The sequence below is a fragment of the Hakea prostrata genome, chromosome 9 (genome assembly GCF_041222555.1).
Source record: "Hakea prostrata isolate BN-2017 chromosome 9, UWA_Hpros_2, whole genome shotgun sequence".
Taxonomy (NCBI): Eukaryota; Viridiplantae; Streptophyta; class Magnoliopsida; order Proteales; family Proteaceae; genus Hakea; species Hakea prostrata.
This window is the reverse complement of record NC_142608.1, coordinates 13,894,935-13,967,023: the sequence shown is the minus strand read 5'-3', so window position 1 is coordinate 13,967,023 and position 72,089 is coordinate 13,894,935. Positions and strand designations below refer to the sequence as shown.

At 38.2% G+C, this 72,089-nt stretch overlaps 1 protein-coding gene, 1 non-coding gene and 1 pseudogene across 2 annotated transcripts; 1 reads left to right on the top strand and 2 right to left on the bottom strand.

Moving 5' to 3' along the window:
* The window catches only part of LOC149004751 (protein FAR1-RELATED SEQUENCE 5-like), a 2,058-nt pseudogene extending 821 nt beyond the window's left edge, over positions 1-1,237 (bottom strand).
* A 31,980-nt stretch (positions 1,238-33,217) lies between these two features.
* On the bottom strand, positions 33,218-36,356 carry LOC149004750 (uncharacterized). Its single transcript, XM_089135633.1, has one exon. The coding sequence runs from the start codon at positions 36,325-36,327 to the stop codon at positions 33,511-33,513; it is 2,817 nt and encodes a 938-aa protein (XP_088991759.1). The 5' UTR covers positions 36,328-36,356; the 3' UTR covers positions 33,218-33,510.
* A 22,490-nt stretch (positions 36,357-58,846) lies between these two features.
* On the top strand, positions 58,847-58,953 carry LOC149004749 (small nucleolar RNA R71). The gene has a single exon (XR_016170016.1). It is a non-coding gene; the product is annotated as a small nucleolar RNA R71 (small nucleolar RNA).
* The last annotated feature ends 13,136 nt before the right edge of the window (positions 58,954-72,089 follow it).

Genomic DNA, 72,089 nt, shown 5'->3' with positions numbered 1-72,089 from the left:
AGTACCTCTTTAGATAAGCATTAGTACTCTCACTACGTTGAGTTTTTGTCATGTCTACACAAAAATGTTCTCTTCCATATACTAAAGCCCATTTCTTTCAAATTGAAAACTATTCTATCAACCACTTATTTTCTTCAAGATTGAACTCCTTTAACAATTCATCCCAAGCAAAGAAAATTTGTTCTTCAGTTTCAGGACCATATGACATTCTTGAACTTTTTCTTAAAGCTTGGAGAATGAGCAATGGGGAGGTTTTTAGCTGCATTTAGGTATATATGCCACAAACAAAGGCGATGGCACATATTTGGCATTACAGTGGCAATAGCTTTCCCTATGGCAGCATGTTAATCTATAAGAATTGTCTTTTGCGCTTTTCCAGGACATAGCTTTTAAGAATGATTGAAACAACTAGACAAAAGATTCTGTTGTTTCATCCAAAAGCAATGCAGCTCCAAAAAATACAGTTTGCTTATGATGATTTACTCCAACAAAATGAGCAAGGGCCGACCATATTTGTTTTTTCATAGGTTGCATCAAAACAAACAACATCACCAAAGAGAAAGTAATCTCGAATTGACCTTGTATCCACCCAAAAGAAATTTGTCATTTTATCATCTTCATCAAGTTGAACACTATGGAAAAACATTGGATCTTCTAGATGTTTATTTTCCAAATACTTTAAAACAGCTTGAACATCTCCATTTATCAAATCCATCATGTGTTTGCTACGCAAATGATTTTTGTAATCACTTTTTGTAAAGCCAAGGTTATCATGTCCACCAACTTCCTCACATAAGCAATTATACCCTTCTGTAGGTGATATTCCTGAACCATCAAATGTTGAAATTTTTAAAGCTTGTGTAGGCTTTATAACGCTATGTGATCTAACCAGAGATGCTTCCTTTTCAGTTGCAAAAGAATGATTGTGTTCATATTGAATTCCAGTAACAAACCACATCCCATCTATGAGTTTTACCACCATTCTTGCTTTACAACCAGTTCTAGTCTCTGCTTGACTCTTTTTCAAATTACGAGTCCTTTTATCCACTTTCCAAAAACCTTCTCTTGAACATTCAAATATTGTTTTCATTAAAAAATCTTGGCCTTCTTCTGAAATAGGTGCACCATTGATATTGTTGATCCCCATTTTCTCTTTTTTAATGTGCTCAATATTTTCTTCGATTATTACTTCTTCTTCATTACTCATCTTTGAATTACTCTCACTACTAGAATTCATAGTTCCTTTGTACATGATACAACGTATTAATATTTAAGTAGATAAATTTGAAAGAACAAAATATATACTCAAAATATTTAAATTAAGTATCCTTTAACAAGAGATTGATATTTACATAATATAAATGAGTAGCACACTAATAAAAAACAAACTAAACAATTATTGGATTCACCAAAGGAAATGCATATCCATAGACTAGTGGCAAGCTCATTATTCATATGGATCATGACCCCCACCAACCACACCCATATCATTCAATATCTTCAAAGCAATCCAACCAATTTAGAAAAGACAGACTCTCCTTTGGCTGTATTGGAGAGTCAAGAACACTCAAGGTGATTTAGTCTAAGTTAAACCATGGCCCCTCTCTCCCTCGTCTCATTTTCTACTCTTGCAGAGCTTTTAAAATTAATATATACAGAAGTACTACCACTACTAGGCGAAGTAAAAAAAGAAGAAAAAAATAAGTAGCATAAAAAGACATCAACATATATACACACTATCAATATTGGATTTTGATCTAATCTTGCTTTTCCCAAAGGGATTAAGGAAAACCAAAATAATAATGACAATGATATTCCAATTCCATGGGAGTACAATCCATACCATCTCCCTCCCCACACCACCACTAAACAAAACTAAGAGGAAAACACAACACAGTTAACGGCCAAAGACCTCTGATCATAATCTTCATTAGATATAACTCCATTTTGGTTCCCATTAGATTATATTTGACCATGGAGCTGTTCACTTGTTAGCTAAACCAAAGCTTTTATTTATGCAAAGACATTCATTGTATTGAAACAGAGAGACCTTACCTTCCCAATTGAGCAATAGGGTGATTTTCAGCCAATAGAAAGAGGGTCAGCTGAGCATCAAGCCAAGGAAAAGGCACAATAGAAGAGTGAGTGGTCGTTTCCTTCTTGGCTAGTTATTCGTTGCTACTTCGGTTCTCAGCCATGAAAAGAGAAGATAGAGAAGAAGTAAATGGAGATGAAAACACGACTCTGTCACTGCTGGTTTGGTTTTCAGCCATGAAGAGAGAAGGAGATGGAGACGGAAAAATGGATTTTTCGGTGTTGCTTCTGTTCTCAGCCACGAAAAGAGAAGACAGAGAAGAAGTAGATGGAGATGAAAACACAACTCTGTCACTACTGGTTTGATTTTCAGCCATGAAGAGAAAAGGAGATGGAGACGAAAAGATGGGTTTTTTGTTGCTGCTTCGGTTCTCAGCCATGAAAAGAGAAGACAGAGAAGAAGTAGAGAGACAAAAATATGGGTTCCTTCACTGCTGGGTTTGGTTTTCAGCCATGAAGAGAGATGGAGAGAGAAGGAGAGAAGGAGAGACGAAGAAGAAGATGCTGAAACGAAAAGTCCAGGTTTTAGCCGAAAACCAAATTAGAAAATGGTAAAAAAAGTTTCAAAATAAGAAAAACAATTTTGAGTTTCTAAAATCATGAAGAAAATGGAACTTTGAAAACGCAAATTTTTTTTCTTTCTTCAGAGACATGTGTCGAGCAGGGAGGTGCTGATCCAAACTCAGCTAATACAAACACAAGAGACCTCAAGTTTGTCAATCAGACTTGAGTTCACAATGTATGACACCTTCAACGATGTGTGTACTTTTAAAACAATACTTGAAAATTGTCACATCCACCTAGCCGGTACCCTATCTGGCATACCCAAATTTGTGATCTACATCCCCAAATATCAGTATCAAGGAAATCAACCTCTCACATTCGCAATAATACAATCAAGAACAAAATTAAAACAATGTTACAATATTAATTGAGAGATCAAAACAATATAACGAAATAACATCAGAGTGCGGAAATGATACCAATATAATAAATCAAAATGTAGAGTGAGGCGGAATGTCACTCCACAGTTACAACGAAAATGTAGCTTGAAGGTCAAAAAGAAGATTACAACCTATTCCCAAAAGAAGAAAAGAAATAAACTAACTAATCTATAGTTTCTTCTACTTTATAAAGAATGTCTTCATAAAGATAAAGTTTGGAAACTAAGCACGGCCGCTTCCACTCCAAGACAGGGCTAATCCTGGTACGCAACATGATCACACAAGGGATCATCATCGTAATCTTCGTAACTGCGAGCACCTTGATTGAAGTATGCTTCATCGGTTTGCGCTTCCTCGTACTGGCTGTCATAGTCATCAATACCTGTAGAATAATCTAACAAAAGATGTTGCAAGAAAGGAGTGAGTTCAAGAGAACTTAGCAAGGCAAGTTATTCCACAACAACATAACATAATAGCATAACATAGCATGATGCAATATGATATGAGACAGACAATGCATGTATGAGTCTAACTCTATGTTGTTGGTCTTTATTGGCAAACATGCTTTAAGTCATAGCACCATACTTCTTTGGGAAAGTCTCAAATCACTCATCATCGATTGGTAATGGGTCATGCATCCCTCTCGGACAATCCATGGTTGAGGTTTAGGTCAACACTCTCTCACATCACCAATGGTCTAAGTATTGGTGCATATTAGGGTAAAGCCTAGCCAAATGCAAGTCATTTACTTAGTTATATCAACTCAGATCCAAATACATCCATTCCTCCCCTCTCGGGATCCTTTCCGGTATCCTTCTCACTAGAGTCAGTGTATCCCTCTCAGCTACGGACTCACTAACCCTATTTGGTCATCCACAAATAGCAAACGGGAAGCTCTCATGTCCTCTCACGGATATAACTCACCGGTCTCGAGCGCCCATGAGCCCAAGTGTACTATTTGCAACCCTACCAATGAATGATCCCCAATATGTGATTCATGTCCTCTCACGGATATAACTCACTGGTCTCGAGCGCCCATGAATCCCCATTGCTACCATGGGTTACTCAGTTTCAATACCCTTCCGAATCGGGTATGATATAACAGAGACATCCTAGCCAAACACCGCTAGACAAGCCCTAGGCATGACAACCAATAATCTGGGAAAGCGTCAAAAGGCACTATCGAAAATATCTCATACTATTCCCACTGATGTCCAAGGATAGAAATGTCTAAAGGACATTCCCCAATCCCAAATCATACATAATCAATCACAATCCCAATTCAGTCATAACATTGACAACTAATATCTCATCATATAGAAAGATACATATAAACATGATCAATTGCATATGTAAATGACAAGGATAAGTAATCATTCATGATTCAAGTAATAAAGAAATACATGAATAACGTACTACTGTAGTTGAAGTACTTACAGCAGTAGCATCATATTAAGAAACTATAATAATAGTAGCAAATCTATGAGTTTCCAAAATTAGAAACTAAGATTCACGCAATCTATGTTAATATGGAAATAAATGTCCTTACCTTAAATAGATTCGAAGATATTCCGAATGAACAAGAGAATGGATCTAAAGTTAGCAAAGAAACCCTAAACAAGCATCATACAGTCATTAGGAAACAATCCTAAAAGAATAGACATCAAATGGATCAAAATGGACGAAGAAATCCCTTGTTGTCTTCCTGGGTAGATTGGTTGGGTTGATTGGTCCAATCGACCCAGGCAGTCTACCCAGTGATCAGTGCGTAGCAGAAATCTGATTTTTTATCCGAAACTCATTCTACATGATCCGAAACACTATGAAACTTGGAGGAAGCCTCTAAAACCGTAACGTATATAAGACTAATTAGTATAAATTATACACCAAACACTGACCAAAATCAATACTAACTAATTTGGAAACATGACTTTCTAATTTGGTATATATCATAGTTTTCAATGAAAACAAACTATGAACTCAAGAGAAGAACTAGAGATGATAAGATCTCATTCTAGTAGATTAAAACAGTAGATCAGAGATAAGAATAATCATGAAGATGTATCCATCATGCTAGAGAAATAAATCAAGAGTATGATCATAGTTTCATGAAGAAATCATACGAATCATGGTTAAGATCAATATGAAGATCATAGCACCATAAGAATGAATGGAGATTGTAGAAAAGATAATTACAAGGATACAACATCTTCTTCATAATCTCAGTACAGAGAATAAATCATAGTAAGAGTAGATCAATACCAAGTAAAAGAGATTTACTAACCTTTGATTGAAGAACAAGAGAGGAACTTGAGAATTCGCAAGAGTTTTTCACCAACACCAAGGAGAGGCTTTGAGAGGAGTTCTCCACGTTCTCAAGGGGTTTTAGAAACAAAGGAGGCTAAGAAATATGAAGTTCTATTATATAGAGCATCATAAACCTAAACAGAAGATATTAAATAGATTTCTGTCCCGTGGGTCGATTGGCCCAGTCGACCCAAGCAGTCAACTCAACCTACAACTCACTTAGCATAGAAGAATGCCTTCAAACCATGTCCAACCATGCTTTAAGATCATCAATCATGCTTCTCTTCATCAAGGCGTAGTCTCTTTTCCAATTCCATTAAAGTCTTCAAGTATGGGACACCATCATCAATCTCCATGAGTTTTGGATCAAACACCATGTTTTCCACTGACATGGCTCATAGTTGACTTCCACTTCTACTTCAGGTCTTTGGACCTATAAACAATAGAGTTTCCGGGTTAAAGTTAGGGCCGGGTTTCACAAAAACTGTGTGAATCAAGAATGGTTTGAGAGAATTATGTTTCACAATGAAAGACGAAGAGTGCTCACCATTTTGGCAAGGGGTGTTGTTGGTTGGTCTTCAATGGTGGCATTAATCCCACTGAAGATGGACGTGTTGGTGGTGGAATTGTACATAATAATGATTAAAAAGAGATTTAGGATTAAGTGTTAATTCAGATTTGGTTTAGAATTATTGAAGGATGTTATATCATATTTATTAAAAAACTTGAGGGGTATTGGACCTCCTAAGTTTGAAATTTGAAAAAACTTAATTGTGGGAGACGATGTTAGTTGCTATGGGACCAAGACGTAATCTATCACATTAAGGAGACCCAACACTAATATATGTTTTACTAAGGGAACGCAACATTATCCAGTTGAGTGTGTTATACAAACTCTTATTTAAATTTTACAGGCAAGAGTAGTTATCTGAAAAAGTCCAAATTTCTACCCACAAGGATAAAAGATTGCCCTATCCTCACACATTTCTACCACATTTTAGGAAGGGACTAAGCATGGATAAGATTAGGATTTTTATTTGCAGTAGCAACAGCTGCCATCTGTGAGCCATTATGATCATGCCACGTATTTAAAAACAAATCAAACGATGTGAAACAAAATACAAAATATGGGGGCTTAAACAAATTTCTTATTTTACCAGACCCTGTCTAATCTTTTTAAATTCAGTAATTTACATAAAAACTCCCTGTGCATGGAGCTTGATTGAATATGTGAACCCACCGGAACTGGAGAAGTCACTACCAATTTCTACAACTGTTAAAAAGGTGAGCAGAAAATGGACCAGAAACCACCCATAACACAGACCAGACATTGGGAGGAGTCAAATAATTTGAAGGTAAAAATCCAAAATGGACGCACCCATATACACATCAAGGGAGGAATTAGTTGAAATGCAGAATACAATACCAAAAATGCTTCTGTGAAGTCTTTTATTGCCATCGAGGTGCTTACCACGTTTTGGGGTTTTCTATTTTAGGGAAGCCCCTCTCAGTTAGGTCTAATCGGTGCTGAAAATTGAAGTGATGTAGTTTCAGGATTTCAACAATTGGGTTTCATTCTTCACGAAAAAGAAAAGACATTTTAGGTTTTATTGTGTGTAGACCTATAAATGGATAGCCGAAATCTGCCTCCAAATTCGCATTCATATTCATTTAAGAGTGTTCATATCCGAAATTTTTCTTACCAAAAAATATCCGTATCCATCCGTTAAGCAACCGGATTCGGATAATTGTTTATCGGATCAGATAATATCCGAATAAAAAATTATCCGGATAGAGTAAAGTATTCAACATATTTTTCTCTGAAAATGGATGATAATCAGATTCGGAAACCAGTATTCAGATTCGGAAACCAGTAATCGGATAATCGAAAATAAAAAATTATCCAGTTAGAGTAAAGTATTAAACATTTTTCACAAAAAAGAATTGATAATTAGATTCGGCTACCGTTAATCGGTAACCGGAAATTGTAAATTGAAAATAAAAAATTAAAAAAAATGACAATCACCAATCAATAATCTGATAGTTTATTGGATCAGATTATTGTCGGATATTCGATAAAGTTCCGAATTCAAATTTGGATGCCTTCTCTAAATTTCTGCTAGATTTGGATTCGGATTCGGATACACCGCCGAATCCAATCTGTTTACAGGTCTAATTTTGTGTTCTGTTGCAGGTTTTTAAATTTGTTTTTGGGGATACGCATCCTCTCGCGCTCTCTCTCTCTGCAACTAATGGCCTTAAGTGTTTTAAACCCCCCCTCCATCTATCATTCTCTTTAGTTTTCTTCATTTTGTTTTCTCTTTTGCTTTTCTTTTCTTCATTCCAACTCTTGTGGTCAAAGAATTTGCTCCTAAAAATCAAATGGGACAATATTTACATGGTGGATTCAAAGGAAATTGTGGTTTTAACGTAGTTGTCCGCTTCAATGCGTGTTTCTACATTCCTTTCCTTATATATGTGTTTCATCAAGTTCTCCATCATTTAAAGATTGGTATGAAGGATTGGAAAAGTATAGGCGACATGAGACATTAGTTCCAACAAAGATGGTGAATATTGTGTCCCCATGGATCCCGGCAATGGCAAAACACTTCTCTCAACCACCACCGCATGTAAACACTTCTCTCAACCACCACCGCATGTAGCAACGTCTTCGTTGATCCCCTTAGTTGATGATGATGCTGACATGACAAATTCCCAAGGTCAAATGATTGTTCACTTTTTGAATTCAATTTCAAAAAAGGGGAGTGGTTGGGGTTGAGGCCGTTATAACTTCCCTCAATATTTGGGATTAACTGAGGTAGTTATAACTTCCCAACTTTTAGCAACGTTTTGGATGAGGGATAAGTTGGAAGCGGTTACTTAGGGTTATCTTCCAACCAACGTTTTTAATCATGTTCCAAGGGTGTCTAATTGTGTAACAAGCTCCTTAGTTTGGAGGGCCTAATTTATTATGTGTATAACTATTTGGCCACATTCCACTTCCTGGTTGTTGGATATTTTTCCTCAAGGAGTTGTATGTGGTAGTATTAATAATTTTTTTTTTATCCAACAAAAAAGAAAAGAAGAAGAAGATGAGGTGGAGGAGAGACATTGAAGTTTTGAAAACTTTTTGTGGGTTCACATCCTCTACAATTCCCACTTAAGTTGGGCATAAATCTTGATTGCCCATTTAATTAGGAAAAATAACAAATTGTCGACAAATTTTTTTTTTTTTTTTCAAAATTCCAAGTTACCCATTGTTAACTTTCCAAGCTTTGACAATGATCTTTTCAAATTTAGGTGGTCAACTGACCAAAATACCCCTAATTACTATGAGGTCCTCTAAAGTATTTCCCTCCCATTATCTCATTGTCTTCACGATCCTTCTTTGGAATCTAACATCGCCTATCTCCTGTTCTGTATCCTTGGTTCGAAAACCCTAAACCTGATTGCAATACATTGTTGACATAATGCCCTAAGATATTGGTATTAGAAAGACACTTTGGGAACTTTGATGAATTCGATGAACCTACAAACCGAGGCAAGTTAATGTAAACAGAGACATCAATTGAAAAACAGTCAATTTGAAGCACAAAGATGAAGTAAAAGAATCACCAAACCAAAGAAATATTATGAGATCCATAACTTTCCATAACCAAAACATTTTGGATCGTTTCACATGAGTAGTCATACATGGTTCACTATACACGCGCAGGTAGAAGTGCGAATAGGCAATTGGAGGTGAATAGGATCAGCTAAGGAAAAACAAGAAAACTGTGAAGATAGAAATATGCGTTCTTCTATGTATATATCATGGTCAGATTGAAACCAAAGAAGCTCCTCCTTCAATTAATATCTCATGTGATATTGCAGTTTTAATTTCTGTCTTCACTACTGAAAGATGAAATAGGTTTTCGTACAAGATCACAGCCACTCACTTCGAGAGAGAAAGGAAGAGTACGGTTCTGGCTGATTGGAACTGCAACTCTGGCTATCGAAACGCATTTGACCTACTTTCCAGATGGGGGGGGGGGGGGGGGAAGAGAGAGAGAGTACCTGGATAAGTCGATAACATAGACCTATCGCTGAAACGTTATCTTCGTTCTCCGCTTTCCTACCCAAAATAAATGACAAGGTCCAAGTTGAAATCAGGGGAATAGGAGATAGGTCATGGTTAAGGATATAAAGGGTTGTTTTCAATGCTTCACCCCATAAAAATTCAGGTAAATTAGTTCTACTAACCATACTTCTCACAATATCCATAACGATGCGATTACACCTTTTAGCCACTCCATTTTGCTCAAGCCAGACATAGTAAACTGATCAACTATGTCAGAATCCTCTAACTACTTGATAAATGGGTCCTTAAGCTGTCATGCATCCCCGTGTTTGCCATAATACTCTCATCCTGGGTCAGATAATGACTTTCCCCAACTGTCCCTCAACTTTGGTCTTAAAGATCTTGAATTTCTTGAGAAATTCAGACTTTTCTATAATTAAGTGTGGGTAAGCATATTGGGAGTAGTCATCTACAAATGTAATAAAAGTAAAAGTTTCTACACAATGTGGCTGAAAGGACCAATAATGTCGGTATGAATGATCTCTAACATGTTAGAACTACCTACTACAGATTTCCTTTTGGTCTTCATCAAGTTACCCTTATAGTAGTCCACACAAGTATTTAGGTCACCTTCAACGGTAGAGAGGATGTTTAACTTTATCAACCTTCCCACCCTTTCCTTAGATATATGGCCAAGCCTCTTATGCCGCAATGTGTAAGACTGTGATATCCTCACTTGGAGTTGGACATAATTTGTATGACCCATATGACATTGTGCAACATCCAACCTTATTTGAAATTTAAAAAAAAAATAATAAAATTAATAAATAAGTATTTTACTATCTCTCACTTCAAAAGAATAACCACATAAATCTAGAACTGAAAGAGAAATCAAATTTCTTCTAAATGTGGGTATATAGAATGTGTCTTTTAATATCAACTACCAATATCTAATACTAAAATAATGTCTCCTACAAACTCCATGTCTTCTTCTACATGCATCCCTGCGAGCTTTGACTCACTTTTCTTTGCTTCCTTTTGTTTGTGAACTCTTGTGTTGGGAAATGTCATGTCAACATTCCCACATCAGCCTTTGTTAGTTTTGATGATAACAAACATGAATTACTAATGTCTATAATAAGTTATGATTGTCCATATCAATACGAAAGCAAGTGGCCAAATCCAGCTCATTGGATCCAACTCATCGGATGTCTGAAGCCAAGTCAAGACATACCAAGCTTGAACAAGAAGTCTAAGTCAAATTGAGCAAGAAGATAGAAGTACAAAAAGACTCAAGAATATCAAGTCAAGCTTAAGTAAAAAACTTAAAAAATTCAAGATTTAGGACACTCTGATACACACCCACAAGTAATCACACTCAATTGCACATGTATCATGTCATTAGACTGACCTAGGACATGTTAGAAGAGTATATGAGGCTTAGGAATTGTCTAGGACCCAAAAACCCCTCATGTCCCAATTAGGACTTTTTGTGCACTTTGTGTTGTAGACGACCGACCGTTTGGGCTAGACGGTTGTTTGTCCGGGTCACGAGTGCTAGACAAAATTTTCATCTAGCCAAACAAAAATCCATCTGGTAACAGTGGTCCAAACGGAAATCCATATGGTTTTGAAAAATGCCTTAACCACTATTTTTTAACTGCTACTTCCCATACGGACGTCTGTCTGGACTAAAAACTGGGTGAAAATTTCTATCCATTGGGAGGTTAAGCCAAACAATTGAATACCACCTTTATAAGCCCAACCAACCTCATTTGAGTGCTTCTACCTTTTCTATTGTGCAATAACTCTCTTACAACTCTCAAGCTCCAAATTTGTGAAGAAACATTCATACTTGCCTTTCAACCTCACTTAACCTCAAAGAACATTCCAAGGTGTCTAAGCAAGCTTATTGAAGCAAAGCTTGAGGTGATTGAAGGCTATTGGTGCTTCATTGGTGGTGCGTTCATTCTTCAGTTGAGCATTCATTCTCATTACATCACACTCACACAAAGGGCAAAGTGTCACACCCCTTGTTAGGTAGTAATATCCTTCATCTCTTATATTATGTTGTTGCTTAATTCTAGTCTAGGTTGATTAGAATTGACTGAGGGTGCTCTTGCCCTATATAGAACAAATATTGAAAAAATGTGCTATTGCCCTATTTAAAACAAAGATTGAAAAATGTGTTCTTGCCCTATTTAGAACAAAGTTGTAAAAGGCGCTCTTGCTCTATCAAACATAGATTGTAAGGGTTTAATCTCTATCCACCGTATTGAAAGAGAATCACTAGTGAATCCGAATACTCTCTTGAGGCCAAACAAGGAATGGAGGTAGACTTGCAAAGTCGAACCACTATAAAATCATTGTCTTATGGTTGATTGCATTATCTTAGTCTCATTCAAATTTATAATTTATGTCACATCCCACCAGTCGGTACCCTAGCTGCAATACCCAAAGGTGTGATCCACAACGCTGAAGATCAGTATAAGGTGATCATACTCTCACATAGCACAATTCTATAATCAAGAGCAAGGAATAATCATTGTATAACTATTATTAAGGAAAAAAATCAAGGTTGAGTCTTAGAAAGAATGCAACGGATTACCTGAGTGTGGAATAAAATATACTAATAAATAAATCAAAATATAGAGTATAGCGAAAATAACACTATAGTAAAAGCAGAAAGGTAGATCAAAACTCTAATGTATTACAACTGATTAACATAAAAGAATTAAGAATTCTAAGAATCAATCTAAGTCTTCCATCGGTTCTTCTTCTTCTACGACCTTCGCCTTTTTCACCTTGAGCTTATACACTTGCATCTTAGGATATGCATCCAGTTCACCTTCCCAACGATGAACAAGATGATGTCTACTACTATCAATAGGTGACATCACAATAGTCCAAACCAGTGTCCAAGCCATACCACTGGTCATCGACTTCTCCCACTACTTCCGCAAGTGCATCATATAAGGAAGGGTCCTCTGCATAGAAGCTCGGGATCTCTTCAGTACCTACAATGTCATCTAACAAACATTATCCTTGAAGGGTGAGCTCAAAAGAACTCAGCAAGTAGTTCAACCACAAATAACAACTACAAACAGTTCAGAACAAGCATGATGCAATATGATAGGAGATAGTAATGTAAGTATGCTTCTAACTCTATATATGCTAGTCTCTAGTGACAGACATGCATTAAGATAGAACACCATTCTCTTCTAGGTAGTCTCAGTCACTCTCCCTCATGGCTCTTAAGCATGTTTTTTGGGTTTTCCGCGATAATTGGGTCAGGGCATCCATCGCAGACATTTCATGGCTGGGGTTTAGGTTACCACTCTCTAACTCCACCATTGGTATGAGTATTGGCGCGTGTCAGGGTTATACCTAACCCAATGCAAGTCATCTACTGAGTCATATCAATCTCGGAGTCAGAAACTTCCCTTCCATGCCCTAAACAGTCCATTCCGGTATCTTTACCTCTCTTCTGTGCCTTGGCAGTCCATTCTAGTCTCTCTCTTCCTAAAGTCATCATATCCTATGGAACCAACCAACTCAGACTACGGACTCTTAACCCTATTAGTCATCCACATATAGTTAACGGGAAGCTCTCATGTCCTCTCATGGGTTGTCTACCGATCTTGAGCGCCCATGAGCTCAGGTTTATTATGTGCAACCCTACCAATGAATGACCCCCACAATGTAATTATGTCCTCTCATGGATCGGATACCGGTCTTAAGCGCCCATAATCCCCATTCCTACCATGGGTCACTCTGGATCAATTCCCTCGCTGATAGGGTGAGATATGATGGGTTTTCCTAGCCAAACACATCTACACAAGTCCTAGGTATGTCATCCAATAATCATGGAAATCGTCAAGGGGCAACATAGGAAAGTGTCCCATACCACCTCCACTAATGTCCCAAGACGAAAATACCAAAAGGGCATTTCCCATTCCACAAGTACAACCTAGGCAATCACGTCAACATAATTCCACCAATATATCATATCAAGGTCCAATCACAATAGAATCAATCACATTCATACAAGTATGCAAGTTAACATAATGAAACATATTATGAATTTATAGAAGTATAAAAAATATAGAAAAGTCTTAAGACAATAGTTAACACATGCATACAAGTTCTATCAAAATGATGAATGTAATCATGTCAGTTGTGAGTGAACGTACTCACCTTAAACTCGATTCGTAAACTACGAAGAAAAAAGATCAAAGGGTAAGTCCAAAGTCACCAAAGATAACCTAAACAAATAAGTATTGATCATAAAGAACTAACCCTAAAGGATTGGGATCAAATAGGGTCAAACAGAGAAAGTTGTTGTCACAGGACATCCTTGGTCCCTTGGCTTGGTCACTTAGGGCGACCAAGGCAGTCGACCAAGCATACTGTGTACGAACAGAAAACCTAAGTTTTGATCAGAAACTCCTCGTTTGAGTTCCAAACACTCCAAAATTAATAGAAAAATTCTGAAATAGTATATGGAGACTATCTATTATGATCTAAGCATCTACATAGTCATCAGAATGAAGATCTAACAATTCACATAATAGGATCAATCTGCAGATTCTCAAGGATAGACTAGAGTGAATGGGAATTCACTCTAGGAATAAGAAAACAATATATCATAATTAGAAAATAGAAGAGAGAATAGATCTAGAGAGAATAGATCTAGAGAGAATGAGAGCGAATACTAACCTTAAAGAAGAGGATTTGACGGAGGAAACTCTCAAGGATGCTTGGGGATTTTCCTTGGCCTTGAAGAGAGAGCTATAGGGTTCTTCTCACATTCTCCAATAGCTTAGAGGCAAAGTGGTTTGAATTATATCAAAGTTTGTATATATAGAACTCCAAAAACCTAATTTTCCAAAAATACCAAATTTGTCTAGAGGATAGCTTGGTTGCTTGGGGCGACCAAGGCAATCGACCAACCAGTGCCCTCTTTGAAAAATAGGGTCTTTGATCTCTGAAAGTCCCAACTCTTCTTGGGTCCTTTTCCAACTTAAGAAAGAGTCTTACCTGGTTGTGTAGGACCTTCCAAGGGTGTCATCACTATAATAATAGTCCATCTCCTAAGTTCATGATCATTCAAGTTACATCTTCTTTCAAAGTCAAATAGGGTTTCCATACTAGGATCTTCATCATTAACCTCCATTGGTTCTAAGACAGATCCAATGGGTCCTAATGGAATGGTCCATAGTTGTCTTCTACCTTGACTTCAGGTCTTCGAACCTACAATATAGATTTCTGGGTTAGGGTTTGTGAGGGATTTCACAATTTATCTAGTAATTTGCAATTAAACCAAAAAATTAGGCAAATTCACTAGTTGCAATCTATTCACCCCCCCTCTAGATTGCTTTAACAATTGGTATCAGAGCGAGAGTTCAACTCGAAATTGAAATCAATATCTAAAAGAGTAAAAGATCATGGCATCATTATTTAACCAATTTTCCTCATGACCCGAAGGACTTAACACCTCTAGGCCTCCATACTTTGATGAAAAAGTGTTTGCATATTGGAAAACAAGGTTTGAAGACTTTATATGTGCCATTGATATTGATGTTTGAGATATAATTACTTGTGGACCGAAAGAAATTACCAAGTTTGACAAAGATGGTAATAAAATACCTAAACCCAAGACCAAATGGAATGCAACCAATAAGGCCAAAGCCAAAGCAAACCACAAGGCCAAAATGTTTTTGCAATGTGCCTTAAGTGAAAAAGTCTATAATACATGTGGTACTTGCAAAAATACCAAGGAAGTCTATGACAAGTTGGTTGTTACTTATGGAGTGACCAACCAAATCAAAAAGATGAATTTGAATGTCTACATGCTTTAATATGAAAACTTTAAAATGCTAGATGATGAAAATATCACTTCTTTATTTACTAAATCCACTAACATTGTTAACAAGTTACATAGCCTTGTTAAGGACTTTGAAAATGAGAATGTGACAAGGAAAATCCTAAGAGATCTTCCACCCTTATGGAGACCCAAGAAGTTAGCCATATAAAAAGTGAAAATTTTGGAGAATATCACATTTGATGACCTTACGGGATCTTTATTTGCACATGAGGCAGAACTTGAGGAAGACAAGAAATATGAAGAAAGTCACCCAAAAAGAGATTAAGAAGAAGTCAATTGCTCTTAAAAGCTCTATTAAGAAAGATGATGATAGTGAAAAAGAAGAAAGCAGTTCTCATAGTGATACACCGTTTATCACAAGAAAATTCAAGAAGTTTCTCAAAAGTAAAAAAGGTAAGTACCCACATAAGGGACAATGATTCAAGGAATCAAAAGGTAAAAATCTCTCAAAAGGTAGAACCTCATCTACTAACAATCAAGATTTCATTTATTTTGAGTGTAGGAAACCGGGTCACTTCAAATTTGAGTGTCCAAACAAAGGAAAGAAGAAAGCTTACAAAGCTGAAATCACCTACACTATAAGTGACAATGAGGAAGAAAATGATGAATTCGATGAATAGAATATCAACTTAGCCTTGATGGCTAAATCGAATGAAGATCAAGACTTTGAGGTAAACTCTACATACGATAGTTTTGATTCCATTGATGATGAAAATGAAATAAATGAGATTGATGAAGAAGATCTTATTAATGGTTTTCAAACTTTGTATACTGTAAGTAAAAAGCTTGAAAAGAAAAATAAGGTTTTGAAAGATGAAGTATCTTCACTTAATGATACCATAAATGATTTACAAAAATACATTAAGAAAATAGAGAAGAAAAATATTGACATCAACAATGTCATTGTGACATTACCAATGGACAAAAGAACCTATATAACTTTCTAAGAACTCCCCCGAAAGAGTCCTCAAGATAAAGAATGATTTGGATTCAATGGTGAAATTGAAAAAGGGTCATCTAGCAAGAATTCTTCACCTAAACCCACAAATACTCATGAAAATGCTCAAAGTGGGAATAAGACTCACCCTCAAGTCAATAAAAGGAAAATTGGAAGAGGGAATCACTATTACTAAAAGAAATGGCAAAATGGAAATCAAAGGAATGGCCCAAAGAATAACCAAGGAGCAAAAAGACCAAATTACTTTAAACAAGGTTATTCAAGTAGTAATGGGGGATACCAAAACCATTATGACCATAAGTGGAAAAACCCCCAAAACTACCATAATGCCCAAAACCAACACCATCACCAATTTTGGCCAAATCAAAACCAAATGATATTTAATTATAGTTGGTCATATTCCTACTATGCCCCTTTTGAGTATATGCCTTAACTAACATTTAGGTCACACATGCCTAACTAACAAAGACCTAAAAGAAGTCAAAACTTCTATCAAGATAAAAACCAATTGAGTGGGAAAAGGAGCCAAAACTCCAAATGGCAAAGGAACCAAAAACCCCAAGTCCAAAAACCCTTTGACATTTGTGACCCAAGATTTCAAAATCCCAAGGGATATCAACCCACATGGTTCAACATGAAACCAATAAGATCTAACCAAATTGGACCCATATAGACGTGGGGATCAACGCATATCTTTCATTTCTTATGTAGGTTTTCTTGATGAACACCCAAAGAAGTGAATGGTACATTGATAATGATTTTTTCAAGCACATGACATCTAATCAAAAGCTTTCTATAAACCTTAGATCATATGATAGAGGATGCATCACTTAGGGAGATAATAACAAAGGAAAGATAGTGGGCATTGGTCAAGTCAACATTCGAGGTACTTCTATCACAAATATATATTTAGTTGATAAATTATTCTATAATTTGCTTAGCGTAAATCAATTGTATAGCATAGGTATTACATTTGATGTTTCATGTTGTTATGTGAAAGATATGAATGAAAATTTTATTTTAAAACGGATTAAGAGAGATAACATCTATACTCTTGTCTTATGTCACATGAAGAAACTCTTGTTTGGCATATAAAACTATGTCACATTAATATGAAATTAATTGAGACTATTGCATCAAAGAACCTAGTTAAAAATCTTCTAAAAATAAAATTTGATAAAAACTATTTTTTTGATACATGTCAAAAGGGAAAGCAAACCAAAGTACCCCATAAGTCCAAGAACATGCTAACCTTGGTTGAAAACATTACATATTTGTCCTTGTAGCTATTTAAGGTATACATGGACTTTATTTTTGAAACATAAGAATGATGCTTTTGAGGAATTCATTATTCTTGTTAGAAAAATTCAAAACAATAAAGAATATCTCATAACCACCATTCAAAGTGACCATAGTAGGGAATTTGACAATTCCAACCACTTTGGAGAGTTTAATGATAAAGATGGGACAACGCATAACTTCTCTATCCCTAGGACTCTCAATCAAATGGAGTGGTAGAAAGAAAGAATAAATCACTCCAAGAAATGGCTAGTCCATGCTAAATGAATTCTCATTACTAAAGTATTTTTGGGCAAAAGCCACAAGCATTGTTTGTTATGTTCTGAATCATATATTAATTAGAAAACATTTAGACAAGACACCATATGAACATTATCACAATAAAGTACCTAGGGTTGATCACTTCCAAATATATAGATGTAAATGCACAATATTAAATATTAAGGACCCTAAGGAAAAAATTGATGGAAAAAATTGATAAATGAATCTTCTTGAGATACTCTCAAAATAGTAGGGTAGATAAGGTGTTAAATAAAATAACCTTAGTTGTGGAAGAGTCCATGATGTCAAATGTGATGTATCTCCACCTAAGGATAAATATAATTTCTAACTGATGAAGATGATGATGGGGGATTTGAACAAGTAATTAGAATAAGGTGGATAACTTGACTCTAGAAGAACTTAGAAATTATCCCAAGGATAGTCGGACCACCTCTCAAGAACTACCTAAGGAGGTAGTCACATCGAAAGATCATCCACTTGAATAAGTCATAGGTGACTTAGGTCAAGGATTTCAAACAAAATCAATAACTTAAAATTTCTACAATTATGTTGCATTTTGTCAACCATAGAACCCAAAAATGCAAAAGTGGCCTTAACCGATAGTTATTGGATTATGGCCATGCAAGAAGAGTTAAACCAATTCAAAAGAAATGATGTTTGAGAACTTATTCAAAGACCCTGAGACCATACCATCATAAGCACCAAATGGGTATTTAGAAACAAGCTTGATGAAAGTGGGTAAATTGTTAGAAATAATGCTAGATTGGTTGCCCAAGGGTATATTCAACAAGAGGGAAATGACTTTGATGAGACCTATGCACCCCTAGCTTTGTTGGAATCCATAAGAATATTATTAGCATTTACATGTCATAAGAACTTTAAGTTATTTCAAATGGATGTAAAAAGTGCATTCTTAAATGGATTCATTATGGAGGAAGTGTATGTTGCACAACCCCCGGGATTTGAAGACTCTACCTACCCCAACCATGTCTTCAAACTTAAGAAAGCCCTATATGGACTTAAACAAGCTTCAGGAGCTTGGTATGAGAGGTTAAGCAAGTTCCTAGTCCAAAAGGTATTCTTAATAGGTAAGATAGACATCACATTGTCTATAAAGAATATATGGATGATATCCTTTTTTGAGCTACAAATGAATCTTTATGTTATGACTTTGGTACTTGTATGAGAAACGAATTTAAAATGAACATGATGGGTGAATTATACTTCTTTCTTGGTTTGCAAATTAAAAAATGTAAAAATAACATCTTTATTAGTCAAACCAAATATATCAAAGAATTCATAAAGAAATTTGATGTGTCCTCTCAAAAGGCTAGTAGAACATCCATGAGCATATCTTTGAAATTATCAAAATACGATGAGGATGGAAAGCCTCTTTATGCCACTAAGTGTAGAAGTGTGATTGGAAGCCTTTTATACTTAACAGCTGGTAGACTGGATATAATATTTAATGTTTGTGCTTATGCCAGATATCAAGCCGATCATAAACAATCACATGCTTGTGCCGTAAAAATAATATCAAATATTTGAAAGGCACATCAAACTTAGGTTTATGGTACCCTAAGGGTAAATAATTCAACCTACTCAGTTTTTTGGATGACGACTTTGCTAGTTGTCATGTTGACTAGAAGAGCACAAGTGGAACATTCCACTTTCTTGGACCATGCCTAGTATCATGGTTTAGCAAGAAACAAAATTGTGTTGCTCTTTCGACAACCGATGCTGAACATATCGTAGCCGGAAAATGTTGTGCTCAAGTGTTATGGATGAAAAAACCTTATTGAATTATAAAGTTCATCTTGAAAAATGTCCCATAAGGTGCGATAATATTAGTGCCAAAAACCTCAGTAAAAACCATGTGCTTCATTCAAAGCCAAGCATATTGATATAAGGCATCACTTTCTTAGAGATTGCATTCAAAAAGGTGAAGTTGTCCTTGAATTCATCGATACAAAACACCAATTGGCGGAAATACTCACTAAACCCCTAAGTGAGGATCAGTTTGTTGAACTCAGGAGGGAGCCAAGGCTTATTGATTTATTAGAATATGATCAACATCTGAAAATCTCCTATCTTGACTCAATTACACATCCAACCCCGGTTCAGCAAGCTAGACGAACATTCCTCTGGTCACAGTAAGCCAGATGGAAAATCCTTCTGGATTAAGTGACGGACGTCTGTCACACCAGACGAACCTCCCTCTAACTTTTCATCTCTCTCTCTCTCTCTCTCTCTCTCTCTCTCTCTCTCTCTCTCTCTACATGTGTGAGATCAAAAGTCTTCTCAAATCTTAAATCTTCAAGGGCTTGGTGTGAGATCGCCTCTTCTACTTGAAGTTTCACTCAGCTTCTCTTTGATTTGGTGAGTTCTTCTTCAAATCTTCACTTCTATTTGAATGTATTAGGCCAAAAATCAATTATTGATTACGTTCTTAGTCTCCTCTCAAACCCAAAATTGTCTAAACTTAATCGAGGCACTTTTTTGAAACCCTAAAATTTTAACCGAAACCCTGGATTAGTTTTTTTTTTTTTTTTTTGGATTGAAACCCTGTGCAATCTCATGGGTTTGAAGATCAATTTTGAATCCTCTACATCTGTTGCTGTATTTTAAAAAAAATCACTGTTTCATTTTGGATTTTCTAAGTCAACGATTTTGTATAACTTACTTTGATTTGGTTATCACAGTCTTGGTTATCAAAATTCTGTATCACTTTGGTTAACCAAAATCACTGGTTTGGTTATCAAAATCACTGTTTTGGTTATCAAAAGTCTGTTTGATTTTAAAAAAATATCACCATTTGATTTAGATTTTTGTGGTTTAATGTTGGTTAAGAATCAAAGACAAATTCTTTAACCATACCTACACATTAAACCTTGCAAATCTGGCTTTTGGCATTCTTGAATCAACCTTTCAAACTCTAAGGAATAACCTTTCGATTCGCATCATTTCAAACTCTAAGGAATAACCTGGTTAGTTATTTTTTACATGATTGAGAACTTCAAAAAATGTGAGTGATCAAAAGTGGACTTAGGAATAACCTGATCCTTTTGAGGGCTTTTCTCATTTTGAACACCACGCTCCTGTCCTCATTAACCACTTGACGTCTGTAATTTGAAATTACTTATATTATTCAGTATGTGTTCTTTTTGTTTGATAGATTACCATGACTTCTCAGAGCAAAAATGCATATGTCAGAGGTGGTACCTCCCTTGCTTCTTCCTCCATCTCCCCATGCTGAATCTTCTAATGACTCCCCTCTTAGGCAAGACAAGTGGTTTTGGGATAATCAGGCCCGGGACCTATATCCCCGAACTGTGAAGAGACACATTGAGCAACGCAAATCCATTGATCATGTTGCCCTTGCTCAATTCCCCATTCTACCTCTTTTCCGTGACATGGGTTGAGGTCCCATTCTAAGAGCTGATGAGCCCACCTATCCTAGGCTTGTCACCCACTTCTATGCCAATCTTAGATTCAAAGGGGAGGGAGAAAATTTGAAAGTCACTTCATATGTCAAAGGGAAAGACATTTCCCTTACCATTATTGTCCTTCACACAATCTTTGGGATCTCCACTAACGACGCCCTTCGATTTTGGACATATAAGGACACCCCACCACAGGACCTAGATATAGATGAAATCTACTGCCGTCTCTTGAGACCCAATAGTTGGCCCCCACTACTACCAGGACATCCAACAAACAATGTTCAATGACCAAGCCAAAGCAATTAGCCACATTACACAATTGAATATCCTGCCTAGGGAGGGACACTGCACTGACCTCACCCCTCTCCAAACCTATATTACCTTCTGCTTTATTTTTCATCAACCCTTGTTTTTTCCCTATATTAGTCTCCCTAACATGATTTAGATTGCAACCACTAGTAATATGAGTCTACTATATGGTAGCCTTCTCACTCACGTCTTCCGGCAGTTTGGAGTCAACTTTCGAAACGAAGTCTCTCCTCCCTCACCTCCACCTCTTGATAAAATGGGAGCCCCTCCATCCTGAAAGAGATATGCAGCAGCAGAAGCAGCACACCGAGCAACCACAGCCACACCACAGGACATGGACGTTGAAGGCGCACCGGCCGAGCCCCAATAGCCAGTCATTCCTCCAATAGCATCTAGTCTGCGTTTTCAGGCACTTGATACGTGCCTCACCCTCATGCAGCAACATTTTGATCATCATTTTGATTCATTGGCTACTCGTATGGGCTCCATTGAAGACCTCATGCACCACATGATGACTCACCTCAACATCCCTCCTATATAGCTGCAGGGTGATGACTGTGATGATGATGGTGCTGAGGATGATGGCAGTGATAAGATGGTTGATTAAGGAAGCTAATGATGAGGATGATGAAGCTAATGATTAGTTTTCACTTGCTTTTATCTTTTGTTTCTTTTATGTAAAGACTCAATGTCTTACTTTTGACAGCATAGTGATGACTTAATCACTCTTATGACATGATTTTATCATCTTTTGAATATGTTTTCTTTCTAATGTAGTGACAACTTATTCAATGCAAACTACTTTCCTCATTTATTGATCTCTGGACATGATTGAGGGGGAGGACTATATTCAGGGGGAGCATTCCATACTTTTGTTTTTGTTGATGAAAAAGGGGGAGAAATTTGAAAGTATGATGTTTAATGTTTGGGGGGTATTTAGGGTACTTCATAATGATATGCTACCTTGGGGGTATTTAATGAACTTCATTGCTGCAATTCACAATGAAACTATGAAAACATGCATGAGTGATGATTTTACTATTTTTAATGATTATTCATATTCTCCATCACTTGTGTGTTTGTCATCATCAAAAAGGAGGAGATTGTTGGAAAATGTCATGTCATGCCATCATTGTCACATCAGCCTCCATTAGTTTTGATGATAACAAACATGAATTACTAGTGTTCATACTAAGTTATAATTATCTAGCTCAATATGAAAACAAGTGGACCAAATCCAACTCATTGGATCCACGGATGTCCGAAGCCAAGTCAAGACATGACAAGCTTGAACAAGAAGTCTAAGTCAAATTTAGAAAGAAGATAGAAGTACAAAAAGACTCAAGAATATCAAGTCAAGCTCAAGCAAGAAGACTTAGAAAATTCAAGACTTAGGACACCCTCATACACACGCACATGTAATCACACTCAATTGCACGTGTATCATGTCATTAGACTGACCTAGGATAGGTTAGAGGAGTGTATGAGGCTTAGGAATTGGCTAGAAGGACCCAAAAACCCCTCATGTCCCAAGTAGGACTTCTTTGTGCACTCAATGCTACAGATGGACCTCCATTTGGCCATATGAAAAATCCTTCTGGCACTCTCTCTGTTTGGACTACTGTTACCAGACAGATTTCTTTCTAACCAGACGGACATCCGTCTGGTTTAAAAAATTCCTTCACTGCTACTTGCCAGACGGAGTTCCGTCTGATTCATATGGACTTCCATCTGGAGTAAAAATCTGGTGAAAAATTATATCCATTGGGAAGTTGGGCTAAGCAATTAAATGCCATCTTTATAAGCCCAACCAACCCCAATTGAGAGCTTCTACCTTGTCTATTGAGCATTAACTCTCCTACAACTCTCAAACTCTAAATTTGTGAAGAAACATTCATTACTTGCCTTCCAACCTCACTCAACCTTAAAGAACATACTAAGGTGTCTAAGCAAGCTCATTGATGCTAAGCTTGAGGTGATTGAAGGCTATTGGTGCTTCATTGGTGGTGCATTCATTATTTATTTGAGCATTCATTCTCATTGCATCACACTTACACAAGGGGTAAAATGTCACACCCCTTGTTAGGTAGAATCTTTCATCTCTTGTATTGTGTTGTCACTTAATTCTAGTCTAGGTTGATTAGATTGATTAATGGTGCTCTTGTCTTATTTAGAACAAATATTGGAAAAGGTGCTCTTGCCCTATTTAGAACAAAGATTGTAAAGGGTGCTCTTGCCCTATTGAATACAGATTGTAAAGATTTGATCTCTACCGACTATATTGAGAAAGAATCACTAATGGAATACTCTTTTGAGGCCAAGAGAGGAGTGGACGTAGACTTGCAAAGTCGAACCACTATAAAATGTTTGTCTTGTGATTGACTGCGTTATCTTAATCTCATTTAAATTTACAATTTATCTTTTATTTGCAATTAAATTGAAAAATTAGACAAATCCACTATGCAACCTATACACCCCCCCTCTGGGTTACTTTAACATCCTGTAAAGTGGAAGTAACATGATTAGTTGCACCACTATCCAGCCTCCAGGAACTAGATGGGACTAGAAAAAAATTGGATTCACAAACAAAAGCTAAAGAGTCAATTCCTTTTCCTCTAATAGAAGAAACAATCATCATCTTCCTTCTTGAAGGAAGATTTCTTAAGTCCCCAATTGTTAGTCTCTTTTACCCTTAGCAACCTTATTATAAGTACAATTTTGGAACCTCTTTACCTTATGGGTGTTGAGTTTAGATGCAACTAGGGCTACCTGGGTGTTGGGTTTAGATGTAAACCCTTTAGGCTACGTGATTTTTTTTCTTTCTTTCTTTCTTTAATTTATCTTCTTCAAATACAACTCTAAAGATCAAGTCACTTTTGGAGTTTCATCTTGGGAATTGTAATTAATCTTTACAATGCCAAACTCAGGTGGAAGGGTATCAAGGGCTTGATGGACAATAACATGGTCAAGAAGGGAAACTCCAAGGGTTTTGGGTGTGGTTTGGAAATCAACCATCCTAATAACATGATCCCTAACTCTTCTAGAACCATCATATTTCATGGTAAAAAGTCCTCGTAGAAATGTACCTACTTCAGCATTAGATGAGACTCAGTAACTCTATCCCATTGCCTTCAATAATAGGCATATATGGTTAATTTTCACCCAAACAACGTGTAATAATTTTTCATCTTGTGAACTTTTATTAGTCAAATCTACTAATTTTTTAGTAACCAAGGATATGTGAATATCTGCCATTTTCATAGCAGACATGACATCCTCCTTCCACATCTTAAAATTTAACCCCGTAAGAACTTTAATATTGACCATATTATTGTTGATAGAAAAGGTGACTGAAAAGCAAACAATGCATACTAAATTAGTACATTGTGGATAACGCTTAACTTATTAGCACATCATTAGAAAGCATACATGCAAATACTTTTGGGCAGAATACACGACATATAGTTATGATGTTCCCTTACATATCAGTGGCCATGGGAGCATTCCAACCTTCAAAAATCTACCACCTTTGGATGTATAGACTTCTTGGATCAATCTACTCCCAACCATATGTTGTATTTGTCACTCTCTTAGTGCTAATACCCAATTACCACCTTTGGGTGTATAAAAGTGCATTAACACCAAGAGACATCCCATTACCATACATGATTCATATTCCACATATGCAATCATAAGTGCCACTTTGGTAGTCACCCACAATCAAGCTCATGAAATTTTCTCATATTAGAATATACTTTGTGTTAACCATAAAAAATAATACTACTTGTAATTTTAAACTGAATGGCAAAGGGGTTGGATTGCTTATGAAATTATAACACATGCTAATACATTGTTTGGAAAAAGTTCAAGATTACCAATAAGCACTTAAATTTTATTAAACATATATGGAATACATCATACAATTGCATAATAGTCATACAAAACATGCTCACAATATAAAACCATATATAATATAAAATAAAAGAACCATGTCAAAAACTCGTCCAACAATGAAGGTACAAATCCATTAACATGTTACGTAATATTTCACACATATAGGGGCCAAATTAGATCTTGGAAATGGTTCCATGTATCTGGAAGGGTTCAAAACATAAAACCCCTTGAGCATACTTCAAAATAGCTCATCGTTTAGTTAGAAATTGAAAAACAATAAAGGTATAGTATTCCCTCTCTTTTTTTTCTTTTTTTTTTGGGTGGGGGGGGGGAGGTAACACACCAAGGCAGTTAAACCGGTTCAAATGAAAATAACCAGAGAACTAAAAAGCAAACCGAAGCATACGGGTCAGATCGTTAATCAGTCGACAAGACTGACCCATCGGGTCAACCATATATGGGTTGTCCATCCGGGTCATGGATTTGGTTGGGCTTGCCCTATTGAACTAATCAACATACCACATCACCAAACCCTTTATTTAATGTAAATAATGAAGCAATTTTCAAAAAAATGAAAATTGGCTTGTCAGATTCCAACTGTGTGGTGGCGATTCTAGCATCAAATGGTGTCACACAATATATTGATATCATCATTTTTTAGAGAGCTACGCAATGGTGGTCTTGAATTTTTAAGATCCTTTCTAGAAAACCATAAGGTTGCAATGAAAATCTAGGGGAGAAGATTCAAAAAAATCACAAGTTTGTTTTTGGAACCCAAGATTCATCAAACAACATCCTCTGGGTCTTTAATCAATTTTATGCAAGCTCTGATATCACATGTAGGATTAATTCTAATCAAGATTGCATAGATCAATTAAAAATACCAAAATAATGGTAGTACAAGATTATGAAACATACCTTCTTTGGAATCCATGGAAGACGGAACATGACAAAATCTTTTCCTTAGTCTTTCATAAAGAACGAACTATGAAATCCCACCTAACCCTAATCCTGAAATCCATAGGGTAGATCCGAAGACCCGAAGTGAAAGAAGAAGACAGTTGTGGGCCATCCAAATTGGGACCCTTTAGGTCTAACCTAGAACCCTTGTAGGTCGATGATGAAAATCTTAGTATGGAAACCCTAAGTGAATTTGGATGATGATATGATTAGAATGAAGTTTGACTTGAAAGGCGGACCAAGATTTCAGTGTTAACACCTTTGGAATGTCCTATAAAGTAAGACCCTTTCTTAAGTTGGTGAAGGACCCAAGTGAAGCTTGTGGCCATCGGAGTCCAAAAATCCAATTTTGGACCATGCTGTCCACCTTGGTCGATCATCCTTGGTTGCTCCAAGCGACTAAAGGTGCCAAGGACAATTTGGTCAATTCCTTGGAAATTAGGTTTTTGAAGCCCTATTTAAGTGATTTTCACTCTCATTCATCCCATAATGTTTTAAAGCCTTTGGAGAACATGGGAAGAACCTTAGAACCTCCTCTTCGAAGCCAAGGAAGATCCCCAAGCATTCGTAGGAGTTTCTCCATCGAATCTCTATTTCTACCCAATTTCATGATTGTGAGGAAGGCCATATGCTGCTATAATGACCTAATCTCATATCCTCATAGTCTTAGAGTGAATTCCCATTCACTCTATTCTCTCTGTAGACAATACGGTGTGATTTCGGTGTTTAACCTAGATGATGACCATGATCTTATTCTAATCTAAATTGTTTGATTTCAAATCTCTTTTAGATCTATTCCTAGGTTGTTTTCTAAGCATGATCTACTATTTTTTCATCTTTAGAATGAATCCACATTCATTATAGTCTCTCTGTGAAATCCACAGATCGATTTCGATTTAACCCTATTTTATGATTCGATTGGATTTCTATTCCATTGACCATGTTTGATGCTTAGATCATCATAGATAGTCTTAGTATGTTTTTGTGGAACTCCCCTTCGAAATTTGAAGTAATCGGACTTCAAATGAGGAGTTTGCAACCAAATTAGGGGCTTGCTGTCCATACACAGCATGGTTGGTCTGTCCAAGCGACCAAGCCTAACCAACCAACAAGATGAGTGACAGCAATTTTCATTTTTTTTGCTTTCGTATCATCTCCGATCGTTAGGGTTTGTTCCTTCTGCTCTATACATGTTTGTCTTGGGTTATTTTGGTGATTTTGGACTTGCCCTTTGATCTCTTTCTCGAAGATTACGAATAGAAACTAAGGTGAGTACGTTCACTCACAATTGACATATTACATTCTATATGTTGTTTGATTTGGTTTGCATATGATAGCTACTGTTTTAGATTCTTTTCTATATTGTTTTAATTCTGTAATTACAGTATATTATTCATGATGTGATTTACATATTTATTATGAATGGGAATGATTGGATTGTGAATGGATCTTGCTTTGGTATATGTACGGAATCATGATGTGATTGCCTAGGTTGTGATTGGGGAATGGGGAATGCCCTTTTGGCGTTTTTGTCATTGGACACTAATGGAGGTGGTATGGGACGCATTCCTATGGTGGCCCTTGGCGATTTCCCTGATTACTCATTGACATACCTAGGGCATGTCTAGCAGTGTTTGGCTAGGAGAACCCTGTTATATCCCTATCGGAGGGAAATTGAGACCGAGTGACCCATGGCAGCAATGGGGATTTGTGGGCACTCAAGACCGATAACCAACCCGCGAGAGGACATGAGAGCTTCTCATTTATTATATGTGGATGACCATTAGGGTTAAGAGTCCGTATGTGAAATCCCACCTAATCCTAACCTTGTTGTTGTGCCAAATGCATACATACCATATGCATTGTTCGATTTATTCTCTGTCGTATGAGTTGCCTAGTTTCGTTTGGTAGAAGTTTACCTCGAAGCTGATCTTTTCTCCCTTCTATTTCTTCTTGTGCCTTCTATTCCCTTTGATAGGAGGGTGATCTTAAGTCATTCCCATGACTGATCCTTCTATCCGAAATGTCCTAGAGTGGATCCCCATACACTCTATAACCTTGTGATTTCTCCACATGATGATTTCGAAGAGAAATCAAGTGTGATCTTCATGATTTGTTATCCCTTCTAATTGTTTTTGTTTTCAAAGCATGTTAGATTTACTCCTTTGTTTTTATTATAAAAGACTTATTGTTATTTATTTTCTGTAGATTTTTGGAGAAGAAAGTCAAGATAAAAGCGATGTATTTCCATCTCTTTCGAAAGCCAAGTACTCTCCCAATTTTGAGAATGAAATTATTTTAAGGGGGGAAGAATGTGAAATCCGGCCCAAACCTAGCTAGGACACCCTATTTGTTTTGGGTGAAGAAAGACTTGTTTGATGCTAGACCTTGATGTTGGACCTTGATTTCAATGTTACTACCTTTGAAAACCTTAGGAAGTCATGTCAGACCTTTCCCTTAGGGTAGATCCATGTCCCAAAGTGAAGGAAGAGGTCCCTATGGGCCCTCTCTGTAGAAGACATGGTGTTTGACCCGTAACCCATGGATTTTGTTGATGTGCTCCATACTTGGATGCATTGTCAGTGTTAGTTAAGAATCTGCAGCCTGAAGAAGTAGAGCTTAGTTGGTGGACCTAATGCACTCTCGGACATGATTCGAAGGTAATTCTCTGACCTAGACTTGCTGATTGACTTGTTGGAGAAACCCCAAGTGAATTCGAGTTGATATCGGCCTCCAATTCCCTCCCCCAAGTTGTTGTCATTGCTTGGTCGACTGGGCCAGTCAACCAGTCAGTCGACCAGAGGATTATAAGCCCGAGAATTTTGGGGTTTTTGGTAATTTTGGGTTCTATTTAAAGGGGACTTCGTGGCCTTAACCCTATTCTTTTGTTGGGACTCTCTTGGGATGTGGGAAGGCTCCTCCTTGGCCTTGGTGAAGAACTCCTACAAGGTTCTTCAATCTTCTTCTCTCTAAATTCATCTTCAAGGTAAGATTTGCTGCTCTCTCTCTCTCTTTAATTCACTCCTTTCTAATCTTGTTCTTGCTACTGAGGTTATGAAGAAGGTGTTGCAACCTTGCAACCACCTCTTCCACAACCTCTTTGATTTAGAATAACCTCCTTTCATTCCATTAATGCTATGCATATCATATTTGATTCTTAACTTTGTTTATTCTTATGATTTCTTTCATGACAACCTAATTTCTTCCCTACACTGATTCATATAGTGTGCTAGGTCTGATTTCATATTAGTAATTGTTTCTAATCTGTTGCCCATCATCCCATTAATCAATTCTCTGATTTCCCTTTACAATTGCAATCGATTCCATTATAGTTTATGATGTTTGGCATATTGTTATTACGGTTTCAAATTGGGGGCTTTCAATTGGGCCATTAGATTTTGCTAATTACTTGTTAGATAGTGTTCATATAATGTTCCTAACATTTCACCCAAGTTTTGGAGCAATCCGAGCTTCGGAAGTTAGGTTTCGGACCAAAAATCACTATTCAGCCCCGTTATTGTTCATCTGGTCGACTACTTGGTTGACTGAATCAGTCTCCTAGCCAGTTGACCAGCTGAGCACAGCAACTTTGTATTTGCTCGATTTGATCCGTTTGACCTCCAATTTGATTGATTCTTTCTCTGATGTTGCACATATGTTTGTCTAGGGTGCAAGTACTAAGTTGGGGACTATTATCTTTGGGATTAGTTTCGACTCGATTAAGGTAAGGACGATTATACCCATATAATATAGACTATGTGATTATTACACTGATGTTGGCAACTTAATAGGCTTAGCTTATTGGTTGTATCTGAACATCATATGACTACTGTAGGTACCTTGTGATAGTAGTATCATGTTTATTTACTCTTTTTTATCATATCTATTCATTCTTGTTATTTACTTATACACTTGTTATTTACTTATACACTTGATCATGTGATGTTATGACTTATCTTTCAATATGATGAAGTATCATGGATGTATGATATGATGAGACTGAGAATGTGATTGGATAGGTATGATTTGGGATTGGGGAATGTCCTTTTGACATTTCTGTCCTTGTCCTTGGACATCGGAAGGAATAGTATGGGATGTTCTCCGAAGATGCCCATCGACGCTTTTGTGGATTATTGGATGACATACATAGGAATTGTCTAGATGTGTTGGCTAGGACATCCATGTTGTATCAGACCCGAATTGGAAGGGCATTAAGACCGAAAGACCCGTGGTAGTAGTGTGGTTTGATGGGCACGCAAGATCGGTAACCAACCCGTGAGAGGACATAAATCACACTACGGATACCCGAAAGGGACCATTTATTGGTAGGGTTGCAAATAGCTAGACTTGGGCTCACGGGCAGCTCGAGACTAGTGAGTTATATCCATGAGAGGACGTGAGAGCTTCCCGTCTACTATTTGTGGATGACCAATAGGGTTGGTGAGTCGGTGAGTTATATCCATTGACTCTAGTGTGAAGGATACCGGAAAGGATCCCGGGATGGGAGGAATGGACGTATCTTGGATCGACATGATATGACTGAGCAGATGACTTGCATTGGGCTAGGTTTTACCTTGACATACGCCAATACTTATACCAATGGTGATGTGAGAGAGCGGTGACCGAAACCCCAGCCATGGATTGTCCGAGAGGGATGCAGGACCCAATTCCCACTAGTGCTAAGTGACTATGACTTAAAGCATGTCTACCATAGAGACTAGTATATATAGAGTTAGCTTCATACTTGCATCATTTGTTTCATATCATCTTGCATCATGCTATGCTTTGTATCATGTATCTGTGTTATTATGGAATAACTGCCTTGCTGAGTTATTTTGAACTCACTCCTTTTTGCAACATCTTTTGCTAGACTTATCTGTAGGTACTACTACTGTTAACCATGATGATCAACAGTATGAATACCAAATTAATGACTCATACACTACTGATCATGGTGACTACATTGGTGAAGACTATCAGTACGAGACTGACATTTGTCAAGAGCGGATTCGGCCTTGTCTAATTTCTTATGATTATGTTATTGAGGAAACATTGTATAAGTTAGAAGAAACTATAACTTAATTGCTTACCTTTTTCATTCCCTTCTTTTGAGAATTGGTTGTAACATTTACTTTATTTCAATCTAACTTTCATTGTTATTGTAGAATGGGTCTCACCCTTCATTTCGTACCTTGACTATTTATTCTATTGGTATCATTTCCATACTCTGATGTTCTTTTGTGATCCTTCTATGATCCTTTCTTGAGTTTTATTATTAAATTACTTGAATACAAAGATTTGTTCTTGCTTTTTGATTATATTATTGTGCTAAGTGGTTATGATCGTCCCTAAACTGGATCGTCGGGACCGTGGATCACTTCCCGGGTAATCCAGATAGGGTACCCCCTGGGTGGATTTTGCGGGATGTGACACCGTAGTCCAAGTTGGTCGGAACCATAGGATATGATGACTCTAGGGGGAAGGATCACGAAAGGTGAGGAATGGAAGTATCTGACCCTAAGTTGATATAACTAAGTAGATGACTTGCATTGGGCTAGGTATTAACCCTGACATGTGCCAATACTCATACCAATGGTGGTGAGCAATAGTGTTGCCCTAAACCCCAGCCATGGAATGTCCAAGAGGGATGTAAGACCCAATTACCAACAGAGAACCCAAGATACCGAGATGGTTGAGGGAGAGTGATTTGAGACCTAACTAGAGGAATATGGTATTCTATCTGAAAGCATGTTTGCCAATAGAGACCAGCATATATAGAGTTAGAAGCATACTTGCATACTGTTTCATATAATTTGCAAAAATGCCTTGTTCTCGATCTTGAGATTGTGATTGTTTATAATTGTTAATTGTGTTTGAACTGCTTCCTGAGTTCTTTTGAGCTCACCCTTCGAGGGATATGTTTTTAGATGACTTTGCAGGTTCGGAAGAAATCTTGTGCACCAGTACAAAAGACCCCTCCTTATGTAATACAGTTGCAGACACAGTGGGAGAAGCTAGTGACAAGTGGTACGATCTGTACACCGGTATGGACCACATTGATTGCTCTTGTTGATAGTAATTGACACCATCTTGCTCGCTGTTGGGATCGAGAGTTAGATGATGATCCAAAGATGTAAGTGCATAAGCCCAAGGTGATAAAGACAAAGATTGAAGAAGAACCGATGGAAGACTTGATTTGAACCTTAGACTTCTTTGTTTTTTTACTTTCCGTAGTTTATTCAATTGTATTGTCTTAAATTCGATCTACCTTCCGCATTGGTCTTTAGAGTTATTTTCCGCTATACTCTACAGTTATCTCTTTGATTGGTATTTTTTTATTCCACACTTTGATATTCTTTTGTGATCTTTCTGAGATCCATATTTGATTGTTTCTTAATTTACTTTAATACAATGGTTTGTTCTTGCTTTTGATTATATTATTGTGCTATGTGGGATATGATCGCCCTAAACTTGATATTCGGGGCTATAGATCACACCTCTGGGTATTCCAGGTAGGCCAGTACCGGCTGGGGGGATGTAACACGAACTCTCTACTTGATATCAAGATCTTCTCATCTAAACTCCTCATTTTTCACTAGCTCGATGGAACAACCTCTTTGAGCTTAGTAGAGAACTATGTGCTAATAATTACAGGAGGGACCTAGCATCACGTTATAGGGAAACCTATTAGATCCTCCATCAAGATTTAGCGGTCCTTATTAGCCTACACACTAACTAGTCCTATATCAAAGTTCTATTAGTCATATATTTTCATATCAGATCAAATAAGAAAACCAAATCAAAATTAGATACAATCAAAAATGCTCACCTTATATAAAACATTTATTAATATTCTAACAAGTTTATATATATATTTGGTACAAAGGGGCTCCTATATATTGGAAAATTGGGGATGGGGATATTATATTATTACATATGTCACGAGCAAGAGTTGAATCCATGACCTCTCCACTCAAGTGAGGTTCTCAACCACTCCATTACTCCATTAATATTCTAACAAGTTATTCTTCCAAATACTGCCATTCCAAAGTTGAGCAAGTTACTTTTATAAATCACTGACCACTAATCACAGGGATCTTTTCATACGAAACAGATTCTCTGAATTTCAAGGGAAGGATGCAACGACCACCGAACCGCTGTTGTATGAAGATGATGATTGCAAACAACATACCTCCACAAGGGATTAGAATGTTCCAAGCTGTCGAGTAAAAATCCACGCCATGGCTAGCATAGATGTACGATACATCCAAGTAACGACCATAATAGTGGGACCTATAAAGATCATATGCATGTGGTAGCAAGCGGACAATACTCATTCCAACATAAAATGTTGGGGCGAGAGCCTTCTCTTTGGAGTTCATGAATAAGTTGAACAGGATCTGAGGGAGCAGAAAACCATCCAGGACCAAACCAGCATAAGATTTCATGTCTCCCCAAAGGTAATGCTGCTCATAACTGTTCACAGAAAACTCGCTAATCACTGGGCCCTCAGTGTAGCTGTTCTTCCAGTGCACAAACAGAGTAATCAACCCACCAAGTAGATACAATGGCAAAGTTACATATAGAGCTTTAATCTCAGCAGTCCACAAGCCCTTATGACATCCATTGCTCCATCTTGCTGGCCAAACCCGTTGGAGAAGACGAAACTGCAGCAGAAAAGCAACCATTGTAATTACTCTTACAATAACCTCATTAACCTCAAGCCATCCACCATTCCCCAGCAAAACGTTCTGCCTGTTACGGCCTCCCATGAACAATGCTTCAAAGTTCAGCAGTAGAGGGATCATTTGCCCTAAAGTAAGTATGACAAGCATCACAAGTGAGATGAACGGAACCATGTCTGGATGCTTCTTCACATGGAGAAGTTGCATTCCAATAAATACACAGGCAAGCGTGTTCGAGATGAGAACCATGGTGATCTCCAGATCCATCCTCCAAAGAGATTCTTGTGCTTGTCTATGATATACTACATCTGACGAAACCTCCAAAGATTTGAAGTAAAGAGGGTCAGACTTCTCCCTGGTGCTTTTGATCGTTCCAGTGACATGAGTTCCTCCTACCTCTGCATCCAGAGGACTGAACTGGAGATTGATGACAATCTTGCAGTCCAAGGAATCATTTGTGGCAGGTATGTTTTGCTTTGAGTCCAAAAACCGACGACCCACCATGCATAGGCTTCCAGTTTCATCACTGTAGATCCCTTCAGCTGAAATTTGTATCGTGCTTTCATTTAGAGGAATTCTACCAAATTTGAAATCTGGTGAAATCCTGAAGATCATCTGATAGCTCACATTCAGTAGACTGCTGTGGTTCACTTGAGCTGCATCATCTACAGGATCAGATTGGAGAACGAAAGAGCGGCGGAAGTACTCATGAAACTGATCACCAATAGTTTGTGGAGTTGCAGAACCCCATGCAACTTGCCCAAGATCATTTTTCACAGACATGTGGAATACCATGTCATCTGAATACCCATCAGGGTATATCGCTCCTTTGCTTTTAGCAGTCTTTACATCACACAACTTTCTTATACCGCCCATCATGGTATACTCATACTTGACACCTGAAACTACTGGTAGATTCTCTCCATGGAAGCTAAGTGCATCAAAATGACCAGAAGTATTTGCAGTTGCATTACTCCAAATTTGTCCCACGACACTATTCCTGTTTCTGATCGACAATACTGCCGGGAACCTCAAATTCATCCTGATTGAGCAATTTCCGACAGAAGCCCCGGCCAAAGAATCCGTAAAATTCAAGATTCGGCAAGCAACAACATAAAGCTGATTCTTCTTTGCATCCCACACTCCCTCGCCAACCAGTGACGTTTTGGGATTAAAAGGATGATTAAAGCTGAAATATTTGCTGTAGTTGGTAAATACCATCGCCAGCCGCATCTTTTGGTTGTTTGAACAACGGAGTCCATCAAGGAACATGGTGCCAGTCAAAAACCCATTACTACTGTTATCCAGAAGGTGACAATTAGCAGCTTCTGAGTCACACTCACGCTTGTACTCCAATTCAAATTGAGTGTTCCTGCTTAGAGCGGAACAGATATCTACTCTTGACGGTAAGCCAAGATAAGCTAACTCTTGCTGAACACCACTGGGACTCGACCACCCGTTGTCAATTTCATTATTAATCAACGAGTAGTCGTACTTGCCCTGAGAATAGGCTAATACGGAAATTGGTTCAAAGTAGTTTGAACTGTCGACTTTATCCAAGCTCTCCAAAGTTCCTCCAACCAAAGAAGTAAGAATGGTTGAATTTTGGGGATAATTTAGCTTAAAAACGGCCGACAGCTTAGGAGACTTGCCTTCTTCTTCAGAGTAACTCATACCAGATCCGACCATACAGAGATTACCAGTCGATGCAGACCAGAACCCCTGTAAGTTGAAATCCACTCCGCGTTGCACAACTTGGAACCGAGGTCTCCGATGGCGTAACCGGCCATTATGAGATTGAACATAAGTTGAATTAACCGAGTCAGAATCCGATTTTGAACCTTGGAAGCCTAGGTTCCCCTCGACCATAAGAACGCCAGGATCATCAGTTTGGTAGACATTTATGGCATAAAAATACATATATCTGGAGGTTTCGGGTGACGACGATGAGGATTCTGATTCCTGACCAAGAAATCTATCTCCACCAAGGTAGTATCCATTCGACAGTTGGAGAAAATTACCCCGAAACATTTCGGGTTCCGTTCCACTTACGGTAGGTTCAGGGACTATGGAGTTGCAGTAATCGTGGTAAGAGATTTCAAAAGCGTAAGGAGAAGCAGCGTTTATGGAGCCTATGGTAACGAGGTTGAAGAGGAAAAGCATGACATGAAGACATGGAAGTTGAAGCTTCTGTCGGGTCGCCATTGATGGAGTTATGGACTCTGTAAAAGAGAAGAGACTCAGCCATCAATTTAAATGGCGCGAGGGTACTGAGTCTCAGTGTCTCCTATCTCTGTGGGCCCACAGCCGTGGTAGTCACGGTGACAGCTACTGCCTACCAGTCAACTAGCAGCCTCGGTCGTTATATCGTTGACGGATGACTTTGGAGTTCGACGGAAGTAAGGAGGAAAGCCCAACGGGGCCCACCAACTGGTCCTGGGCCCTGGCTCTAAGTCTTCGCTACTTTATTTCGTCGGTCTTCGCTGAAATTGGATTGGGTTTCTTGTAGAAGTTTTGATGGTAAATGACAATCATGGGTCTCGCATTTGAAAAAAAAAAAAAAATTAGATAAATTGGTTCTAAAAGAAATTTCAATACCTAATTTTTATTTAATTAATTTATTCAAAAACATTCCAAAAAAATATCCTTAAATTGAGGGCAAACCGTAGGGTTTTGACTTTGGACTATTTACAATTTAAGCAAGATGTAGAGACTACCATGATAAGTGCCGTGTAAAACTAGGTTGAATTAAAGATGTATTGCTTGGCCCCACCCCCCACCTCCCCCCTCCACCCAAACAAAAAAAAAAGTTTATTCAACGACGTATCAATTGGGTGGAGAATCTGTATTTAATACGATATTGGTACATTACTAAATAAATACCATTATCGTATTATATTGATTCAGTACAAAATGGTTTTGATATTCGATATAAGTGTGTCATATCAATATTGTACTATATTTATTTATAATTATATAATACAATATTTGCGACACCATTTCGAATTTAGTAACCAATACACAATATAAATTAACAATTGAGTCTTGAATAAACTCATATTTAAGACCTAACAAAGTCCTATCTAGACCTTTAAAATATATACGTTATAATAAGAATACATATAAATCAATCGTTTGTTCACCTATAGTTGGTAGTGTCTTATTAATTGAAATGATCATGGGTGACTTCCAAGAAATGATAGCATGGAGGAGTAGGACCAACCATGCCCAATCTGAAAATGAAAATATCATATAATGAAACAACTATGAGGTCCCATTGGTTTTATATAACAATTTGATTTTATAAAGAGAAAATTTGACCAATAAATATAAGTTCATTTCCCCAGTGGTCTATCCAACGACTTTCCCACTTGACTCTTTCAAACGCTTTGAGAAATTTTAAAAAACAAAAATAATAAGTATTAGAAATTGGATAAGGGGAGGAAAATCTCCCTTGCAGCAAAACAATTTTAAACTGTTTCTAAACTGTTTCACCAAAACCTAGCTACGCCAAAATTTTGGTTCAAAAAATAGGCAAAACTTGGGTCAAAATTATTTTTAGAGTAAAAGTTCTTATAAATTTTCAAATTACTTTTCCAAAATCAACTGAAACAATTTTATCAAACATTTTTTGCCAATTTTTTTTATTTCTTGAAGCAAGATACACCAAATTACATCTTTAGAGTTTTCCCAAGTTTGGTGACTTGTGGAGGTATGTGATGATTCTGATGATTGTGATGAAAGTCAAGTACAGCGAGAAGAACCTATGGAGAAGCTTCAAAAAGTCCCTTTGAGTGCTATTCATCTAGAACGAGGGATACACATTGGTTCAGAATAGGAGGACTTCAAGCAAAAACTCACAACTTTCCTTGCCCAAAATGGTGATGTTTTCACTTGGTCAATTGACGACATGCAAGGGGTGGATCTAAAGGTTGCGAAACACAGTCTATGGATCAACAAAGAAGTCACTCTAATTATACAGAGGAGAAGGAACTTCTCTGTTGAAAAGCATCAAATCATTCAAGCAGAAGTGAAAAAGCTAGAAAATTTTGGTTTCATTTGCCCAATCGAATGTCCAACTTGGCTCGCGAACGTGGTGATGGTAGAAAAAACAAATGGGAAGTGGAGATGCATAAAGATTACACAGATCTCAACAAATCTTGTCCAAAGGATTGTCTCTTCCTCGTATTGGTTTGCTCATTGATGCCACAGCCGGACATGAGGATTTAAGCTTTATGGATGCTTATTTAGGGTACAACCAGATCATGATGAAGCATGAAGATGAAATTCACAATACCTGCATGACTAGTAGAGAAAGTTATTACTATAAAATCATGCCATTTGGTCCGAAAAATGCTGGAGCAACATATTAAAGTGTAGGGAACAAGATTTTTTGCAAGAAAATTGGGCACAACATGGAGGTCTATGTTGACAATATATTGGTCAAGAGCATACAACGAGAAGATCACATCAGTGATTTAGTAGAGGTATTTGAAGTTCTTAGGGAAATGCACCTTAATCCCGAGAAGTGAGCTTTCGGAGTATCTTCTAGAAACAAAGTTTCTCAGTTTCATGGTTTCAGTAAGGGGCATTGAAGCCAATCCAGAAAAATCAGAACCCTTTTGGAAATGCAACCCCCATGAACTGTGAAAGAAATTCAATGTCTAACATAGAGAGTTGCAGCTCTCAGTCGTTTCCTTTCACGTTCTGGAGAGCGATGTTTGCCTTTCTTTGCAGCTTTGAAATCACTCAATGCGATAAGGGAGCTTATTTGGAATGAGGGTTGTCAGAAGCTTTTAAAGAAGTAAGATAAAGTTGAGCACCTCACCTATACTCACTTGTCCATGTCTTGGAAAGGAACTCTTCTTATATTTAGCTACTTCATCTCATGCTATCACTTCTGTTTTAATTCAAGAAGAGAAGCCCATTTACTATGTGTCTCATATTCTTTTAGATGTTCAGTCAAGATATCCCGAAATAGGGAAACAAGCTCTAGCAGTAATGATCTCTATTAGGAAACTTAGGTCTTACTTCCAAGCTCACCCAATAATTGTGCTAACCAATGTACCCTTAAAAAAATCATACACCGCCCTAATCTGGCAAGGAGAATGGTGTCTTGGGCCATAAAGCTGAGTGAACATCAAGTTGAGTTCAAGCCAAGAATGGCCATAAAGGACCAAGCATTAGCTGATTTTGTGGTAGAGTCCTTCACATGATCCACTGTGGAAGAGCCAAAAATGTCCTTTGAAACTTAGACACTCTTTGTGGATGGAGCTAGTAATGTAGCAGGGAGTGGAGCTGGCCGGGGTTTTGCGAAGTCCAAATGGTTTTACCATTAATTATGCACTTCGCTTCATATTCCCTACAACAAACAATGTTGTAGAGTATGAAGCCCTTGTGGCTAGTCTACGCTTGGCCAAATCCATTTGATTCAAGAGTCTCAAGATATAGAGTGATTCACAGGTCGTAGTGTACCAAGTTCAAGGCATTTATGAGGCAAAGGAAGAAAGAATGTCACAGTACTTAGCAAAAGTGAATGAACTAAAGATTCATTTCACACATTTGGTCATCACTCAAATTCCTAGGGAGAACAATGCAAAGGCTGATATCCTGGCTAAGTTAGCTTCAATAATTAGGAAACAAGTTGAAGATATTGAAGCTTCAGTATATCAACAGATTCTTCAAGAACCAAGCATTGAAATTTTTTCGAGATGATGGACATAGATGAAAAGGAACCATCATGGATGGAATCATTGATCTCTTAAATTAAACATGACCAACTACCAGATGATAAAGAGCAAGCACGCACCATCAAAAGAAGAGCAGCTAAATTTTCTTTGGTGGAGAGAAAATTATATAAGAGATCTATTGAAGGACCACTCTTGAAGTGTGTAGGTGCTATAGGTGCACAATATGCTTTAGTAGAGGTGCATGAGGGCATATGTGGAGCGCATATGGGGGTTAAAGCCTTGGCTTTCAAGATCCTCCGATAAGGGATTTATTGGCCCACCATGGTGAAGGACGCTCAAGAATATGAATGCCATTACGTACCTTGCCAACTTCATTCATCAGTGCAGAGAGCTCCAACGGTGCCTCTGGTTTCTATCTTAAATCCAGTGTCCTTCACAAGGTGGGGAATGGACATTTTAGGACCATTTCCTCTAGCTTCAAGAGGAAGGAAGTTCTTAATTGTAGCCAATGATTATTTCACCAAATGGGTGGAAGTTGAGCCAGATGCCTCCAGCACAGAGAAGCTGATGGGGAAGTTCACTCTAACTAAGGTTATTTATAGATTTGATCTGCCTAAGATACTTTTGATAGATAATGGAACAAAATTTGACAATTCAATCTTCAAGGAATTTTTTCAAAAGTATCACATAGACTTTCGAAGAGTGGCAGTTGCTTTCCCCCAATGTAATGGACAAGTTGAGGTTACTGATAGAACTTTACTTGATGGCATTAAGCGACGCCTAGATGAAAGTAATCAATAGTGGTTAGAAGAGTTGCCTTATGTCTTATGGGCCTACAGAACTTCATCAAGAACACAAACGGGGGAAACACCTTTCAAGTTGTCTTATGGTAGTGATGCCCGGGCTCTAGTAGAGGTGTTAGCAGGGTCTCTTAGGTCTACATACTTCAATGAAGAAGAGAATGAAGAAGGCCTTCAAGCTAATTTGGAGTTTGAAATTCGGAAGCAGCGTTTTACCGGAATGTGGCTTATCAAAAGAAAGTTGGTAAGCATTATGATGCCCAAGTACGTAATAAGACTTTTCGGCAAGGAGACAGTTTGCTTCGACAAACTGACATTTCTATCCCACACGGAAGGAATAAGCTGTCACCCAGATGGGAAAGTCCTTACCTCGTTGTGCATGAATTACAACCTATAACTTATAGGCTCAAGGATCTGGGAACAGATAAAGAGCTTGTTCATACATGGAATGCTATGCACTAAAAGAAGTTTTATCAATAAGTAAAGAGCACATGACTTATTGGCATGCTGCTTATCTATTTCTAGTGACCTCTCGGAAGGCTACTTCTTTTGGAAAAAGTGACAGTCGGAGCTATTGCCAAGTACATATAGTTAGTACTTTGAACACAAGAAATGACTACTTGGGGTTATTGCCAAGTGCATATACTTAGTCAATTTTTTGTATGAAGATTTTGTGATGCATGAAGTAAAATGAAGTACTCGAAAATGGTCAAACAAAGCATGAAAAAAGAGTCATTGCTATTCATTTTACATTATACAAAGTACAAAGACAAAGAAGTTACAAAAAGATATCAAAATATATTTATATAAATAAATAAATAAATAAATAATAAAAAACAAAGATGTAATTTTCCTTAACAGCAACTTTTGTTGTATCAGTAGCATCATCACTCTCAATATTTACAATTGTTGTTGAGGCGTTGGGTTCATCTTGAGCAGGAGGAGCCTTCTCACTTGCTTCCTTAGGGAGAGGGTCTTTAGTACTACCTGGGAAGGGAGTCCTAGGAGGTAATCTAGCTACAAAAAGATTGGAGATTTCAGCCGAAGCTTGCATTTCGGGTGGGTGCATGACCAAAAGTATAAGCATCAGTTGTTGGAGAGATCATCTAGATGAACACAGGGATGTCAAGCCTCCTGCAGGTATTAGCATTGACGGGAGACCCACGACAAAACTCCCTTAGAGTCTCCTCAGGTAGCTTCTCCACCATCAAGGCAAAGGCAAAATCCATGCCTTGTCCAAAACTTGGTAGCATGGATTAGATTATCTCATTCTTGTACTCTTCAGAATCCCTAAAGTCTGTTAAGACTTCTTCTCTCACTATAGCAGCCTGCTCCTTGAGCTTGGAGATTTGTTGATCTTGCTCCCTCAGTTCTACTACCATAGCTTTCTTCTCAGCATCCAAATTGCCACATCGAGAAGCCAACATGGAGTTTTCACCTTGGAGTTTGGCCACTTCACGTTCCAACTCTGCACCTCTAGTCTTTTCTTCACCAATTCAGCCTCCACCTTGTCTTTTTCAAGGATGGCAGAATTCTTGGCTTGCATGGCTTCTACTTCTTTCTTCTGAGCCTCATTCTTAACCAACTTGTGATATTCACAGTTAGCACGGACTTCACTCAGTTTTTTTTCCAATTACCTCTAGGTTACTTGTAGTCCTCTCCAAGGCGGACTCCTCATGTTGAGCAGTAAGATCATCATATCTTTTGTGAGTGATGCCAAAGTCTTGGGGGATCTTTATCACATTAGAATAGAGATCTCTGCTCCTCCTTATCAACCCCTCAACTTGGCTTATAAAGGTGTATAAGTTCTTGCAAATGAAATGGACAATGAATGGTAAATAAAACATGTGCTGAAGTAAAGAATTGTGTTGAGGCTTTCAATTCAGTGACTTACATTGATATTTGAGAGTGGATAGTGATCAACGACATCTCCTAGCACCACCTTTTGTCTTGGGGAGAGACCCCAAACTCCAGCCATTGTCTGGATTTTTCAACATCTCCACTGATGTTTGCCCCCTTAGCAATGTTCCACCGTGGAGCCCATCTGTGAGGAGGTATCATCTCTTTTTCAAGAGAAGGCCTAGTTATTGTAGCACCCACACCAAACGTTGTGGGCACTGCTGCTTTTGTTGTTCTTGAAGATGGAGGGGCAAGGGCACATGTCAGTGGGTTCGTCCCTAGTGCCCTAGGAATGGCATTCCCAGAAGTCCTCCTAGCAGGTACTTCCTCGGAATTTGACTTCCCGAGTAAGTCCATCAAGGGACCCCCAGGACCCCTTTGAAGCAACTCTCTGATAAGGATGTGGCCCCACCAGTCCTAGTCACCTTCTCATTACCCTTGTGCACAGAAGGTGTCACATCCCGCCCTAAATCCACCAAGGGGATACCCTATCTGGATTACCCGGGGAGTGAATTACTGTCCCGCCGATCAAGTTTAGGAACGATCATAATCACTTAGCACAATAATATAATTGAAAGCAAGAACAATTCCTTATTTCCAAATAATTCAATAATAAAAGTCGAGAAAGTACCTCAGAAGGATTCACAAATAACATCAGAGTGCGGAAAGGATTTCATTAGTATAAACAATCAAGTGTAAAATGGAGGGAGGAAACCCGTCCTATAATATTAGCGGAAGATGAAACGACTAAAAGTAAAGGTTACAACCGATTCACCAAATAACAAGTGAAACAACTAAGCTATAGTCCCGACAATTCAAATAAAAGGTTAAAAAGGGAATGAGGCGACATCCCATCCCTAACACACAAATATAAAATTGAACTACTACAAACAAGTCCCGATCTCGGTCTACTCGTCTTTATCAACTGGTTCATCGCCACCAGTATGATACAAGTCTTCAACTCGGCCTCCAGAGGGTTGACTGCCACAGTCAACAGTGGTAGTACCTGCAGGAAAGTCTAACAAAGTATGTTGCAAAAAGGAGTGAGTTCGAAAGAACTCAGCAAGGAAAGTTATTCCATAATAACATAAATCATATGATGCGCAGCATAGCATGATGCAATATGATATGAGACATATGATGCAAATATGAATCTAACTCTAAGTATGCTGGTCATCTAGGGTAAACATGCTTTAAGTCATAGCACCATACTTCTTTGGGTTGTCAGTCACTCCCCCTCAATCATACAAGATATCTTGGGTCTGCCCGGGGAAGTTCGGTAAAGTCATCTAAAAAAAAAGAACCATGGTAGGGGAATCGGTCACCGCTCTCTCACATCACCGTTTGGTATAAGTACTGGCGCATGTCACAGAAAAGCCTAGCCCAATGCAAGTCATCTACTCAGTCGTATCAACTCAGTTCCAGATACGTCCATTCCCTCGCTTCGCCCCGCCGATCCTTTCCGGTATCCTTCACACTAGAGTCAGCGTAATCCCGGATTACGGACTCATCAACCCTATTGGTCATCCACAAATAGTAAACGGGAAGCTCTCACGTCCTCTCACGGATTGGTTACCGGTCTTGAGCGCCCGTGAGCCCAAGTCTAGCCATTTGCAACCCTACCAATAAATGGCCCCTTTCAGGTATCCGTGGCATGGTTTATGTCCCCTACCGGATTGGTTACCGGCCTAGAGCGCCCATCAAACCATACACTACCACGGGTCATTCGGTCTCAATGCCCTTCCGATTCGGGTCTGATACGATAGGGATATCCTAGCCATACATCTAGACAAGTCCTATGTATGTCATCCAATGATCCAGGAGAGCGTCGATGGGCATCTTCGGAGAACATCCCATACTATTCCCTCCGATGTCCAAGGACGAAGTACCAGTAGGGCACTCCCCAATCCCAAATCATACCTAAGCAATCACATGCTTATTTCCATCCATTACATATCAACAATACATTATCATATTGAAAACATGTCATAACATCTCATAATACAATGTATAAATAAATGACAAGAATAAGTAAACATGATAAACCAAGTAATTAAGCATGGTGCTACTGTCATAAGGTAACTACAGTAGTCATATGATGTCTGAAATCAACTAATAAGTTATGTCTACTAAGTTACCAACAACAGTGTAAAAGTCATACAGTCTATGTTATATGGCAATAACTGTCCTTACCTTAAGTCACGATGATGATAATCCAACAATCTCAAAAGAATGATCCAAAGATGGTAATAAGACCCTAGACAAACATAAATGAAAGGTTAGAAAAGAAATCGGGAAAATCGGAGGTCAAACGGATCAAAACGGAGCAAGGTTGCTGTCAGCAACAAGTTTGGTCGATGGTCTTGGTCGATGGTATCGACCAAAAGGATCGACCAAAATTGTCTTCGGGACAGAATAGTGGATTTTGGGGATTTTGGTCCGAAATGGGTCTTCCGGGGTTTGGATCAATCTGGAACTTGGAGGCATACTTAACAACAGTAGTAGGACACTATAAATCAAGGAATTAACCCAATCCAATGGCCTAATTAAAAAGCCCCAATTTGAGCTATCAAGTTCAAGTGATAAACATCATGGCATGAGTTGGAATTGATTGCATTGATGAGGAATAGCATGCAATAACTAGAGGAACTAATAAGAATTCGATTGGAATCATATGGCAATGTTAAACATGAACATAATACACTTTATAGCTCAGTTTGATATCAAATGGTATGATGTTAATAGGTAAATCATGGAATACATATGCTAGGCATGAGATATAAGCATTAGCATCAATGAATGGCTAAGGGAATCATGGATTGAGCATGAGTAGGCACTTGGAGTGGTGGTTGCAAGGTTGCAGCACCATTTCAAATGTCCCATCAGCAAGATGACAATAGAAAGGAGTAGAAAATGGTAGGGTAGAGAGTGGAATAAAGAGTCTTACCTTAGTGTAGAAGATGAAGGCAAAAATCAATGATAAACTAAGTGTCTTTGATGAGATACCCTTCACACTAACCAAGGATCGAGCTGCTTTGGGAAGCTCTCCCCACGTTCCCAGGTGAGAAAAATGATTGCCAAAGGCTCAAGGCTCGAGGTCATATTAAATAGAAAAGGAATATTCCATGGAATCATTAACTTGGCAGACTGGGACATTTTGGTCGATGCTTTTGGTCGATGGTATCGACCAAAATGATCGACCAAGATGATTTCAGCAGAAAACTCAGGTTTAGAACAGCAACTTCAAGTAGGGATTTGAAATGCTATACAAGGTCAAATTGAGTGAGGTTTTCTTCCACAAGTCAATCAAGAAGTCTAGTTTCCATAAATACCTTTGGATCAAGCATGGGAGTTCATTAGGTCCACCAACTAAGCTCACCTTCTTTGATGCGCAAGCAGGATTTTCCAGACACAGTTCAGCAACTTCGGACAGGGATTTGGAGGGCTATATGGGGTCAAATGGAGTGGGTTTTTCTCCTAAAAGTCCATCAAGAAGTCTAGTTTCAGGAAATATAATTTTATTGAGCACAGGAGTTCATTTGGTATTTCAACTAATTCACCCCTCTTCGGTGCGCAGATTCAAAACTAACACTGACAATGCTCTCAAGTGAGGGGCATCATCATCAATGTCCACGTGCTTGGGTTCCGACACCAAAACATAAACCAAAAGGGTCCACAAGTCTCATTTCCCCCACTTCAGGTTTTCGGACCTACAAACATAACAGGTCCCGGGCCGGGCCAAGGTAGGATAAGGCCAAACATTACAAATCTACCCTAAGGGAAAGGTCTAACATGGCTTCCTAAGGTTTTCAAAGATAATAATATTGAAACTAAAGTCCAACTTTAAGGTCTAATATCAAACAAGTCTTTCTTTATCCCAAAATAAAAAGGGTGTCCGGGCTAGGTTTGGGCTGGATGTTACAGAAGGCGAACCAGGGCACTTGCGGCTCTCCTTTGTTTGGGACCTAGGTTGCGCTGGGCCCCGAGAAGGGACGAGGAGTAGAAAAAGATTGCCTTCTCCTTGTTGTTGTTGACCTGGCTAACGCCTTGGCGGCCTCCTCCTTGGCCTCCTGATTAATCTCAGCTAGGGTCTTCATCTGAAGACTCCGGGGGAATCCTTGCCACTGGACTTGGCAGAGCAGAAGCTAGGAAAGATGGACCAGTCCTAGTACCCCTAGTCTTCTTGCACTTATTGCATGTTGTTGCTTTGAGAAGCTAAGTAGCTCTAGAGGAGAGTGTTGTTGCTTAAGAAGCTATATGATGTTCTCTCACTGGGACAGTGCAGGCTTGATGTTTATCCTACACAGAATGATATATGATGTTTTCTCCCAAAACACCATATTCCTCTGGGTAGGTCTCATTCACTCTTCCCTCACGGCTCTGATACACGTCTTTTGGATTCTCCGCAGTAATTGGATCCTACATCCATCTCGGACATTCCATGGCTAGGGTTTAGGTCAACACTATCGCTCACCACCGTTGGTATGAGTATTGGAGCATGTCAGGGTTATACCTAGCCCAATGCAAGTTATCTACTGAATCACATCTACTCGAAGTCAGATACCTCCCTTCTGTGCCTAGGTAGTCCATTTTGGTACCTCCCTCTCTAGAGTCATCGTATCTTATGGCTCCGACCAACTCAGACTACAGACTCTCAACCCTATTGGTCATCCACATATAATAAATAGGAAGCTCTCATGTTCTCTCATGGGTTGGTTACCGGTCTTGAGCGCCCATGAGCTCAGGCTTATTATGTGCGACCCTACCAATAAATGGCCCCCACAATGTGATTTACATCCTCTCACGAGTTGGTTACCGGTCTTGAGAAATCTCATTGCTGCCACAGGTTACTCGGTCTCAATACCCCTTCCGATAGGATCAGATATGATAGGGGTTTTTCCCTAGCCAAACTCATCTAGACCAATTCTAAGTATGCCATCCAGTAGTTGGGGAAAGCCCCAAAGGGCACCATAGGAAAACGTCCCATACCACCTCCACTAATGTCTAATGACAGAAATGCCAAAAAGCATTCCCCAATCCACAACCACACTTAGGCAATCACAACACATCATGATTCCATAAATAACACAATAGAGTCTAACTCACAATCACATCATTCATATTCAATACAAGTATGTAAATCATATCATGAATAGCCTACTGTAATTATAGAAGTATAACAATATAGAAGAAGTATAACTACAGTAGCTAACACATGTATATAAGTCCTAACATATCAAAGCATGTTTTTGTGCAAATTGTGAGTGAACGTACTCACCTTATATTCAATTTGTAATCTTCGAGAAAGAGATCAGAGAGCAACTCCAAAATCACCAAAATAACATAAACAAACATGTAGAGAGTATAAGGAACAAACTCTAATGATTGGAGACGAAACAGAGACAAAACATATAAAGCTTGTTGTCTGGGATCCCTTTGGTTGATTGGCATTTGGAAGGTTGGATCGACCAAAGTAATAGACCAAAGCTACTGTGTATGGACAGTAACTTCCAATTTTGGTCAGAAACTCATTGAACGACATTGGAACACTCCGAAATTAATATGAAAATTCTAAAATAACATACTAAGACTATCTATGATGATCTAAACATCAACCAAGATCATTGGAATAGAAATATAATAAATCACCGGGTAAATATCACTTACCTCCCCTCTTAGCTGAACAAATAGCACCTACACCCCTTCTTAGTTGAATAATATCACTTACCTCCCCTCTTACCTAGAAAATGTATCAAACACTTCCCCTCTGTTAACTTTCTTGGTTAAATTTAACTTTTACCGTTAATATTTTTCTGAAACTCCAAACTACCCTTTGCTAAAAAAAAAAAAAATTTAACCCTAAATTACCATAATCACCCTAGCAGTTAAAATATTAAATTATCCTCAATTAAAATAATTTTTAAAAACCAAAACACCATAGTTAAAACCCAAATTATCTTTAATTATTAAAAGCCTAACATAACCTTTTTTCAAAAAACAATTATCAAACAATTAAAAAAAAACCAAATTAGTAGTATCTGTTGAATTTTATCAACATACCCTTTTTTTTAATTGCATTTTTAAATTTACTTGATAGTAGTACGTGTTTTTTTAGTTGTTTGATAATTTTTTTAAAAAAAAAGGGTATGTTGGGCTTTTAATAATTAAAGATAACTAGGTTTTACTATGGTGTTTTGGTTTTTAACAATTATTTTTACTTGAAAATAATTTAGTAATTTAACTGTTAGGGTGATTACGGCAATTTAGGGTTTAAAATAATAAAAAATAAATTTAGCCAAGGGTAGTTTGGGGTTTTAGAAAAATGTTTAATGGTAAAAGTTAAATTTAACCAAAAAGGTTAACAGAGGGGAGGTGTTTGATATATTTTCTGGGTAAGAGGGGAGGTAAGTGATATTATCCAACTAAAAGGGGGTGTAAGTGTTACTTGTCCAGCTAAGAGGGGAGGTAAGTGATATTTATCCTAAATCACCTAATAGGCTTGATATGCGGATTCTCACGGAAAGACTAGAATTAATGAATGGGGACTCATTCTAACGATAATAAAATAGTAGATCATGCATTGAAAACAACCTAAGAATAGATCTAACATAGAGTAGAATCAAATAACTATAGTAAGAATAGATCATGGTCTCATGCTAGGTTAAAACATCAAAAACACATCGTATTGTCTACAAAGAGAAGAGAGTGAATGAGAATTCACTCTAAAACTATGAGGATTAGAGATTAGGCCATTACAATAGTGTAAGGCCTTTCTCATAATCAAAACAAAGAGTAGAAACAATAGAGAGAATAGATCAACAGAGAATAAGATCAAATACTAACCTTGTAGAAGAAGATTCAATGGAGGAACTTCGCTTGGATGCTTGGAATCAACCTTGGGCTTAAGGAGGAAGCTCTAGGGTTCTTCCACGTTCTCTAGAGGTTAAGAGGCAAAGTGGTACGAATTAAATCGAAGTTTGAATATATAGGGCTCCAAAAACCTAAATTCCCCAAAAATAGACAATTCTGACCCTAGGCTTGCTTTGGTCATTATCCTTGGTTGATTGGATTGACCAAAGCAATCGACCAAGGCAGTGCCTTAAGTCAAACTGCTGAATTTTGGTTCCCGGAAGCCAAAACCACCCCTTAGGTCCTCAACCAACTTACGGAAGGGTCTTACCTGACTTCATAGGACTTTCCGAAGGTGTCAACACTATACTCAAAGTCCACTTCCCAAGTCCATCATCATTTAGGCTACATCTTCTCTCAAAATCAAACAAGGTATCCATAGTGGGATCTTCACTATCAATCTCCATTGGTTCTAGGTCAGAGCCAATGGGTTCAATAGAGAGGGTCCACAGTAGTCTTCTACCTTGACTTCGGGTCTTCGAACCTACAACATAGATTTTCGAGTTAGGGTTTGTGTGGGATTTCACACATCACCACCCATTGGGCGCCGACATCCCAAGATTAAGATTGAAGTGATACAGGGTGTGCATCATGAAGGGGTGAAAGGGCACTCTCGTTCCCCCCAACATTGAATCAAGGTATAGAAGGAATTCCCCTCTCAACATGTTGGCTCTCTTATAAGGACCAGGGATCATAAGTTTGAACTTAGAGGGAATCATAAAGGTTGTCTTCATCAACTAAAGGTGTCGAGGAAAGAATAAGGGTCCTGAATTAGTAGTAAAACTAGAATGCATACTGTCTAAAGGAGTTTTGAAATCTGCTGAAAAGGGTGAATCCCTTTAACAGAGTTTCCAAATGATGCATCTTCACTCAATGGTCTCCTCTATTCACTACCTAAAGTAGAGGCTAATTCTGGAGAGGATGGAGGGAATCTACCCTTGAAGGGGTCCCCTCTTATTCCAACATCCTTCCATGGTTTCCTAGGAACTCTAGGGTTGCCGAAGGAATCATACTTCTTCAATGGTTTTCAAGAGGGATGGGACTTACTAATTTTTTATAAGGAAACTTTGCGTAGGTTTGTTTGACGTAAAAGAAAAGCTTAGAATTCTTAGTTGCAGTAAACAAAGAAAACGAAAGAAAGATGAAGTTTGTCAATTTATAGGCAGTGAAATTTTGAAATGGATAGTTTGGATCTTCTTCAATCAAAGGTTATCAACATATAATGTTCTCACTTTTATGACGCTACGTTAATAAAGGAACACGGCAACGTGGGCAACGCCTCAAGCGTTGTGCACATCATTACATAGTACACCATTAACTGACATAACCATCAGAGTACTTAATGTAGCATGCACACAACCATTTTGACGGTTCTACTTTTCGGCGAAGGTTTCACTTCAAGGCAAACTATTGATCCAATCAAGAATGCTACCGACAAGTAACTTTGTCACATCCCCCCAGCCGATACCCTAACTAGCATACCCGGGAGTGTGATCCACAGCCTCGAAGATCAAGTATCGAGGAAATCATCCTCCCACATATACAATAACATAATCATAAACAGGAAATAATCAAGGTTTTAATATTATAAACAAAAGATTCAAATCAGGAAATGAATAATCAATATAATCAGAGTGTGGAAATAATACCAAATGTAATCACATCAAAAAAAAGTAGAGTGAGGCGGAAACTCACTCCATAGATACACCGGAACGTAGTACATAAGTCTAAAAAGAATTACAACTATTTCTAAAGAAAAGCAAGAATAGAATGTTCAAAGTAAACTACGTGTTTTCTAATTTACAGATGACATCTTCAAAAAAGTGGACTTCATTAATCCAACATAGATGTTCCATCTCTACATTACGTCTAATCGTAGTATGCAATGTGATCGCTCGTGGGATCATCAGTGTAATCTTCATTGTTGCCAACACCTTGCGTATAGTACGCTTTATTGGTTTGCGCTTCATCGTACTGTCCTTCATAGTAGTCAGTACCTATAGAATAATCTAACAAAAAGATTGCAAAAAAAGGAGTGAGTTCGAATGAACTCAGCAAGGCAAGTTAACTCATAACAACATAAATAACATGCGGCAGAACATAACAAGATGCAATGCAGTATGAAACAGATAATGTATGTATGCATCTAAACTCTATGTATGCTGGTCTCTATTGGCAAACATGCTTTAAGTCATAGCACCATACTTCTTTGGGTAGGTCTCAAATCACTCATCATCGGTTGGTAAAGGGGTCCGGCATCCCTCGGGACATTCCATGGCTAGGGGTTAAGTCACCGCTCTCTCACATCACCATTGGTCTAAGTACCGGTGCATGTCAGGGTTAAGCCTAGCCCAATGCAAGTCATCTACTCAGTTACGTCAACTAAGGTCTAGATACGTCCATTCCTCACCCCTGGCGATCCTTTCCACTAGAGTCCTAATAGTCCCTCACTACGGACTCATCAACCCTATTGGTTATCCACATATGGTAAACGGGAAGCTCTCATGTCCTCTCACGGGTTGGTTACCGATCTTGAGCGCCCATGAGCCCAAGTCTATCCATATGCAACCCTCCAATAAATGGCCCCCACAATGTGATTCCCGTCCTCTCACGAGTTGGTTACCGGTCTTGAGCGCCCGTGAATCCCCATTGCTGCCACGGGTCGTTCGGTCTCAATACCCTTCCAATTCGGGTCTAATATAACGGGGACATCCTAGCCAAACACTGCTAGACAATCCTAGGTATGACAATCAATGATTCGGGAAAGCGTCAATGGGCAACCCCGGAAACATCCCATACTATTTCCGATAATGTCCAAGGACAGAAGTGTCAAAAGGACACCTCTCAATCCCAAACCATACCTAATCAAACACATTCTCAGATCAGTCATGTCATATATAATCAACACTTCATCATATAAAAAAGAATATAAAAGTATGATCTAATCATTAAACAATATAGTAATAAGCAAATTCATATAAGCTTGAATAATGAAAAACAAAACATAAGTGGAGTGCTACTGTACTCACAGTAGTACATCAGAAGTATAAAATACAAGAACAGTAAATAAACTCAGAGTTTCTTAAAGTAGAAACCAGAGAGTATGCGATCTATGTTATTATGAAATAACTGTCCTTACCTTGATTATCGCCGAAGATAATCCAAAGAGAGAGAGACTCCAAACTTAGCAAATAAACCCCTAACAATCATAGATATAACATTAGGAAAGATGCCTGAAAGATCAGAGAGCAAATGAATCAAACTGAGAGAAAAACGAAGCTACTGACATCATTGGTCGATTGATTGGTCTACTGACCCAGTCGACCAACCGAGTCAGTACGGAACTGCAAAAACTAGATTGGTCATAACTTCTTCGTTTGAAGTCGAATTGATCCGAAATTCGAAGGGGAACTTCCTAGAACATATTTGAACTATATAGAAAGGTAAAATCATCAAGTCAAGGTCAAAAGATGGGTTCTTGATTTGAACCAAGAAGTTAGGTTTTCTATCTTATGGCTCTCATGAAAAGGCTAGGGTTACAAGATGAAAGGGAATAATTTCTTAGCAATTAGATAACAAGAAAATCATTGGAAAAAGTTTAGATTAACATAAATATAACTCATGTGGTTACCCTCACATGGGAGGTTACCAAAGGTTTCCAAAAAGATCAAACAAGGGTCAGGGTTTCAAGAAAATATTCAGGGTTAGGGTTAAGATCATGACGATGATCATGGATCTCAAAGAATAGGATGAGATCATGGAATAGATGGTTGCAAGAATGCAGCATCTTCTTCCTGATCTCAATTAAGAATAAGATCGAAGAAAGAATAAATTATAATATAGAAGAGATACTAACCTTAGAACAACAGATCGGAGATGAGAGACTTCAGATCTGGCAAAGGAATCTTCGAAATCACCGAAAAGAGTTTTGGAAAGGTCTTCCCACGTTCACAAAGTGTTTAGGGGGCAGCTGTAACTAAGAAACACGAAGTAGGGTTTAAATAGAAGTGAAAAACCCTAAAATTGGATTTTCTCGGATTTAACACACAGTTGGTCGACTGCTTGGTCGACTGGCCCAGTCGACCAATCAAGTCAACAAGGCCAAAATAGGGAAATGGAGGCCCAACTCAAGTCCAAACCTCATGGGATTTTGCACACACATCAAGTGACTTGTCTAGTATAGAGAAATGCCTGCGAATTTTATCCAACTATACTTCAAGTCTATCAACAAGACTCACCTTCTTCAAGCTGCAGCTTTCTTTCTAGATCTACATAGACTTCCAAGTATGGAACTCCATCATCAACATCCATGGGTTCAGAGTCAAACACCATGTCTTCTACTGAGATGGCCCATAGTTGGCTTCTTCCTTTACTCCGGGTCTTCGGACCTAAAAACAACCGGGTTTCCGGGTCAAGGTCAGGGTTAGGTTAGGGTTGGATTTCACAAACTCTTTGCATCAGATTCTAATGAAAAGATTAGGGAGCTAATGTTATGTGCATTATGATTTAGGCCATTAAACCAATGCTAACCGTTTGGTTGAGAACATTTTCCTAAACCCAGTTTGAAGAAGCTGCTTAAGCACTTTTTGTAAAGCCACTTCTTGGGGTAATGTTGGCCTAGAAGAACATCTCTCAATGATTGCCACGTGGCATAAGGGACTTCTCGGCATATGCATTACATGGCGCTTGATGAACACATTTATGTGTGAAATCTTAGGGCATAAAGCATGCATTTTATACACTTAGAATGGAGTTACCTTGGGTTTTATGTTGTTTTTGCAGATTTTAGGACTTTTCAAGATTTAAGCAAATATTTGGAGTTTTGCGCTTGAATCATGCTATTTTACACGTCAAGAAGTCCATTCAAATTCTCAAATGCGAAAATGGGCCTGATTTGGAGCATGATGGGCTAGAGATGTGTGATTACAGGCCAACTCCGAAATATTGAAGAGATAAAGAAGGCAAATTTGATCTACGGCTGAGATTTTAAATCAAATCTACAGAGATATTATTGAGAGAGTCCAGATGGAAAAGAGTCCTTGCATACCTCAATATCTTATTTTCTATTTGGGATTTGATTAAAGAAAGAAAAAGAGGAAAAAGAATTATTTTCAGATAAGGATGAAGCAAAAATCCCGTTTTTGAATGCCTCTGTCCAGTTTCGATCAAACCCTTCATCGAACGGTCATCCGATGTCCGATCGTGCTGATTTTTGGAGGAGAGCTTCACGACTACTTAAACCTCAAATCCAACGGTGGGATTATGCATCTGATCTCTCTAATTCGGCGCAATTAGTACGTCAAAACCCTAATTGGATGAGTCGATAGAAAACCCCGAGTTTTATTCAAATTCAGCCGTGCTTCATATCTCATGTAAACTCTATAAAAGGAGAGCCTACTCCATCAAAGGAGGACGTGTCTTAGAGCTTAGTAGAAGCATTCTTTCTTCTCTCTTCAGTTTATTTATGTTTTCTCTAGTTTTCTTTGCTTGCATTAGTGAGATTTAAATTTCTAGATTCAATGTTTAGGTTTAATCTTTTTATGTAATGCAATTCAAGTTCAAGATTCAATTTTTTTAGATTCGTTTTTCTCTCGGGTCTAGCAATTGCAGATTTAGATCATTCTAGATCTAGATCTGGTTGTTAGGGTTGGTTGAGATTCGAATCGTTTGTTCAATTCGCAAGTAAGTAACCTTCTTTATTAATCTTCTCTCCTCCCTCCATTCCCGCTTCTATCTACCCCTCTATATTCTTAATTTAGGATTTACTTTCAGCATTATTTATTGTTCTGTCTATTCATTCATAATCTCGGACCACATAACCGGAGCAAGCCTACGATCGTGCCTCTCGCTTTCCGGTGACGGGTGGTGTTGCATCCGCATTTTCCGTCTTTTATTTATGCATTGATTGTGTTTAATTTATTGTTCGTTTCAATTCGATTGCATTAGATATATAGATTAGGATCGTTTAGTTTAGTTAATTAGTTAACAAAAAAAAATTGAATCATTCCACTCTCGCATTACTATTAAGAAGTTCAAATTCTAAGTGGCATATCTCCCTGAGATCGACCCGTTAGCTACACGATACCGTGCGCTTGCGGTTACTTTTAAAATTCACAAACAAGTTTTTGGCGCCGCTGCCGGGGAGGTATTAGTCCACTCTGTTTTTCTAATTCTTAGGTAAATCGAAGTGATTTAAAAATAAAAAAATAAAATTCAAAGATATTACTCTTAACTTGAGTAGAAACAAAAACGTATAGTAGTCCCCACTCTACGCAGTAATCCCCAGGATTCGATTGTAGGTGGCTCCGAAGACTATACGGATTCCTTTGTCATCAAACCTATAAGCGCTCGGCTATACGGCAACCTTACAACTTTGGAATCATTGTTTCAATCTTTGTGGTCGGAAATTCATTACTTTCCCTTCGTTTTTGTTATTTTCTTTTCTTTTATTCTTTAGTACTTTATTTATTTTTTTAAAAAAAAAAATCTCATTCTTTCATAAGAGCCATTAATTGCATTAAGTGGTTAGTGCCCTGTCTAGTTCCAAGGAATTCAACTTTTACTTTCTACTCTTTTTTTTTTTTTTTTTTTTTTTTTTTCTTCTTCTTTTGTCATGCCATACACAAAATTGATCTCAACTTCTAGCCAAAGAAACAAGGACCCACAAAACTCATAGATGGTTCAACGCCTTAAGTTAAGGGCCTTTTATTTTTCTAAGGAAAGTCTTATCTCAACATATATACAAGTTACCTTCCTCTCAACAGGGTTTTTATGTGTTCACAATGGGTACCAAAATCACTCTCATTTCACACATCATAGCAATTGAAAGAATATGTATACTAACCAAAAGTCAAAGTTAAAATCTACAACGAAGCTATACCCCCCCACACTTAAGTAATGCAATGTCCTCAATGCATGTATGCTAAATAAAGAAGACAAATGAGGGGTATACCTTTCAGTCAAGATGTGCTTATCATGGGAAGCTTTAGTCTTATCTTCAATATCAATGTATGATGGGGAAGGCACTCCAAATAAGAAAAACCGTGAATCGAAAAATCATCTCTAAAGATCTCAAGAAAAACATTCACAATGTTAAAAAAAATTCTCATCATACGTTGAGGTTTTCTAGAAGGTTTTGCATCTTTCATAAGATGAATATGATATTGTTCAATGGAAGAGCTTAGACCTTTGATATGAGTGACAAACCAACCCAATGCTTCTCTATTATCATTCAACAGTGTGATCAACTCTTCTGCTTTGTCAGAAGTTAAATCAGAGACAACAATAACAGGAAGATGATTATCTTGTCTCAGGAAAGCATACTTTAAATTAGAAGGCAATTCTTTCAATTCTAGCTTGGGGGGGTTCAATTATTGAGGGCTTGGGAATGGAGATGGAGATGGATAGAGGATTAATAGGCTCCAAAGGTGTGTGAAAATTTAAAACTTCGGAAAAGAAAGTTTCACTATCATCATCCAACATATCCATACATTCTTGAAATTTAGAATCAAAATCAATCTCAAAGTTGGTAATCACATCATTAGGAAAATCAAAAGATTCCTCAAGCATATTGATCTCTTCTTCTATTTGTGGTTGTTTCCCTATCCTGAACATATTAAACTCTACAGTTTGATTTCCAAAAGATAATCGTAAGAGGCCATTTCGACAATTGATTAATGCATTACTAGTAGCCAAAAATGGTCTTCCTAAAATTATTGGGATTTCATCCTTGATTGAAAAAGGTTTAGTATCTAGCACAATGAAATCAACTGGAAAAATAAATTCTCCCACTTTCAGTAAAACATCTTCAACCATCCCTTTAGGAATCTTAACTGACCTATCTGCCAACTGAAGAGTAGTTCTAGTTGCTTTCAATTCTCCCAATCCTAGTTGCTTATAAACATGGTAAGGCAACAGATTTACACTTGCACCAAGATCAAGTAAAGCATGTTCAATGTGTGTATTGCCTATGACACAAGCTATGGTGGGGCTCCCCGGATCCTTATACTTGGCTGCTACAAAGTTGAGTAATTATGGAACTAATGTTACCTGCCAAGAACGCCTTTTTGGGAATGCTAGTGATTCTTTTATGAGTGCATAAATCTTTCAACACTTTTGCATAGGCAGGGATTTGAGATATGACATCCAAAAGAGGGATATTCACTTCTATCTTTTTGAAGATATCAAAAATTTTCTCCATAGTTGCAGTCTTCTTCTTATTTACTAGACGACTAGGATAAGGAGCCTTAGGAACATAAGAACTCTCATTTGAAATTTGTTCTTTTCTCATAGTTTCTGATAGTGGTTCTCCAAACTTAGGTACTGCTAAAGCAACTGGCTCATCCTCAACTTCTGTGGGTTTCTCAGACAAACCCTCATTAGGAGATACTTGAACATTCTCCTCATCACAGTGGTCACTAATCTCGCTCTTTTCATTAATATGTGACTCACCTGTTAAATACCCTTTCCCACTTCTCAATGCAGACGTAAGAATTAATTGAAGCTAAAGAAGAATGGGAGGATTCAACTTGGTTGACTTGATTTGGTGGTCTTTGATGAATCTGAATCCTAGGATTTAACTCAGGTTGGCTAGGCATTTTACCTTTTTCTCGCTCAGACAAAGCACTTGCAAGAGTGGAAATTTGTTTTTCCATATTATGCATAGAAGTCATGAAGGTACTGGAAAGTACTTCCATATTCTTCTCTAAGGAAGAGAGACGAGAAAACTCTGGATTGTTACCTCTGTTGAAACCTGGTGATGATTGATTTTGTGCAATGTGAGGCATATAAGGCACAATAGGTGGATTGACGGGCCTAGTTAAATTGGCATTCTGGAAATTTGGGGCTTGAGAGAACTGGACATTTGGATAATGAGAAAATTGGGCATTTTGCTTTTGAGGGGCACCAAATTGATTTTGTGTGGAATAATTACTTAATCCATTTTGGTTTTGCCCTTGAGACCATGAAAAGTTAGGATGATTCTTCCACCCAGGATTGTACGTGTTACTGTACGGGTTTGGAAACATTGCACTGACATTCTCATGTTGGTCTCCGGAATAGCTAGGACATTCCTCAATTACATGTGTAGGAGATCGACACCATGCACACATAGCAATAGATTTGTCAATAAAATGTGCTTGACTTGGTGGTGCAGCTTTAACTACCAAAGTCTCTAACTTTTTCAAAATGTTATCTATTTGTACTTCCTTATGGACTTGGCTATCAACAAAATATCCCCTACTAGTCCTTTCAGACTCTTGGGTTGACTCCCATTCTCTAGTTCTATCTGCTAGGTCTAAAAGAAAATTCCAAGCTTCGGAATCATCAGTGAATGATGTAAATCCTGTGGGGCACATTGATTCCAAAAGTTGCTTTGTTTGGTAATCGATACCCTCATAAATTATTTGGCATAAATGCCATAATTCTATACCATGGTGAGGGCATTCTTGGAGAAGGCTTTGAAACCTCTCCATTACCTTAGCAAAGGACTCATTGGGTTTCTGACGAAATTGAAGAATATCATTTCTTATTTTGTTCGTCTTAGAGAAAGGAAAGAATTTCTTTAAGAATAGGACAGTAAATTGTTCCCATGTGATAATGCTATCCCTAGGTAAGCTATAAAGCCACTTTTTAGCTTGATCCTTTAATGCAAATGTAATGAATCTTAGTCTTACAGCATCATCAGTGAGCTGTTGTACCTTCATAAGGACACAAACCTCCTCAAACTCCTTAAGGAACAAATATGCATCTTGATCAGGTAACCCATGAAATTGGGGTAACATAGATAGATAATGAGATTTGAGCTCAAATTTATTACCCCTCACTTCAGGTAAACGTATACAAGAAGGTTGTGCAGATCGGGTAGGATAAAATCTATCCCTAAGACTCTTAGGTGGAGGTGGTGGAGGTAGACCTTCCATGGTCAAGTTAGACACTCGTACAATTCTATTTGTAGAATCACGAGTCCAGACACACATGCACTAACCACTTAATGCAATTAATGGCTCTTATGAAAGAATGAGATTTTTTTTTTAAAAAAATAAATAAAGTACTAAAGAATAAAAGAAAAGAAAATAACAAAAACGAAGGGAAAGTAATGAATTTCCGACCACAAAGATTGAAACAATGATTCCAAAGCTGTAAGGTTGCCGTATAGCTGAGCGCTTATAGGTTTGACAGCAAAGGAATCCGTATAGTCTTCGGAGCCACCTACAATCGAATCCTGGGGATTCTCGCAGAGAGTGGGGACTACTATACGTTTTTGTTTCTACTCAAGTTAAGAGTAATATCTTTGAATTTTATTTTTTTATTTTTAAATCACTTCGATTTACCTAAGAATTAGAAAAACAAAGTGGACTAATACCTCCCCGGCAGCGGCGCCAAAAACTTGTTTGTGAATTTTAAAAGTAACCGCAAGCGCACGGTATCGTGTAGCTAACGGGTCGATCTCAGGGAGATATGCCACTTAGAATTTGAACTTCTTAATAGTAATGCGAGAGTGGAATGATTCAATTTTTTTTTTGTTAACTAATTAACTAAACTAAACGATCCTAATCTATATATCTAATGCAATCGAATTGAAACGAACAATAAATTAAACACAATCAATGCATAAATAAAAGACAGGAAAATGCAGATGCAACACCACCCGTCACCAGAAGCAGAGGCACGACTGTAGGCTTGCTCCGGTTATGTGGTCCGAGATTATGAATGAATAGACAGAACAATAAATAATGCTGAAAGTAAATCCTAAATTAAGAATATAGAGGGGTAGATAGAAGCGGGAATGAAGGGAGGAGAGAAGATTAATAAAGAAGGTTACTTACTTGCGAATTGAACAAACGATTTGAATCTCAACCAACCCTAACAACCAGATCTAGATCTAGAATGATCTAAATCTGCAATTGCTAGACCCAGAGAAAAACGAACCTAAAAAAATTGAATCTTGAACTTGAATTGCATTACATAAAAAGATTAAACTTAAACATTGAATCTAGAAATTTAAATCTCACTAATGCAAGCAAAGAAAACTAGAGAAAACATAAATAAACTGAAGAGAGAAGAAAGAATGCTTCTACTAAGCTCTAAGACACGTCCTCCTTTGATGGAGTAGGCTCTCCTTTTATAGAGTTTACATGAGATATGAAGCACAGCTGAATTTGAATAAAACTCAGGGTTTCTATCTGACTCATCCAATTAGGGTTTTGACGTACTAATTGCGCCAAATTAGAGAGATCAGATGCATAATCCCACCGTTGGATTTGAGGTTTAAGTAGTCGTGAAGCTCTCCTCCAAAAATCAGCACGATCGGACATCGGATGACCGTTCAATGAAGGGTTTGATCGAAACTGGACAGAGGCATTCAAAAACGGGATTTTTGCTTCATCCTTATCTGAAAATAATTCTTTTTCCTCTTTTTCTTTCTTTAATCAAATCCCAAATAGAAAATAAGATATTGAGGTATGCAAGGACTCTTTTCCATCTGGACTCTCTCAATAATATCTCTGTAGATTTGATTTAAAATCTCAGCCGTAGATCAAATTTGCCTTCTTTATCTCTTCAATATTTCGGAGTTGGCCTGTAATCACACATCTCTAGCCCATCATGCTCCAAATCAGGCCCATTTTCGCATTTGAGAATTTGAATGGACTTCTTGACGTGTAAAATAGCATGATTCAAGCGCAAAACTCCAAATATTTGCTTAAATCTTGAAAAGTCCTAAAATCTGCAAAAACAACATAAAACCCAAGGTAACTCCATTCTAAGTGTATAAAATGCATGCTTTATGCCCTAAGATTTCACACATAAATGTGTTCATCAGCGCTCAAAATGTCACTTCTTAGCAAAAGTAATGTTGCAAAGGGATTCGGCTCATCTTTATCCAAACGTCATTTAGAGCATTAAACTCAACGTTAAATGCTCTGAGGTGTATTAAATGCTCAGTGCCCATCAGGAAGCCTCCCATTCGTTTGTCTTTTTGAGTATTGTTTCTTTATGATTTGTCTGGAGATTAAAGGGATGGTTGTCACGTCTAAGCCCATGTGACTCTGAACTAATGATCAATTTGGGAGAAGTTGCAGCTGGCTTGAAGCTTCTCCAGGAAGATTGAGTTCTGAACTTGGTGACTAAGTTATCCACCATCAGCAATCTCAACCCTTCATCTTAATGGAAGGGATCCTACGATCAAGATCCATCTTCACAATAGCAAAGGTATGGAGTTGATATATAAGCAATATCTTCAGAACAAACGAGGGTAAGCCCAGTTATAATAACTCTGGCATTAATTCATCGGCAAGTTCCAAAAAAAACAATCATTCTTCGAGCATTTAATTCTCAATATGAGGATTTATGTTTTCCTAAATCTGACTTAATCATTGGAGGTGGCTTCCTGTCCCAAGAGGCGTCCCACTCTCACACCTCTTTGATCCACAGGAACCTGGTTCACCCAAGTAGTGGACCAAATTGCACACAGGTAGCTCTTGGAATAACAGATACCCAAATCCTCTGTGGATGGGAATCTGAAAGCTTATATGAAATTTTTATTAAACGTCTAATCGAACTCAAATAGAAAATATGCTGGTTGGTTACAGATTTGAATGTGGGTGATATTCCAACAACATCCTACCATCATGACCATTAAAAGAGAGAGAAAAATGAAAGATAAGCATTAAATGTGTCACATCCACCCAGCCGATACCCTATCTGGCATACCCGGGATGTGATCCACAGCCCTGAAGATCCATAGTTCAAGGACCACATCATCCACATCGACAATAACATAATTATGAACAATCAATATTAAACTAGCAATTGATAATAATAGAATTCAGAAAAGAGATACCAAGGATAATCAGAGTACGGAAGTAGATATCATATCAGATAAATTAAGAAGGCAGTGGGCGGAATCCACTCCTTCAAATAATTAGCGGAAGTGAGGTCAAAATTAAATAAGTACAAGTCTCAAGTTATGAAATTTAATTTAAGGTTATTACAATTCCTCTGAGTTTAACTGTCACAAAAAGGGGGGTGGGTAGCTACACATAAGTCTCCTCCATAATAGATATGTTCTCTTCGATAGTGAAGACCTCAGAGACCCAATATGGCTGCTCCCATACTATCTCAGGGCTAACCCTAATACGCCGGAGGATCTGCTTCGGTACCGTCACCGAAGTCTTCATTATAGCTAGCCTCCGGATAGTAGTATGAGGCATCCGGGTCTGCCTCAGGGAATGTGCCATCAGAGAAATCACCTGTAGAGTAGTCTAGGAAAATATTGCAACAGAAAAGGAATGAGTTCAGAAGAACTCAGCAAGGAAGTTATTCCACAACACATAAGCCACAAGATAATCATAAAATGATGCAGATGATATGAGACATATAATGCAATATGATTCTACTCTAATTATGCTGGTCATCTAGGGTAGACATGCTTTAAGTCATAGCACCATACTTCTTTAGGTAGTCTCAGTCACTCATCACCGGGGGGAACTAGGTCCTGCATCCCTCTCGGACAAATCCATGGTTGGGGGTTTCGGTCATCACTCTCTCACATCACCATTTGGTACAAGTATTGGCACATGTCAAGGTAAAGCCTAGCCCAATGCAAGTCATCTACTTAATCATATCATGCCAATTCCAGATACGTCCATTCCTCCCCTCTCGGGATCCTTTCCAGTATCCTTCACACTAGAGTCATGGATATTACTCACCGGACTCATCAACCCTATTGGTCATCCACAAATGGTAGACGGGAAGCTCTCACATCCCCCTCAAGGATCATTTCACCGGTCTTGAGTGCCCGTGAGCCCGAGTTTAACCATTTGCAACCCTACCAATAAATGGCCCCTTTCGGGTAACCGCAATGCAATTTATGTCCACTCACGGGGTGGTTACCGGTCTTGAACGCCCACAAATCCACACTACTACCACGGGTCGTTCGGTCTCAATGCCCTTCCGAATCGGGTCTAATATGATAGGAACATCCTAGCCATACATCTAGACAAGTCCTATGTATGTCATCCAATAACCCGGGAAAGTGTCGATGGACACCTTCGGAGAATATCCCATCCTATTCCCTCCGATGTCCAAGGACAGAAGCACCAGTAGGGTACTCCTCAATCCCAAGTTATACTTAAGCAATTACATGCCCAAGTTCATCATATCAATTCACAAAATACAACCTCAAAATAAACATTCGATTCATGACATTGACATAAGTCATCATATATTGAAATTGATAAACATGATAAGACATTTAAATAAAATAATGTAAATACAAAGCTACTGTTGAAAGACATATGTAGCAAGTCTAACATGATAGGAATATGAAATAGAAACTATGCTCACTAGGTTAGGAACACCAAGTCAAAATTCCATGTCCTATGTAATTTTATCGATAACTATCCTTACCTTGAATTGGAGAAGAGAATGGTCCAAGATCACAAGCAAGTGGCCCAAATAGTCTTAAAACCCTAAACAAGCATATATGAAAGGTTAGAGAAGAAATCAGAACAATCGGAGATCGAAAGAATCAAAACTAGGCAAAAGTTGCTGACAACAACTCTGTTGGTCGATACATTTGGTCGATACTATCGACCAACAAGCATCGACCAAGAAGATTTCGGACAGCAAGCTGGCTTTTTGGGTTTTGGCCCAGATTTGGTCTTCCGGGTCTCGAATCGATACGAAACTTGGGGGATAGTCTAAGCACAACATAGGGACACTAATTATCACAAATTTAACATAATCCAATGGTCCATTTAGGAATCCCCAAATTGATTCATCAAGGTCAAGAGTTGTTAAACATGGCATTAGCTATATCTTAATGCAAATTGGGGAAAACATAGGGGATTAGATAGGGAATCACTTAGAAGCAACATTGAACTCATATGCAAGGTGTAGATTAGGTTAATCATAGGCTTCATCTCAGTTTTGGTAAATAAAGCAAGTTGGTGAGCAATAAATCATGGAAATGTGTAGTTAATGATCATGAGGTGAATAAATCATAGTCATATCGGTGAAAACATCAATATATGAGGTATAGAAGATTCATGGCAAGGTGTTTGCAAGGTTGCAGCACCTTGGCCATGGTCCCAACAGTAAAATAGAGAAAAGAGGAGTGAGAAAGTGATTAGGAGAGAGAGTCATACCTTGAGAGTGGAACAAGAAAGTGGAAATGAGTGGTTGGCAATGATTAATGGAGTAGATGCTTCACCATTACCAAGAAGAAGTTCTTGAGAGGCTCTCCCACGTTCTCAGATGTTGAAAACGCTAGAATAGGGCTCCAGTCTCGAGGAATAAATAAATAGAAAAGAATATTCCAGAGAATCTTTAAACCTGGGTTCAGCAAACCTGTTGGTCGATAGTATCGACCAAAACATGTTTCTGCAGAATTTAACAGAATAGTTCAGCAACTTTAGGTGTGGACTTGGAGGGCTATACAAGGTCAAATTGCATGGGGTTTTCTCCTACTGTTCACTCAAGAAGTCTAGTTTTAGGGAGTACCTTCGGATTATGCACAGGAGTCTGTTTAATATCTCAACTGTCTCACTCTTCATCAGTGCGCAGATTCTAACTTAACACTGATGATGTGCTCAAGGAAGGAGCAGCATCATCAATGTTCATATACTGGAGTTCCGACACCACATCATCAACCAGCAGGGCCCATAAGCCCCTTCTACCACCACTTCGGGTCTTTGGACCTACAAACACAACAATGACCGGGTCATAGGTAAAAGCTGGATTTTACAAAATGAGTATCATGTGATCATCAGAATAACATCATACCATCACATAAAATAAGTTTATGGACAATTCAATCCCATGGCACAACTATACATCCTGTTCACAAACTACAACTACAGATGTACGTTGGAAAAGCTACCTAACGGCCTTAGTCTGATCTCACAACCATATGTTTAGAAAGCTACCTAAATTCAATCATGTTAGCTTTAATGTCAGCCTCAATTCACCTTGATGGTTTGATCTCACAGCTCATATTACTTTTTTGAAGTTAGAACTCATCAAACACATCTTCCTCCTCCTTGGTTTGCTAGGGTGCTAAATGCATGCACCCCTTTGCTCTAATTTCTGTGAATCTTGTAAAGTGCAACTTCTTTTTAAAAGTTTTGGAGCAGCTTTTCTCACCGTCTTCAACATTCTGGACAACACAACTTTTCTCTTTTCTTTTTCTTTGGTTCTGGTTACTCAAGTTCTCCAAGTTTTATAGAAACCTTGTGTTATATTAACTTGTTAATTATCATCTGAGAAACCATTTTAAATCGAATTCCCTAACTTGCTTTTATTTTCAACATCAGCATCCCCAAGCATGTAGAAGGCAGCAACTCACCGGTGGTAGCTTTTATTCACCCATCCAAAAATCTTGTGGCGTTTGTTTCTACTTTCATGAATGATGCGAATGTGCACTTTTTCATTCACCATTTAAATCCTCCTCATACTTTGTTGGAATTCTCTCATAAATTGTCTCCTAAGTCTTTGGACGTTGGAAAGCGTGACGACTTACACCCCTCCTCCAACCCCTCACTCAACACCAATGGACGAAGCTGCCACCCCTGTTAATGTGACTCCGGAATTGCATATTCAAGCATTATTGGTAGCCAACTTTCCTTTTCTAGCACTCCTCTGAAGGGCAACAGTAAGATGGTAGTTAGGAAAGTTACACATTTGTTGCCCTGTAAACTGATGCCGAAATGACAAAGAATCAAGGCCAAACAAAAGAATAGATTGAAAATGGAGAACTTTGTCTTCCAAAAGTTTATTAAAAACAACAATATTCAGGTGCCTCAAAAAGACGCACAAAACATGATTTTATAGTGCCAAGAAACCCTAAAATGAGGGGGGGAATACACACAAACAAATTTACAAAAATGCCACTGAAAATAGTAAAATGCCCAAAATGGCCTCAAAACGATCCCAAAATGCAAAAAAAAATTGAAGTTCATTACCGCAAAGCCATGTGTCCTTCCTGCAAGCTTGTTTCGGATCACCATGGCGAATTTCTTTCCATTCCGAGTTCAGACCCTGAGTTACCCCATGTGCCACCCCATAAGCATCATAAACATAACCTTGTTTTACATGAGATAATGCAGGATGACCTAAAGGGTAATGAGGCTGATGCTTGGAAGAAATTGCAGGAAAACCAATATGGTTCTAATCTAACTTGTTGATGGCCAACCTGGAAGGGCCATCGGAGGGGAAAAGAAGGGATTAATGCTTAGTTGTAGAGGATTGGGTCACTCCTCTATCCAAAAGGAAATCAGTGTTTTAATTAATAGACATAGACCCTTGTTTTTTTTCTTTCTATAGTTAAGTTGGTCGAGTTGATGTTGTATAAGAAATGGGGTTTTTTCTAAGTGTTGGTACCACCAGAAGGTAGAGCTGGTGGCTTAGTGTTCTATTGGAATGATTCTGTGCAAGTTGAAGTTGTGTGGTTTTCTTCATCGTGTGTTCATCTTCTTTGTGGAGAGTCTTCTAATATATGGTATTTAACTTGTGTTTACTTGAGCTCGATGCCATCTACTCAAAAATGTGATTGGAAAACTCTTGTAAACTTGGCATCTTTCATTGATCAACGATGGGTACTTGGTGGCGATTGGAACTCATATCTTGCAATAACAGATCACCAAGGGGGATGGCTGATTCATTCTAACCTACTGCATCCATTTCAATCCTTTGTAAATGAATATAAAATGATCAGGCGTACCTTAAATGGGAAGTAAATTTACATGGAGTAATAAGCAACAGGAGACAAATCGTATTGAAGGGCTCCTAGATAGGTTCATTAGTAATTTAGATTGGTTCTCAAGATTCCTACAAGTGGTGGTTACTCATCTCACAATGTCTCGTTCTGATCATAAAGCATTACTTTTAAATATTACAAGTTGGTAAGCAAATTCGACCATTCATGTTTGAGAGTTTTTGGGTCCATGAAGATTCCCATAATGGGTTACTTGGCAAGTCATGGACTATGTCTTTTAGTGGTTCCCCCTTCTACACTCTAGCAAAGAAACTCACTTCCTTGTCAGTCATCCTCAAGAGATGGAATAAAGATATTGTGAAGATTCTAGAGAATAAAAAGGAAGTGCTAAAGAAGTCCATTACTGATCATGAAGGAGTGCCTTTAGATCATAGGTCAGAGCAGTGGTATGTGAAAGAGAATCGTAAGGTAGCTTTTAGCTGAAACCAGTGATGAAGCAACAAGCAAATAAATGGCAGCAGAAGTCTCAAATTAACTGGGCACTGCATGGGGATCGGAATATTAGGTTTCTTCATCAAAGCACACTGGTGGGAAGGACTCGTAATATGATAAAAATAATTAAACAAAATGGTCTCACTCTCATTGGTGCAAGGGGATATTTCAGATGCTTTACCAGGCATTTAAGCTTTTATATCCTTCCTCATCTCCAAGGAGATCCGATGAGTACTTTGAGCCTATCAAGGATAGGGTTACTGCTGAAGATAGCAACTAGCTTTTACATCCTGTATCAGAAGAGGAATTTAAATCCGCAGTGTTTCATGCTAATGCATTAAAATGTCTAGGTCCTGATGGCTTTCCAGGCATATTTTATTAGCAGGCATGGGAAGAAATAAAGAGTGATGTTCAAGCCATGCTCTTTCAATTTTTCAAATCAACTACTTTCTCTAGGACTCACAACTCTACTTTCATTACCCTAATCCTTAAAGGGTAGTTGCCTGAAACTATTGGAGATTTTAGCCAAATTAGCTTAGGTAACATGAGCTACAAGATAATTTCAGAAATCCTGATAAATAGACTAAAGCACATCATCCCACATATCTCTTTTCAACAAATTGGCTTTGTGAAAGAGAGGCACATTCACGATAACATTTTGATTGCTTATGAGATTCTCAATAAAATACATGTCACAGGAAAAAGAAAAAAAACATTATGGTAGTTAAGTTAGATATGAGTAAGGCTTAAGACCAATTGGAATAGGATTTTCTTAAACACATAATCTCATCTTATGGTTTTCCTTCTCAATGGATTTAGTGGATTATGTTTTGTGTCTCAACTGTTACATATACTCCACTTACTAATGGATCCATTTCTTCTTCTATAACTCCTAGAGGTTTAAGGCAAGATGATCCTTTATCACCTTATTTATTTGTTAATGTGTGGAACTTCTTTCTTCCCACTTGGAATTGGCAGTAGTAAAAAACAAATTGAAATGTATCCTGTTGGTAAAGGGTGGAGAACAATTATCTCACCTTGCTTTTGCAAATGATATAATTTTGTTTGGACAAGCCACTAAGCAGGGAGCTAATTAAGAAGTTTGGCCAATTAATACAAGACTATTGTGCTCTATCAGGATAGGAATTAATGCACAGAAAACCAGAGCTCATTATAGCCTGAGTATGTTTGCAAGCGTGAAGAGAGATTTGTCTACACACTTTCACATCTTGCCCACGTCAACAACGGATATATATCTTGGTATCCCTTTATTTTCGGGTAAGCTGAAATGGAAACATTGTGACACTCTTCTATCTAGAGTCAACAATAGATTACAAGGATGGAAAACTAAATACCTAGCTTCCCCTTGAAAGATTGTCCTAATCCCATCAACTGTTGTTGCCCTACCTTCTCAGTACATCTCTTGCTTCCAGCTGCCATTGTCAGTTCTACAAGAAATTGAGAAACTTCTTTTGGTCTTATGGAGAAAGACAATAGGTTCTTATTGTTGATTGGCATACTATTTATTCCCCACAATTTGTGATGGTGGTTTGAATTTTTACATCGCACTTCTGTCTCAGAAGACATGGGAATTACTGAATAACCCACAAATTCTATGGGGAAGATTAATGTTGAAGAAGTACTGCAAAAATAGCTCATTTCTAAAAGTGTCTCCATTACCCTCTGACTCCTGGGGTTTGCGATCAATTCTACTTGGTCGTGACCTCATTAAAAAAGGATGTTCTTGCAGGTTGAGGATCGCCAATCGATTAATCCGTGGACCTCTAACTGGATACCAAATACAATTCAAAATAGAGGTTGTTACCCTTTTGCTTCCTCAGGGATGACAAGTTATTCTTGCAATTACTGCCAATACAGAGTAAAGCAAGTTACTTTTACAAATCACTGACAACTAATCACAGGGATCTTTTCATACGAAACAGATTCTCTAAATTTCAAGGGGAGGATGTAATGACCACCGAACCGCTGTTGTATGAAGATGATGATTGCAAACAGCATACCTCCACAAAGGATAATAATGTTGGAAGCTGTGGAGTAAAAATCCACGCCATGGCTAGCATAGATGTACGAAGCATCCCAGTAACGACCATAATAGTGGGACCTATAAAGATCATATGCATGTGGTAGCAAGCGGACAACACTCATTCCAACATAAAATGTTGGGGCGAGAGCCTTCTCTTTGGAGTTCATAAACAAGTTGAACAGGATCTGAGGGAGCAGAAAACCATCTAGGACCAAACCAGCATAAGATCTCATGTCTCCCCAAACGTAAAGCTGCTCATAACTATTCATAGAAAACCCGCTAATCACCCATTGCACAAACAGAGTAATCAACCCACCAAGTAGATACAATGGCGAAGTTACATATAGAGCTTTAATCTCAGCAGTCCACAAGCCCTCATGACATTCATCGCTCCATCTTGCTGGCCAAACCTGTTGGAGAAGACGAAACTGCAACAGAAAAACAACCATTGTAATTACTCTTACAATAACCTCATTACGGCCTCCCATGAACAATGGTTCAAAGTTCACCAGTAGAGGGATCATTTGCCCTAAAGTAAGATACATTTGTCCAAAAGTAAGTACGACAAGCATCACAAGTGAGATGAACGGAACCATGTCTGGGTGCTTCTTCACATAGAAAATTTGCAATCCAATAAATACACAGGCAAGCGTGTTCGAGATGAGAACCATGGTGATCTCCAGATCCATCCTCCAAAGAGATTCTTGTGCTTGTCTATGATACACGACATTTGACAAAACCTCTAAAGATTTGAAGTAAAGAGGGTCAGACTTCTCCCTGGTGCTATTGATCGTTCCAGTGACATGAGTTTGTCCTACCTCTGAATCCAAAGGACTGAACTGGAGATTGATGACAATCTTGCAGTCCAAGGAATCACTTTTGGCAGGTATGTTTTGCTTCGAGTCCAAAATCCGACAACCCACCATGCATAGGCTTCCAGTTTCATCACTGTAGATCCCTTCAGCTGAAATTTGTACGGTCGTGCTTGCATTTAGAGGAATTCTACCAAATTTGAAATCTAGTGAAATCGTGAAGATCATCTGATAGCTCACATTCAGTAGACTGCTGTGGTTGTTAGTACTCACTTGAGGTGCATCACCTACAGGATCAGATTGGAGAACGAAAGAGCGGGCGAAGTACTCATGAAACTGATCACCAATAGTTTGTGGAGTTGCAAAACCCCTTGCAAGTTGCCCAAGATCATTTTTCACAGACATGTAGAATACCATGTCATCTGAATACCCATCAGGGTATATCGCTCCTTTGCTTTTAGCAGTCTTGACATCACACAGCTTTCTTATTCCACCCATCATGGTATACTCATACTTGACACCTGGAACTACTACAGGTGATGTATGCCCTCCGTGGAAGCTAAGTGCATCAAAATAACCAGAAGTATTTGCAGTTGCATTACTCCAAATTTGTCCCACAACTGTACTCTTCTTTATGATAGAGAATACTTCCGGTAATCTCAAATTCATCCTAATTGAGCAATTTCCGACAGAAGCTCCGGCCAAGGAATCCTTAAAATTCAAGATTCGGCAAGCAACGACATAAAGCTCATTCTTCTTTGCATCCCACACTCCCTCGCCAACCAGTGACGTTTTGGGATTAAAAGGATGACTAAAGCTGTTATCGTTGGTAAATACCATCGCCAGCAGCATCTTTTGGTTGTTTGAACACCGGAGTTCATCAAGGAACATTGCGCCAGGCAAAAATCCATTACTGTTATCCAGAAGACGACAATTAGCAGCTTCTGAGTCGTCGCAGTCACGCCTGTACTCCAATTTAAATGGAGTATTCCTGCTTAGAACCGAACAGATATCTACTCTTGACGGTAAACCAAGATAAGCTAACTCTTGCTGAACACCACTGGGACTCGACCACCCATTGTCAATTTCATTATTTATCAACGAGTAGTCATACTTGCCCTGAGAATAATGTAATACGGAAATCGGTTCAAAGTAGTTTGAACTGTCGACCTCATCCAAGCTCTCCAAAGTTCCACCAACCAAACAAGTAAGAATGGTCGATTTTTGGGGATAATTTAGCTTTAAAACGGCCGAAAGTGTGAGAGACTTACCTTCTTCTTCCTCTTCCGAGTAACTCTTACCAGATCCGACCATACAGAGCTTCCCAGTCGATGCAGACCAGAACCCCTGTAGAAGACAAGACCTTATCCACAGAACCGGTTGATTAAACAAATCACCCAAATGAACAAAATAAACTAAGGATCTTGTGCAATATAAATTGAAAGACAATCACAAAGCAAATAAACAACAAATCACTACAAAATGAAAAGGAAATGCAAACAACACACAAGAATTTTACGTGGTTCACTAACCCGAAATAATCGAGATTAGCTACGTCCACGGGGAGGGATTTCACTATTTTAATCTTCAAAATAGTACAAGATT

Bases quoted from the DNA above. Each gene is read 5' to 3' on its own strand.
- LOC149004750 (XM_089135633.1), bottom strand. From the start codon at position 36,327: ATGGCGACCCGACAGAAGCTTCAACTTCCATGTCTTCATGTCATGCTT.